The sequence below is a fragment of the Oncorhynchus kisutch genome, linkage group LG7 (genome assembly GCF_002021735.2).
Source record: "Oncorhynchus kisutch isolate 150728-3 linkage group LG7, Okis_V2, whole genome shotgun sequence".
Lineage (NCBI taxonomy): Eukaryota > Metazoa > Chordata > Actinopteri > Salmoniformes > Salmonidae > Oncorhynchus > Oncorhynchus kisutch.
Window position 1 is genome coordinate 36,468,190 of NC_034180.2, and position 72,089 is coordinate 36,540,278.

The 72,089-nt window shown below is 43.7% G+C and overlaps 2 protein-coding genes across 2 annotated transcripts; both read right to left on the reverse strand.

Annotated features, from left to right (window-relative positions):
• Positions 1-13,853: 13,853 nt before the first annotated feature.
• On the reverse strand, positions 13,854-25,516 carry LOC109894570 (BSD domain-containing protein 1-like). Its single transcript, XM_020488155.2, has 11 exons — positions 25,293-25,516; positions 24,616-24,679; positions 24,251-24,367; positions 23,487-23,654; positions 21,718-21,772; positions 21,243-21,358; positions 18,337-18,405; positions 16,801-16,885; positions 16,173-16,676; positions 15,505-15,608; positions 13,854-15,386 (listed from the first exon to the last, which is right to left on the reverse strand). The coding sequence occupies exons 1-11, from the start codon at positions 25,301-25,303 to the stop codon at positions 15,357-15,359; spliced, it is 1,323 nt and encodes a 440-aa protein (XP_020343744.1). The 5' UTR covers positions 25,304-25,516; the 3' UTR covers positions 13,854-15,356.
• A 3,399-nt stretch (positions 25,517-28,915) lies between these two features.
• LOC109894571 (oligodendrocyte transcription factor 3-like) lies at positions 28,916-29,924 on the reverse strand. Its single transcript, XM_020488156.2, has one exon. It carries the CDS (start codon positions 29,672-29,674, stop codon positions 28,916-28,918), a length of 759 nt encoding a protein of 252 aa, XP_020343745.1. The 5' UTR covers positions 29,675-29,924.
• Between the last annotated feature and the right edge of the window lie 42,165 nt (positions 29,925-72,089).

Here is a 72,089-nt window from a genome sequence, read left to right on the forward strand (position 1 = left end):
CATTCAGCCGCTGAGACAAGACAGAAACCAACGGGACGAAGTAGAGTTCCTGATTCGCTAACATGAATCTATATGTGTAGAGTCTAAGGTGGTCTCTCCTTAACACAGAAGGTCTGGGGCACAATACATATATCATTGCTGGCACATTGTTTGGAGTAACCTCACAGGCAACAAGAGCTCCTGATAACAATCCTCCTAGGGTGTTTTCACACTTGGTCCCTTTCAGACAATTTTCGGTTCGCTGAATTCTTTGTGCAGTGGGAACACTCCAAAGGAACTCAGACCCCTCAAAAGAGCCCCTAAAGTGAACTGAACTGAGACCATCTCAAGAGGTGGTTTGAGTTCGATTCGCTTGCATTCCGCGGTCCTGATAACGTTTTTAGGGCAATTTCAACACAAAACTCCCAAGGTTAACTTCATTACGTCATCATAACGTCATCATAACGTCATTATTACAGCACCACAAACTAGACTACTGCAACACTGTTTCCCCTGCAATAACCCCTCACACAATACTACTGCAACACTGTTTCCCCTGCCATAACCCCTCACACTAGACTACTGCAACACTGTTTCCCCTGCCATAGCCCCTCACACTGGACTACTGCAACACCGTTTCCCCTGCCATAACCCCTCACACAAGACTACTGCAACACTGTTTCCCCTGCCATAGCCCCTCACAATGGACAACAGCAACACTGTTTCTCCTGCCATAACCCCTCACACTGGATTACTGCAACACTGTTTCCCCTGCAATAACCCCTCACACAATACTACTGCAACACTGTTTCCCCTGCCATAACCCCTCACACTAGACTACTGCAACACTGTTTCCCCTGCCATAGCCCCTCACACTGGACTACTGCAACACCGTTTCCCCTGCCATAACCCCTCACACTAGACTACTGCAACACTGTTTCCCCTGCCATAGCCCCTCACAATGGACAACAGCAACACTGTTTCTCCTGCCATAACCCCTCACACAATTGATTACTGCAACACCGTTTCCCCTGCCATAACCCCTCACACAAGACTACTGCAACACTGTTTCCCCTGCCATAACCCCTCACACTAGACTACTGCCACACTGTTTCCCTTGCCAAAACCCCTCACACTAGACTACTGCAAAACTGTTTCCCCTGCCATAACCCCTCGCATTAGACGACTGCAACACCATAACTCCCCTGCCATAAACCCTCACACTAGACTACTGCAACACTGTTTCCCCTGCCATAACCCCTCACATTAGACGACTGCAACACCATAACTCCCCTGCCAAAACCCCCAAAATTAGACTACTGCAACACTGTTTCCCCTGCCATAAACCCTCACACTAGACTATCGCAACACTGTTTCCCCTGCCATAAACCCTCACATTCAACTACTGTAACACTGTTTCTCCCTGCCATAAACCCTCACACTAGACTACCGCAACACTGTTTCCCCTGCCATAAACCCTCACATTCAACTACTGCAACACTGTTTCTCCTGCCATAACCCCTCACACTAGACTACTGCAACACTGTTTCTCCTGCCATAACCCCTCACAATATACTACTGCAACACTGTTTCCCCTGCCATAACCCCTCACACTAGACTACTGCAACACTGTTTCTCCTGCCATAACCCCTCACAATATACTACTGCAACACTGTTTCCCCTGCCATAACCCCTCACACTAGACTACTGCAACACTGTTTCTCCTGCCATAACCCCCCAGAATATACTACTGCAACACTGTTTCCCCTGCCATAACCCCTCACACTAGACTACTGCAACACTGTTTCTATGCCATAACCCCTCACACTAGACGACTGCAACACTGTTTCCCCTGCCATAACCCAACGCATTAGACTACTGCAACACCGTTTCCCCTGCCATAACCCCTCACATTCAACTCCTGCAACACTGTTTCCCCTCCATAACCCCTCACACTAGACTCCTGCAACACTGTTTCCCCTGCCGTAACACCTCACACTAGACTACTGCAACACTGTTTCCCCTGCCATAACCCCTCACACTAGACTACTGCAACACTGTTTCCCCTGCCATAGCCCCTCACAATGGACAACAGCAACACTGTTTCTCCTGCCATAACCCCTCACACTGGACTACTGCAACACCGTTTCCCCTGCCATAAGTCCTCACACAAGACTACTGCAACACTGTTTCCCCTGCCATAACCCCTCACACTAGACTCCTGCAAAACTGTTTCTCCTGCCATAACCCCTCACATTCAACTACTGTAACACTGTTTCTCCCTGCCATAACCCCTCCCACTAGACTACTGCAATACTGTTTCCACTGCCATAACCCCTCACATTCAACTACTGTAACACTGTTTCCCCTGCCATAACCCCTCACACTAGACTACCGCAACACTGTTTCCCCTGCCATAAACCCTCACATTCAACTACTGTAACACTGTTTCTCCTGCCATAACCCCTCACACTAGACTACCGCAACACTGTTTCCCCTGCCATAACCCCTCACACTAGACTACTGCAACACTGCTTCCCCTGCCATAACCCCTCTCATTAGACTCCTGCAACACTGTTTCCCCTGCCGTAAACCCTCACACTAGACTACTGCAACACTGTTTCCCCTGCCATAACCCCTCACACTAGAGCACTGCAACACCGTTTCCCCTGCCATAAACCCTCACACTAGACTACTGCATCACCATTTCCCCTGCCATAAACCCTCACATTCAACTACTGCAACACTGTTTCTCCTGCCATAACCCCTCACACTAGACTACTGCAACACTGTTTCCCCTGCCATAACCCCTCACACTAGACTACTGCAACACTGTTTCTCCTGCCATAACTCCTCACACTAGACTACTGCAACACCGTTTCTCCTGCCATAACCCCTCACACTAGACTACTGCAACACTGTTTCTCCTGCCATAACCCCTCACACTAGACTACTGCATCACCATTTCCCCTGCCATAAACCCTCACATTCAACTACTGCAACACTGTTTCTCCTGCCATAACCCCTCACACTAGACTACTGCAACACTGTTTCCCCTGCCATAACCCCTCACACTAGACTACTGCAACACTGTTTCTCCTGCCATAACTCCTCACACTAGACTACTGCAACACCGTTTCTCCTGCCATAACCCCTCACACTAGACTACTGCAACACTGTTTCTCCTGCCATAACCCCTCACACTAGACTACTGCAACACTGTTTCTCCTGCCATAACCCCTCACGCTAGACTACTGCAACACTGTTTCTCCTGCCATAACTCCTCACACTAGACTACTGCAACACTGTTTCCCCTGCCATAACTCCTCACACTAGACTACTGCAACACCGTTTCCCCTACCATAACCCCTCACACTAGACTACTGCAACACTGTTTCTCCTGCCATAACTCCTCACACTAGACTACTGCAACACCGTTTCTCCTGCCATAACCCCTCACACTAGACTACTGCAACACTGTTTCTCCTGCCATAACTCCTCACACTAGACTACTGCAACACTGTTTCTCCTGCCATAACCCCTCACACTAGACTACTGCATCACCATTTCCCCTGCCATAAACCCTCACATTCAACTACTGCAACACTGTTTCTCCTGCCATAACCCCTCACACTAGACTACTGCAACACTGTTTCCCCTGCCATAACCCCTCACACTAGACTACTGCAACACTGTTTCTCCTGCCATAACTCCTCACACTAGACTACTGCAACACCGTTTCTCCTGCCATAACCCCTCACACTAGACTACTGCAACACTGTTTCTCCTGCCATAACCCCTCACACTAGACTACTGCAACACTGTTTCTCCTGCCATAACCCCTCACACTAGACTACTGCAACACTGTTTCTCCTGCCATAACTCCTCACACTAGACTACTGCAACACTGTTTCCCCTGCCATAACTCCTCACACTAGACTACTGCAACACCGTTTCCCCTACCATAACCCCTCACACTAGACTACTGCAACACTGTTTCTCCTGCCATAACTCCTCACACTAGACTACTGCAACACCGTTTCTCCTGCCATAACCCCTCACACTAGACTACTGCAACACTGTTTCTCCTGCCATAACTCCTCACACTAGACTACTGCAACACTGTTTCCCCTGCCATAACTCCTCACACTAGACTACTGCAACACTGTTTCCCCTGCCATAACCCCTCACACTAGACTACTGCAACACTGTTTCTCCTGCCATAACTCCTCACACTAGACTACTGCAACACCGTTTCTCCTGCCATAACCCCTCACACTAGACTACTGCAACACTGTTTCTCCTGCCATAACCCCTCACACTAGACTACTGCATCACCATTTCCCCTGCCATAAACCCTCACATTCGACTACTGCAACACTGTTTCTCCTGCCATAACCCCTCACACTAGACTACTGCAACACTGTTTCTCCTGCCATAACCCCTCAAACTAGACTACTGCATCACCATTTCCCCTGCCATAAACCCTCACATTCAACTACTGCAACACTGTTTCTCCTGCCATAACCCCTCACACTAGACTACTGCAACACTGTTTCTCCTGCCATAACCCCTCACACTAGACTACTGCAACACTGTTTCTCCTGCCATAACCCCTCACAATATACTACTGCAACACTGTTTCCCCTGCCATAACCCCTCACACTAGACTACTGCAACACTGTTTCTCCTGCCATAACTCCTCACACTAGACTACTGCAACACTGTTTCTATGCCATAACCCCTCACACTAGACGACTGCAACACTGTTTCCCCTGCCATAACCCCTCACACTAGACGACTGCAACACTGTTTCCCCTGCCATAACCCCTCGCATTAGACTACTGCAACACCGTTTCCCCTCCCATAACCCCTCACATTCAACTCCTGCAACACTGTTTCCCCTGCCATAACCCCTCACACTAGACTCCTGCAACACTGTTTCCCCTACCATAACCCCTTACACTAGAATACCGCAACACTGTTTCCCCTGCAATAAGCCCTCACATTCAACTCCTGCAACACTGTTTCTCCTGCCATAACCCCTCACATTCAACTCCTGCAACACTGTTTCCCCTGCAATAAGCCCTCACACTAGACCCCTGCAACACTGTTTCCCCTGCCATAACCCCTCACACTAGACTGCTGCAACACTGTTTCCCCTGCCGTAACACCTCACACTAGACTACTGCAACACTGTTTCCCCTGCCATAAACCCTCACACTAGACTACTGCATCACCATTTCCCCTGCCATAACCCCTCACACTAGACTACTGCAACATTGTTTCCCCTGCCAAAAACCCTCACACTAGACTACTGCATCACTATTTCCCCTGCCATAACCCCTCACACTAGAGCACTGCAACACCGTTTCCCCTGCCATAAACCCTCACACTAGACTACTGCATCACCATTTCCCCTGCCATAAACCCTCACATTCAACTACTGCAACACTGTTTCTCCTGCCATAACCCCTCACACTAGACTACTGCAGCACTGTTTCTCCTGCCATAACCCCTCACAATATACTACTGCATCACTGTTTCCCCTGCCATAACCCCTCACACTAGACTACTGCAACACTGTTTCTCCTGCCATAACCCCTCACAATATACTACTGCAACACTGTTTCCCCTGCCATAACCCCTCACACTAGACTACTGCAACACTGTTTCCCCTGCCATAACCCCTCACATTCAACTACTGCAAAACTGTTTCCCCTGCCATAACCCCTCACACTAGACTGCTGCAACACTGTTTCCCCTGCCGTAACACCTCACACTAGACTACTGCAACACTGTTTCCCCTGCCATAAACCCTCACACTAGACTACTGCATCACCATTTCCCCTGCCATAACCCCTCACACTAGACTACTGCAACATTGTTTCCCCTGCCAAAAACCCTCACACTAGACTACTGCATCACTATTTCCCCTGCCATAACCCCTCACACTAGAGCACTGCAACACCGTTTCCCCTGCCATAAACCCTCACACTAGACTACTGCATCACCATTTCCCCTGCCATAAACCCTCACATTCAACTACTGCAACACTGTTTCTCCTGCCATAACCCCTCACACTAGACTACTGCAACACTGTTTCTCCTGCCATAACCCCTCACAATATACTACTGCAACACTGTTTCCCCTGCCATAACCCCTCACACTAGACTACTGCAACACTGTTTCTCCTGCCATAACCCCTCACACTAGACTGCTGCAACACTGTTTCTCCTGCCATAACCCCTCAGAATATACTACTGCAACACTGTTTCCCCTGCCATAACCCCTCACACTAGACTACTGCAACACTGTTTCCCCTGCCATAACCCCTCACATTCAACTACTGCAAAACTGTTTCCCCTGCCATAACCCCTCAGAATATACTACTGCAACACTGTTTCCCCTGCCATAACCCCTCACATTCAACTACTGCAAAACTGTTTCCCCTGCCATAACTCCTCACACTAGACTGCTGCAACACTGTTTCCCCTGCCGTAACACCTCACACTAGACTACTGCAACACTGTTTCCCCTGCCATAAACCCTCACACTAGACTACTGCATCACCATTTCCCCTGCCATAACCCCTCACACTAGACTACTGCAACATTGTTTCCCCTGCCAAAACACTCACATTTGACTACTGCATCACTATTTCCCCTGCCATAACCCCTCACACTAGAGCACTGCAACACCGTTTCCCCTGCCATAAACCCTCACACTAGACTACTGCATCACCATTTCCCCTGCCATAAACCCTCACATTCAACTACTGCAACACTGTTTCTCCTGCCATAACCCCTCACACTAGACTACTGAAACACTGTTTCTCCTGCCATAACCCCTCACATTCAACTACTGCAAAACTGTTTCCCCTGCCATAACCCCTCACACTAGAATACTGCAACACTGTTTCCCCTACCATAACCCCTCACACTAGAATACTGCAACACGTTTTCCCCTGCAATAAGCCCTCACACTAGACTCCTGCATCACTGTTTCCCCTACCATAACCCCTCACACTAGAATACTGCACACTGTTTCCCCTGCAATAAGCCCTCACACTAGTCTACTGCAACACCATTTCCCCTTCCATAAACCCTCACATTCAACTACTGCAACACTGTTTCCCCTGCCGAAACCCCTCACATTCAACTACTGCAACACTGTCTTCCCTGCCATAACCCCTCACATAGACTACTGCAACACTGTTTCCCCTGCATTAACCCCTCACACTAGACTACTGCAACACTGTTTCCCCTGCAATAACCCCTCACACTAGACTCCTGCAACACTGTTTCCCCTACCATAACCCCTCACACTAGACTACTGCAATACTGTTTCCCCTGCAATAACCCCTCACACTAGACTCCTGCAACACTGTTTCCCCTGCCATAGCCCCTCACATTGGTCCCACAAAAGAGAAAATATGAAAAAAGCGTGTGATGTTTTTGGATATTGATTAGTGATTGTCAAGGATACACAGAGATTCCAAAATATGTGTGGAGTTTTTAGTTCATATTATTTGTTTGCAATATGTTGATCTGTAGGCTAAGAGAGATTCATAAGCTGTTTTTTCGATTGTGGGGTTTGAATAAAGCTTGCCAGCTTGTAGTCCTAAAAAACAAATGATTTACCTCTGGTTCTCTGATCCATTCTTATGAGTAGAACAAATGAGGAAAGAATAGGGTTTTGGAATAAACACCCAAAATAATCTGAGGTTAACACAGGTTTATAAGATGTTATACTTTTTATATGGGATAATAACAGTCAGTTAACATGGCCTTTTATGAATTATGAAGCCTTTATGTGTGTTGTGTTTTTTAAAATTACTTAAATGCTTATAGATGTCATTTTCCCATAGGCTTTGTTCAACGAACCATGGCATAGTTAGTGCCTACAAAAAGACACCATTACTATTACTCCCTATAGTGTGAGAAGACAACAACATATTTGGTAAGTATGACAACATAAGGTGCAAAATCTATGCTAGCTCTTAAAGGGGCAGTAGCCTACATTGGGTGCACAATTTTCAGTTAGGCCTACAGCATTATTTAATCTGCAGTAATTATTCAGCTATTTCATCTGTTATCAATGATATTTGCATGTTAATATTATCTTCTGATTACAATTATTATGCCTAATCTTTTAACTAAATACAATCTAGTAGCTTCCAAAATGTAAGTAGGTATATCTAGCTGTCCGATAACACATTCTGATTAAATGGTTTGTCCTGTACTTTTACCCAGTGTAATTGAGTGAAGTTTGGGAAAAGGTCTTGATCCCTTTCTAAACATAGCAATATGAATGGAGAGAGAACTGAGTTCTTTTGCTCTTTTTTTTTTACCTCAGAGTTCACTTTAAAGAGGACTGAGATCGCTTCTTTTAAAGATGACTATATGTGAAAACACAATTACATACTGCCATTTACAGTCTGTGGTAAATTTATATAATAGCTCCTGTCAGCCTTAATTCGTTGAATAACGGCTGCGATGGTCAAGCTTTTACAGTTTAATCCGCCTGCATGCAACCAGTGAAACAAGGCTAGACAGAGACTGGCCCTCCACTCCACACTGCAGTTCTACAGCAACACTCTCATACCCACTGTCTGGCTGAGATGGGGGCGTGTGTGGTCCTATGATGAGAGCAGGGAATGAAACAGTGTGTGAGACATAAATGGATCTGCTGGTGTCCCAGAGCAGGAGATAGGAGTCTGGGGATGGTAATGAATGAAGAAGAATGGAGCAGGCAGGAGGGATGGGATGTTCAGAATGGAGGGACAGAGAGAGGAACTGGAACAGGACTAAGATCCCTGGACAGGTCGGTGGGAGAGGGCTGTCTACTCAACTCGCATGCATACGCGCACACACACACACACACACAGTCGTACAAACTGCATGTTTTCACACACTCTTTCAAACATGTACAAACATACTCATAAAAAACATATGAGAATAAGATGTCTAGCCTACATTTTTGCTTACAATAAGAACACACAAACCTGCCGGGAACCATACATCTGAAGGGAGGGGGAGTTATCATTGCTTTCGACCATCCCCTGCCCTCCCCTCCCAACTCAAACCCACATTGCTCTCCAACACCACTTAGCAGAAACAAATTGGCCAGCTCCTTCGCTGAACTTTGGGAAATTCAAAGTTTGTTCAGAAAAGGTCCGAAGCATCTCAAGAGCCCTTCAGGAGTCCTGCTCAAAGCCAACAGAGACCTTATTCAATTGGACAGACTGTCTCTCTGCCATGTAGTCTAGTGAGTGGTAACTTGACATATCTCAGATTGCACACATTTTTCATCAAGACAATTGTTAATAGTCAAGTGTCTGTGTGTGTAGCAGAGAGCACACTCCCACATGTACATCACTGTGCACGCACACACACTCTCACACTCACAGATGTGTGAATTTGGAGGTCTACTCAGTCTCAAAGCCCTGGTTACACATTCCATAGTGCTCCACCTCCTCCCCCAATGGGAGTCTTTTGTGCCTGTTGAAAGGCACTGAGGTTACAGGGTTTCTTGTGCCCAGTATAATACTCTCTCTCAAGACAATGACCTCATCGTGATCCCCCCCTCTCTCTTTGTGTGTGTGTGTGTGTGTGTGTGTGTGTGTGTGTGTGTGTGTGTGTGTGTGTGTGTGTCAGAGAGAAAGGGGGACAGAGTTGGTGAGAAAATGGAGAGGCAGAGCACTTTTGAAGAGTTGGAGGAAAGAACGTACTATGCCACTTTGGAGGGGTGTTAGGGGGCTGACTACCTACAGTAGGTATTGAGGAAACTGTGTCACGTTTACTTATGTTTAAAATCTTGCAAGCAAATCCATGAACCATCCAAATAAATGGTTATTTTCTTTTAAAGGTGCAGCCAAGCTAAAAACAACTCCGCATTTTGGGTGTGGCCAACAACAGATAGGGAGTGCAGGTTGAGCAGCAGAGTAGATAGGATAGGATAATCTAGGCTCTCACTGGATGGTACAGTAGGCTATATTACAGTCTTACATTTGTTTTATTACAATCCATCTCTACAATCTTTCTTGTGGAGTTATTCATTACTGTAATAGGAGTCTTCTGAGCTTAGTCTCATCTGTCATTCATCTACAGTAGCCTACATTCCATACAGTCAGTAACTACTTATAAAACAGTCTGCTGTACTTACCATTAACAACTGTGGTACCAATGCCTTAAGAGTTGAGACTATAGTAATGTAAAACACACATACAATCAAGCCAAGGGAGCAGTCATTCCCGACAGGAAATTCCTACAGAGCACTTCTGCTGACTAAAGGGCTCAAAGAGTGAATAGTTTAAGAGAATGTTTGATTTGATTTAATTAACCCACTATTATGGGTAACCTGCATGGAACATTATTGCATATTCTACTCTGCAGTACTTCACAGAATAGTGTTGCATAGACACGATCCTGAAATTTCCTATAATGTCTAAGGACTGTAATACATTCCGCTGAACATAGAGAGCATATACATTACATTCTTAAAGGTTATATCCAGCCCTTTTAGCAATATTTATAGCTGAAGTAATACATCTCACATTTTCTCTACAAGAGATCGAAGTAAGAGAATCAAAAAAAGAAAAAGTCTGAGCAGAGCTCTCCATCCATTGCCAGTGAACTTGTCTCTCTGTTAAGATATAAGCAAAATGGGAGAGAGACATACACTACCCAGAGATAGCAAGACAAATCAATGACCGTCTGTCTGTATTTCCCCTCCACTCCTTCCCCAGAACCACACCCACCAAACAATTCCTATTGTGTCAGGGGCAGCCGCAAGTGATATCACAGAGATTATGGGATGGTGTATGCATGATTGTGTGCGCGAGTGAGAGAGACAGAGACATGTGTATGTGTATTCTTCATGTCCACAATGGCCATTTCTTGACAAGGGCTATGATAGCATCCATGTTAGAAAACAAGAGGGTAAAAATAACAGGCTCTGCAGGTGTTCTGTGTGACCTAAATTAATCACTCTGTCTCATGCACACACACGCCACGTTTGCCATCATAATCAAACACAAGCCAAGCCCATACACTCTCATGTCAACCAATATAAAATGGGGGAACTAGAGACAAAATACCTCAGATATCAAATGTACTATGATGGGTTCATATTCATCCCTTTCTGGGGAAAACTATAAAATTAAAGCAGCATTTTTCCAATGAAGGATTTCTGCTGTCGATCCATCCTACTAGTAAAAAAAATGAAAGATGGTATCGGCACAAATACCCATTACAGCTTTGGACACAGAGAAAATTGTGATCTATAGTGACAGCATAAACTGTGAATCATAAATACATATTCAGAATTAGCTCCAGCGGTTTTGATGGATAAACAATGGTGCTACATCAACCATTGGGAAGAAGTAGAAAGTAGTGTCATGATGTGAATTTTAGGTAAATGGAACAACACTGCCACACGGTGGCTTACTTACTGAAATAAACATCCTAAGCATTCTTTAGCCTCCGTTACTCCTGTCGTGTCTTTGGCTATGGTGGATTAAGACATGACATGCTATTCTATAAAATAATTTCTCCATAATTAATATTACCGGAATGAGCTAATCATGTAAATGTAATTAACTAAAGAGTCAGGGCACCACAAAATAATATTTATAGAGCTGTTATCTTCCGAATAAACTCTTAAAGATCTAGTAATATTTTAGATCAATAGCAGTCAATATTAATCGTCACCTTAATTCAGTCTCATCTGAAAGTTGTAAATTCTTGGTTATCTTCACGAACCCTGGCTAACAAGTTGAATCAGCAATACAAAATTGGGTTTCATTATTTATTTACTAAATACCTAACTAATCACACAGAATTACATATACACAGAATTAATCATACCTTGATTACAAATTACGTCATAAAGGAAAACGTCCCTAGCGGGGAGAACAGATATGACAGCTGGTTACACAAAAGAAAAGGGCTGGGTTTGAGTGAAAGAGCGGGAAGACTGAGGACCAAAGGAAGAAGCTGTGCTATCGTAAATACAGTATTTTATGCATTCTAAATTACCGCCCATTTGGAAAAGGAAAATGCAATAAATATTTACTCTGAGCTGCGCTTCGGTAGGTTGGCGGTAGATGGAAGGCCGTGTTGCCAAACCGAGTCCTTTGAAGAATGTCTCTGGTGGTCAATTGGATACGTTGTAGTAAAGTCGTTGTGTGATAGACGGGATACTCTGTCTGTTCCTTCCTAACCCTCGTTTGCAGCTGCTGTTGCTCACTCAACGACTAGGAGGTATCACTTCTGTAGTGAATAAGAGTTCAAAGATCATACCATTCGCAACCAAAGCTCAAGCTGATGTTGGCTTCATTCTGTAGTTATTATCTGAACCATTCTGACATCGGACCGTCGTCCTCACATCCTCGGAACAGAAGGTTATATTGTCGTCAAGTCTTTATATAGGAAGGGAGAGGAGGGTGTGTCTGAAAAGTTTTAGAACTCATGTCTCTTCACAGGGGCGGGGCCACTGATTGAGCATAGCCCTAACCTTATGAAAACCCAAATCTCTCATTTGGAAGCTAAAATTACATTTCATCGCTTCACCAATAATTTTATATTCAAACATTTAAATTGAACAACAATTCCATGTGAATCCGATAACTACAATGTGCAGACTTTCCACTGTAGAGTTTATGTCATCTTATCATTGATGAGAATGTCTCAGATGACAACCGAACTGACATCATATTCATTAAGTACCACCGCATATGTTCAATTGGTCGGATTACCAGAATATAGTTTATTTCCCCACACCTTCTGATGTTCCCAGAATCTTTATGTTAACCAAGGTGTTTTAAAATTTCACATCAGTAGGGTCGAGAGAGGAAACTGTGGGGAAGAGCTATTTATGACTATCATAAACCTACCCCCCAGGCCAACATCATGACACTCCATTGCTCCTCCCAAAAGGAGGTGAGACATCCATCAGTGTATTTTTTTAATATCTTCATTTAACTAGGCAAGTCAGTTAAGAACACATTCTTATTTACAATGACGCCTACCCCAGCCGATGCTGGGCCACTCTATGGTACAACTACATAAGAAAAAAACTGTTTAACAAAGAATAATAGTTGGTTTGATTTAAAAGCTAATGTCCCCTAATTATACAGTAGCTCTCACATTTGTATCACCTGCAATTGAACTGCTAGGTTCCCTTTATAGGCAAGCTGGTCGGCCTCCCTACTCAGTTCTCGGTGCTTTGCGAGGCCTCGCTCACATTGGGCTCCACACATGCCTCATCACGCCAAATGGCCAGGCAGGGGTTACCCTGGACTCCTACGCAGCTGGCTATCAGTGAGAATAAAAAAACTTGCTCTGACATATTTGAATGGAAGCGTAATGATGTTGATTGGTATGTCTTTTCCGCAAAAAGGAAGTTTAGTACACCTATATGCCTTTCCGGGCAGCGAACTCTTCCGGCAAACTATAGTCTGTTCATGTTGGATATTCTCAATCGCTACTAATCATATGGTTTGTAGGATTTGACACGTTTAGGCTACAACTATGATTAATATGCTAGTTGCTTAGGGTCTACTGATGTACTTACCTTTTTACACGGTAATCAAACTTTATATTTTCCCGCAAAAAGAAATTAAACGTTCAACCAAAATAAACTGTCAACCTTCCATGTGGTGCGTAAAACCAGAATGATGACACCTGTCTGACGACGTTACCTTGGCAAGGTGTGTGCCAACATAATGGCAAAGATGATGCCCTGAACGTTCAGCTCTTGATGAGTTCACATTTCTAGCATTTTCTAGAAACCCAGCTTTAGCCATTTTTTTCTAAAAGTGTACCTATTAGGAACATGATCTTTTTTGGAAATCCAACTCACATTAACTATTCATTTACATGAGACTCTTTTTAATGACAATGATCATTTGAAAAATAGAGGAAAATATAATTGCCTAAAATTAACAGCTTTAAACGTATTGTTTAAAGTGCAAATATATGTATTAACGTGAAATACATAGATAACTTGAGACATGCAACATATCAATCAATTCATTATAAACAGGTCATTCCTTTAGCAACTACAAGCTAGTAAGCGACCTTACAACTTAAAACAGTACACCTGCTGTACAACAGTTTGCATAAGTGATTGCCCTGACATGCAAAACAATGCTCAGAGAAATAACAACATTCACATGAAAAGCAGTAATTGTAGAGATCTATACACTAAATCTTTATGCTTTGAGTCTTGGCCACAGTTTAGAAGACAATTATGACAATAAAATAGCAGAATAGTATGAAGCAATACTGCAGAATGAAGCTAGTCTATACTGTATTGTTAAATAAATCAAGCAGACAAAGCCCTGATTTCCTCTTGGCTCTCTGCAACTCCATACTCAGAGCTATTGTGCAGTATATATGTCCATACTAAGCAGGCTGTGGGATCTCATTAATTATTTAACATCAGAAATAACATGACAACAGGCCATACCTCCTCAGACATCCAAGCCCAATACTCTGGCACCATGGCACCTGAAACATTTTGCAGCCTCTTTATTGCGTCATTATCATCTTCTCTTTTGACGATTGACAATAAATGAGACCCTTACCCATCCAGAATAATATTAGACGTGGACTAATGGAATAATAGATGATTGTAGCAGAGACAGGAACTAAAGCAGAAACGTGGCCCATGGAGGTCACAGAAGAGCTGATATGTTCAGGTCAATTACTTAGCAGGGCAGGGATGAAAACAGACAGAATGGCAATGTGTGACAAAACATTTGGATATCTTGTCTACACTATCACTCGTCTGCCAAGGTCATATGTATCTGGGGTTGGGAGTGAATCCGAAATGAATGCTCTCTTATGAATATTCACTTGCATAAGATAGACGAGTTAGTTTCTTTTTTAAAAGTTTAAATCGATATATTCACCATTCAATAAATCACATGAAGAATTTCATCTCATGAAAGGTGATAGGCAGCGTGACAGTTTAATGGCTATTCTTCAGCCTAAAGTGAAGTAATAATTCCCGCCACTCATAACTTTGAAGAAGTTCACTAGCAACAATTTACATGTACTTAATGGCATTTCAGAAGATAGAGAGGGAGCAGCAGCTTTCAAGAAATAACCAAAAAGACTGAGTAAATCGGCATTGAAACCTATATGCACAAACTGACAGCTGATGGTGCCTTGGCTCTAATCGTATTGTCTTGGATTGCCATTGCTATGCTAGCGCCTTCAGCAACATGGTCCAAACCAAAGGGACATTCCCCTACGAACAAACGTGACACGGTGACGGCGTGGACAGAGGTAAAACACGTTAAGCATGGTTCGTCTGCCGAGAACTCGCTTTAATGGCGGGATAGAAACAGTATGCCACAGCAATCATCAGTTCCAGTTCTCCCAGTCCTCCTCCAGCTGAAAAATAAAACATTTAATTTAGTTAAACATAATTGAACTAACTAGGCATGTTCTTTATTGTTACAGTTTAGGGTTAGAAGAAATGCAACAGGAACATTTTGTATTTATTGCCCACCTCTCCTGTAGCCTCAACTCTAGAGAGCACCATCTGGACCTCGTCTTCTGTCATGTCCAGGTCAAAGTCCTTCTCCCAGTCCTCACTGACATCTGTGCTGGACCCTGCAGGGGTCACGGTGAAGCACAGGATCAGATGGGACCACTTAACACTCTTCTAGAATACTATTCTTGCACTGGCTCTATGCACGCTCACTGAACTCTACCCACACATACTACACTGACACTCCAACACACACACGCATGCATATTGATCACACACACACACACACACACACACACACACACACACACACACACACACACACACACACATTATGTTTATCTATCCTGATTGCCTAGTCACTTTTACTCCTACCTACATGTACATATTACCTCAACTACCTCGTACCCCTGCACATTGACTCGGTATCAGTACTTCTTATATATTCCCTGGTTGTTGTTGTTTTATTGTGTTACCGTTTCCATTTTTCCCTTCTTATTCACTAATTAGAACAGTTTTCTTACTTTTAACTCTGCATTGTTGGGAAACTGCTCATATGTAAGCATTTCATGGTAAACTCTACACCTGTTGTATTCGGTGCATGTGCCAAATAAAAATGTGTTTGATTTTGATTTGATGAACAGCTTAGGCCCTCACACCAATAACTGAATAGAATGTCCTTTTACCTTTCTTGCCATTGTTTGAAGGTGTAGACTTCCCGCTGTCAGAGTTGAGCTCAAACACCCTCAGGTCCTGGGGCCCCTCAGTCTCTGGTCTGATGGTGGTAGCTGGGGCCTGGACTGTGGTAGCTGGGGCCTGGACTGTTATTCTCTCAGCTGTAGCCTTCTCTGTGGGCTCAGGCTGGGCTGGGGCCTCTAACTGAACCCTCTTCTCCTCCTCCTGCTGCCCCTCTGGCTCTTTCTCCTCCAGGCTGGCCTTGCTGAGTTTCTGGGACAGCTCCACGACTGCAGGCTGTGGCCTGGCTGGTCTCACCTCCACCTGGGTGGGCAGGCTGCCACTGTCGCTGCTCAGGGAGAGGGGAGAGGAGCGCTCCCCGCTCGGAGACGGGATGGGGCTGAGTGGGGTCGTCGCCATTGTGACTGGTGTAAGTGGGGACAGCTGGGTAGCAGGGTCGTCCAATGGGGGCGTGAAGTCCAGGCGAGATGAAGACGTGGCGCCAAGGAAGTCATCTGGGGTAGAAATAAGGGAGAAAACAGTGAGTCATGAGACAGACCTGACTAGTCTGACTGACTTCTTTCAGGTCACATCTCACAGAAGACATTTCACCATTGTGAAATTCCCTATCCAACATACCTTCATCCTCCTCCTCCCAGCCCAGAGCCTCTGTGTGGGAAGTCTGCTCTGCTCTCTGCTTCAAGGCCACTCGCCTGGCCTCCTCCTGGTGGTCAGTCACATTAGTAACCCATCAGCAGAACACTACCGGCTTTTTACTGTATCTATTTATCAGATAAGGTGATGATATGAAGTGGGGACAGGGATTTTAACTGGGAAATTCTCTAATAAACATAGCTTACCTGTGAAATAGTTGCACTGAATACATTGTCTGATACCTCCATTTTGTCAGCATGCAGCACACAAAATATCATAAAAATACATGCACTTTCCAGAAAGGGAGGGAGAGGATTGGAATGAGCTTTGGAAGAGGGGGCTTGGGCTTTGTTAGGACACACAGGAAAGTGTCCGAATCCAAATCAAATAGCGGGAGATTTGGTTCTGTGTGCCAAGATTAGTCTTCCAAGAGTCTACTAAGCTACCAGAGCTCTGAGGTAGAGTCCTGCACAGGCATGAATTGTAAGCCAGAGCCCTACCCATGCACGCTACGTTCAACCCTTATCCTACCCAGGTCCGATTGACTCTGCCAAATATAAGGCCCTCTCGGCCAGAAATAAGAAATAACTTCCTCTGTTAGTAAATCCATAAGCTACTCATGGAGCTCTGAGTATCCATGGCAACAGCTCCGCTTGGGCTGCTCTGCTCACTGACGAGACAGAGAGCAGTTAGTCACTCTAAACTAACAATACTCACGGAATATTATTATTTTCTGTGAAATAATCTCTCCTGTCTTATATTTGATGAGGTTGAAGCACTTCTGACAATGTTATGATCTTAGTCAGATATCACTGTACAGCACAGCATAGCACTAGCAAATGGCTCAGTTTCAAAATGTTAGTGATTAATTTATTTGCATTTTATTTAACCTTCATTTAACTAGGCAAGACGGTTAAAAACAAATTCTTATTTACAATGACGGCCTACCCCAACCAAACCCTAACTCAGACGAAGCTGGACCAATTCTGCGCCGCTCTATGAGATTCCCAATCACGGCCAGTTGTGATACAGCCTGGAATCGAACCAGGGTCTGTAGTGACGCCTCTATTACTGAGATGCAGTGCCTTTCTGCCCCTGAGCAAGGCAGTTAACCCACTGTTCCCTGGGCAGAGGGGTTGGGTTAAATGCAGAAGACACATTTCAGTTGAATACATTCAGTTGGACAACTGACTAGGTAACCCCCTTTGCGTTTCCATTTAAACAACTGCGCCACTCGGGAGCCCCAAAATCCTCTTTAGTGATACTCAAGCTCTGCCCGTAACCTAGTTATTGATGAAAAAACAGCCACTATCCAGCCCTAACTCTACATATAATATTGGGGGCTCGGGTTGGGTAGCAGAGCTCTACTCTGAGGTAGGAGCCTCTCTCCAAAGTGATCTACAACTGGCCAGCAGGGGCGCAGTTTACATTCTAACATGGGATTCTGATAGAAGAGGGTGCATGATGGTTCATGAGAGCTATACATGCCAGTAACAAAACAAAAAAAAGTGAGTGAATTACCTGGTCCAACTGAAAGACTTTGTAGAAATACCGCTGCCAGAATTCAGAATGGGCTACAGCTGCTGGCACCTATGGATGAAAATACTTACTCAACGCACAGAGCATTTAAAAAAGTTATTCACTTCTATTTAACTTCTATGAGATAAGTTCTGAACAGGAGGGTTATAAAGTAGGGTTGGGCGATGTCAACCTTTGTCCTATCGTGATTATGTACTCATAAAACATTGTGATGTATGCTGGTATTGGCCAACAAAAAGATAAACAAATATAAAACATGACTAAAGATAACACTGAAAGCCTGGGCAGACGCTAAGTGCAGGCAAATCTTTTCTAATATTTCTTTCTGGTGGAGTTTCAGCATGGAACAGGTGTGTGTGTGTGACTCGTACACATGACGGAGCAAAGTGACAGTCAACTGAAGATGAACGGGCTGTCTTACTGCATTAAGAGTTAGGTTATAAATCATTGGGTGGATAAGAAATCCAAGGCTTAAAAACAAAGGTGTCCATGTATGCCGATGACTCAAGTTTTATATTAAGTCCGTAAACTAGATCCCTGCAATCCCTGCAGTTTACCAATAAAATGGGCTGATGGTGAAGTAGACATAGTTGGTATGCATATTACAAAAAATATAAATGAGCTCTCCACAATGAATTTCAATAGAAAACTTGTAACCATGGAGAAGTAAATTCCTGTCTATTTTATGGAAAAATTGCCCTGATTAAGTCCTTATTCATGTCTCAGTTTACTCACTTATGGTGCTGCCTACTCCTGATGATTCGTTTTTCAAATTATATGAGCAAGAAATATTTTGCTTTATCTGGGTTGCTTAATTAACCAGACAAGATAAAGCATGCCTATCTCTATAATGAATATGAAGTGGGTGGGTTGAGATTATTAAATCGAAAAGAACTAAACCGCTCTCTAAAAGCTTCACTTATCCAAAGCTTCTACCCCAACCCATAAGACTGCTGAACAATTAATAAATTGGCCACCCAGGCTACTTACATTGGCGACCTTCCCCCTTTGTTTTTAACACTGCTACTACTCGCTGTTTATTATCTATGCATAGTCACTTTATGACTACCTACAAATACAAATGACCTCAACTAACCTGTACCCCCGCACACTGACTGGGCACCGGTACCCCTGTATATAGCCTTGCTATTGTTATTTTATTGCTTATTTTTTGTTTACTTATATATTTATTGAACTGCATTGTTGGTTAAGGGATTGTAAGTAAGCATTTCACAGTAAGGTCTACAACTGTAGTATTTGGAGGAGGTGACAAATACAATTTGATTTGACTTCATGCTTCTCAGCTAAAATTATTGTACAGAATTCTTGCCACCAACAAAATGTTGAATATTTGGAGCATAGAGTCATTGCAGCTCTACAGATTTTTTGGGGAGGATACAGAATCAATAGACCATTTGTTTTGGTATTGCCCTCAGGTACCCTGTTTCTGGTCTCAGGTTCAGGAATGGCTGAAAATGCATAACATGAATCAAAACTTTACCCAAGAAATAGAATTGTTGGGAGAACTGGTCAGTCAATTACTAATACTCTCATTTAAAGTATTTAACTTTAACTCACAATTTTGTGGATTCTATTCAATTAGATGTTAAACATCACAGCACAGTTGAAAGATATATGGTGCATAGAAATCCGAAGAGGGTGGCCAGCAGAGATCGGTGGGATGGGCTGAGGGAAGCTGAGGGTTGGGATGTGGAATTGGAGACAAGTGGTAGTGGAGTTGCTGGGAGGGGGATAGAATGACGGACAACGTTTTTACATCTAATGCTTGTTTGCCTAAGGCTGTTACCGTGCAGGTGTCCGTACTCGTATGTACATGCATATACACACTCTCATTCAAACGCACACACATGCACAGACATACATGTAAATAGTGCCATAAATGCACTCAAATGTATTCAGTTGGCCCTGCTGTTATGATTTTTGTTGTCCTTGATGCATTTTGTTTTGGCTTGGGGGGGGGGGGGGGGGGGGGCAGCTCTCGGGAACTGTGGGGGAGGGATCCTGGAGGGCTGGTGGCCTGGCGGTTGGGAGCTTGGGCTGGTGGCTGATAGGTTGCTGGTTTGGGTCCCCGTTTTTGACCTTGTGGGAGACCTGTCGACGTGCTTTGAAGGGAGTTGACCCTGTTTGCTTCTGTGGGCCCCACACGGATCATTTCTTTCTTAATAAGCTTAAACTTTTCATTACATTTTTTCAGTCCATTGATATATTGTTTGATCTCCCCCATTATTAGTCCACTGGCTACCTTATGTTTTTAGACTATTCAAACAACTTTGAGATGAAAGTCAATATATATATAAAAAAAAAAAAAAATAGAGTTCTTAACAGGGTGTTTTTTTTTACCCTCGCAGGTGTCGTCTCCTTCTGACATGAGCTCGTCGTCGTCAGAGCAGATGTTGAGCACGTTAACCAGATGAATTCATTGTTTGAAAGAGAAAGCTTGCATGCATAAAACGATGAAAGCGTACTAGCCCAAAGTCATATTCATAATGAATGGCGAGACAAGGCAATATACCCGATGTTTTTGAAAACAGCTAAACACAATATAGTTAAGGTGTCCGTTATAAATGTTTTATAGATTTAGGCTATAAGGCCCACGCATCTGACAAAGTGAGAGAAACAATTCTTTCTGACTGGACATTTTGCAAAGCTTTGGTGAAATTCCTCACTCTGTCTAGCCTACATTAATTTATTGCGTTCTGAAGGCCTATATAGCATAGGCTATTTATTGAATACTGCGCGGCACCAGGTTCAAATAGGATAAACCATTGTCTGTCACATCACGATGTTGTCACCATTGACAACGGCTGTCAATCATTATTGATAAATTAACATATTGTAATTTGGCCCAACCCTATTAGAAAGTGTACCATTCTGGTGTAAAGGGCCCTGATAGAGGGAGTGTTGACCAGGAGGTCAGAGATCTCTCCTTTCCTCTCCTCCAGGCTGAAGCTGGAGAGCCACGCATCAAACTGCTCTAGGGAACCTGGGACAGAACACAGGACACACAATTAAAAACACAAAACAATATTTTCATGTCCGTTTAAGAACTGCATGAAAATAAGTGGCATAGCAAACTACCCATGTCTTGTCCTGCCAAGTTATTTGCATTCATTGTAATAGGAGTTGACTTTGACCATGATTTATAAAGTATTGGAGTGCAGCTGAGGACATTTAGGGTAGAGTAGACTGAGTAATTATATGGGTGTAAGTCCCTTGTCATTCTGACGGCTTTTTTATGTTTTGAGGGAATGAAGCCGGGTTAGTGACGTTGCATGGCACATGACCTTTTCTTTAATGAGAATAGTGAAGACAGATAGAAAAGAAACATGTGTACTGCCTCACCATCAGGCTCATTGCAGTATGTAGCAGGGTCAGCCTGCAGACTGTAGAGACGAGCCTAGGGAACAAAACACACACTGTAACTCAAATGATCATGTGACATAACATGTGTTCTGATATCTAGTATTGCAACAAAAAGAGACCGTATTTTGTTTGTTTAGTATATTGATAACATTATGCTAATGCTTTCAATAGCCTAATATGCTGTAAACTATTGTCTTTTAACAGTTACATCTCAATATATACACTACCGTTCAAAAGTTTGGGGTCACTTAGAAATGTCCTTGTTTTTGAAAGAAAATTTAAAAAAATGTAAATTAAAATAACAGCAAGTTGATCCGAAATACAGTGTAGACATTGTTAATGTTGTAAATCACTATTGTAGCTGGAAATGTTAGATTTTTTTAATGGAATATATACATAGGTGTACAGAGACCCATTCTCAGCAACTATCACTCCTGTGTTCCAAAGGCACGTTGTGTTAGCTAATCCAAGTTTATTATTTTAAAATGCTTATTGATCATTAGAAAACCCTTTTTCAATTATGTTAGCACAGCTGAAAACTGTAGTTCTGATTAAAGAAGCAATAAAACTGGCCTTCTTTAGACTAGTTGAGTATCTGGAGCATCAGCATTTGTGGGTTCGATTGCAGGCTCAAAATGTCCAGAAATAATGAACTTTACGGAGGTATTTTGGATATAAAAAGAATCTGGATATAAAAAGAATCTTTATGGAACAAAAGGAACATTTGCTGTGTAACTGGGAGTCTCGTGAGTGAAAACATCCAAAGATCAAAGGTAAACGATTAATTTGATTGCTTTTCTGATTTTCGTGAGCAAGCTACCTGATGCGAAGTGTACTTAATGTTTTGTCATGTGATCGATAAATTTACACAAACGCTTGGATTGCTTTCGCTGTAATGCATAATTTCAAAATCTGAGACGACAGGTGGATTAACAGAAGGCTAAGCTGTGATTTCATGAATATTTTTTGTAATATTATTTGACTGGGGCGCTATGCTATTCAGCGGTTGCTGATGACAATTATCCCGCTTAACGGATGGGTAGCATCAAGAAGTTAAAATGATAAACTTGGATTAGCTAACACAATGTGCCAATGGAACACAGGAGTGATGGTTGCTGATAATGGGCCTCTGTATGCCTATGTAGATATTCCATAAAATAAATCTGCCGTTTCCAGCTACAATAGTCATTTACAACATTAACAATGTCTACACTGTATTTCGGATCAATTTGATGTTCTTTTAATGGACAATTTTTTTAAAATTTTCTTTCAAAAACAAGGACATTTCTCAGTGACCCCAAACCTTTGAACGGTAGTGTATATATAAATTCCATGTGTTATTTCATAGTAGTTTTAAGGTCTTCACTATTATTCTACAATGTAGAAAATAGTGAAAGAAAAACCCTGGATTGAGTAGGTGTGTCCAAACTTTTGTGCGTATTTATTTTATTTTATGATTTAAATTTAAAAAAAAAAATGATTTCTTTGATTTGCGTATTTTAGGGCTAAAGCTAAATCCTGTGGATTAACCAGCCTCTACTCTGGAGCTCAGTAACACTTCTAAACCTGACCACACTTACATGTTTGAACAGATTGGGGAAAAATTATAACACATGATGTTAATACATAATTTCTGAGAAACATTCTGGTATATTAGCAGTAAATGTAAAACAGCATGGTATCTAGTCCTTAATTTGTTAAATCACACTGTCATAGTGATAAGCTGAACAAAGTATTAACATACTCACCTTGGTGCTGTCATACACCTCTGTGGTGCCTGCTGGAGTTGCCACTAGCGTGATGACATCACAGTCGATGGTCATGTCCTGGGGAGGAGCGAGGGTGTCTGTTATCACTCCTAAGAAACTGGATAGGCTCTTCTTCACCTTCTCTGTGGTATCAGAGGAGCCCTCCACCTGAAACAAAGTGGGAAAGGTGACATACAACAGTCAGGACGTATATGCCTATAAATAACCAAGTAGTAATTCATATGAACTTATCTAATATGGGTCACTATGACCCATAACTAAAAAAATGGCTACACAGCCTGAGTTGACCCTTGTATTTATTTGTTGGATTGTAGTTGCACTCACAGGGCCCTACACACGCCAACACTCACTCCAACATTTGCTCACACACACACTCATTTATACTGACTCTACACACACCAACTCACATACAATCATCATATACACTGCTGCTACTCTGTTTACCATATATTCTGATGCCTGGTCACCTTACCCCTATATATATCTACCTCTATCCCTCCAGTATCCCTGCACATTATAAATATGGTACTGGAACTGACCCTGTATATAGTATGTTTGCTTACTTTCTCATGTTCTAGTTATTTCTATTTCTCGTGTGGTTTTGCTCTACCTTATGTTATCTTTAGTGTTACATTTGTATTGATTACTGCATTGTTGGGTTTAGAACTAGCAAGAAAGACATTTCACTTTACTTATGCACGTGACATTAAAATGTGAAACTAGTAAAGAACCAAATGGCCTACCGCTAGTTTGCTTCTAACGGCGCTTGCTGTGGCCACGATGGAGCACGCAGCGTCATGTTGCACCACGTTGGAGAACTCTGTCAGGTCACGCTTTATAAATTCATATGCCTCTGATGACTGCAAAAACAATAAAATGTTGGAGTTACATTGACAAGTGCAAATAGAGTACAGTAATATGTCTGTATTATCAGTGTACTCAGTGTACTATCAGTGTACTATTGATTTTCACCTTGTTTTATAATGAGTCATATTGAAGACATTAAATTTGCCTTTTTGATGCACAGAACATAACACAATAGTTTGCGGCTCATTGTGATACTAGAGAGATCATCTGGGGATTCGTGCAGGCTAGCATGGATGTCTACCTTATCTTTGACGGCCTGGAAGCTTTGTTGAAGCCAGCCTCCCCACCAACCGTCACAGCTTTCTCTGAAGTAAAGAGACATAGTGATGACAGAGTATTAAAACGTGATCAACAGGTACTAATGGTGAAATGCATAGCTTACATTGTAGCTATATAACTATTTAGCTAGGCCATTAACGACCAGGTCAGGCAGGATGACAGTGCGCATGGCGTCGAAAGAGATGGTCACCTCGCTTCGCGTTCTTAGGAAACTATGCAGTATTTGATAACAATCTAGCCAGCTTAGCTGAATTGCTAACCAACACCAGTGAATTTGCATTAGCTGTTAGCGAACAAAGCTACGGTGGAAACCATGGAACTGTATTTTTCCAATCACTGTTAATATTTACAACACACTATTAATACGTCTGTCTCCGCGAATAGGCAGTAAACAGTTTGCTAGCCACTGCTAGCTAGCCATCGAGCTAAACAGCTGGTGCAATATTTTTGGTAAACAAAACCCGATTGACTCGAGAACCAGACAAAGCAACTGATTGCATCGTTTTGAAATAGATGAATGTGGCAATAGCTAAATATGAAGGGATGAATATATTACATGAAAGAAAAACATGCTGAGAGTGGGATATATTACGACGGTTAATTTATAAAACAAAAACTATTTTGCGACTTCACACTCACCCTTCAGCCATCTTCAGACCATGACATCACCAATATTTACTGAACTCTGACCCCACTGAATGAGGAAGAAGCTTGTAAAATGCAGTTTTTCAATTTGTATCTTCTTCTAGTAAATACAGTTTTAGGATAGATAGCTGATGTAAAATGTATTATTATTATTTTCCAAATTAATTCTGTTAGCTATTAGCTAGCTACGCTCTGGGCATTTCTTTAGGACTACGGTGTCTGCAAAGGATCAAGCTTCGCGTTGGTAGGCTGCTGCGCTGGCGTTGCTGGTGCAATAACTTTATGAAAACTAAATCTAACATTGCGTTCAAATTCTCCTTACAAAATGTATCATAATTGAACACCAACCTTGCACCCACTTGTATTTATTATCAAGTCCAGCTAAAGTGAAAGTTATCGAAATATTTCAAAATAAGCCTTTAGGGCTGAGCCAGTTGTTATAGGTTTGCATATTTGGCTAAGTATGCCCTTTCAAAGTTTGTATCACTAATTTTAATGGAATGCGCATTATGCAATTACTTTTTAAATGGTTTATGAAAATGTTCATGGTCTATACCCTATCCTTTTTAATTAGTTTGAGCTTGTTCAGTATTATAAATAAGTAAAAAATCTGGCCTGCCAGTCAATAGCACTCTCTCCTAGAGAGAGGTCTGAAAATGTAGGTAATGAAGCAACACATTATAAGATTTAACTCACCTAGCCACATGATTAGTAATCAAATCCGCCCGTATGTGACTCGATCTTTAATGGGTCTACATTAATTCCCAGACCAGTGGGTTGTTGACCCTATCCCAGCTGCTTTCCCCCTCATCAGTATGCAGGGTGAAGGGATCCCGACTTTACTGAACTGATAGTAAAATGGTCAGGCTGCAAGCTTCTGGAGGAGAGCTCTCCCCTAATTGAAGATCCCCTGTATCCAGACGCAGCACAATGTGTGCGTATGTTCTCCAATATGTCTCTCCTGTCCAGACCCTCAATCCCCCTAATTGGCTCCTTCAGTTCCCTAATTAACGCTGTCGATCCTGTCTACTGCTGAGCCCAGGGTAACACACACCCTTCTATTGATTAGCATTCCCTCCTGTTAACTCATCCATCTGTGTCTATGGGGTGGGGGCCATCAGCTATCATGATCATGACTACTGCATACAATAGTGAAAATTCTGACCACACAGTCTTTACTCTCCACTCATTTGAAAAAACGTGGGACTTTTCTTTTCTCTGATGCTGCAGTGCATTGTGTCGCTTTCAGATTTTTTTCTTCCTACTGAAAAAGCTGTTGAATTTTAGAATGTTTTTGCCCTTAATGTTTATATTTTGTTTTTGAGTGTCATTTTTAATGGATAAGCGGCAAATATTGTCAAGCTGTTCGTGGTAATGTAGAAATAGGCCTGCAGTCATTAAACATGACAAAACCTTTACATTTAAAGCCCTTTTACATTCACACATCCTATGTTATATGTGTTTGATGTGGATTGCCGTAAACGTGGTAGCATATTCACAGCATATGCTCCCAACATACTGTATATACTTCAGACTGCACATAACAGGTCAGCATATGGTAAAAGCACTATGATGACAACAGTGGCTGGTCATAATGGCCCAGAAAGGCACTGTCAGTATTGTATGATTTAAGATGCATATCAATTGCACACCACACAGACACACACCCTCACACCCTCACACACTCCCGCACCCTCTCCATCCTGCTGCTGCTGCTCCGTGGGTTAACACCATCTGCTAACGATCAGGAAACACCAGCTTTGCACAAGTCAATGTCCCTAATTATCCACCTAAAGGAGGGAGGACACCAAAGGGAGGCCGACCCCACTAATCCCCACAATGTGTTCTACTTCCCATTCCCACCTGTGCCCAAATAAAGGGGGGCCTAGTGGGAGGACCCAGGATCCAAGTGTCAGGGGACCAGGGACCAGGTGATGCCAGAGCGCCTGTCCCCACCACAGAAGGCCCCTCCCCGGGCTAGGCTGGCAGCTGCCTCCCCCCACTGGGACGTCCCACAGCTGACAGTCCCAGAGTACTGACAGGGGTTCTTTACAGTGTCAATAGCCCCATAAATTAGAGCTAACCGCCTTTGTGGCGGGCGATGTGTCAGGCCTTTTGGCCCAACAGCGCTTGTTACCATGATGAAATGTAGATTGAATGGAGGGGGCCTGTGTCCCAGGCACGAGAGCTTGGCCTCCCCCGGTCTTTGTGTCCCGTGCATGGCTATTGTCCAGCTCTATTCAGAGCTCTCATGGAGGAGGGGGTTGAAGGGGGACTGAGGAGTTACATCTCTTTATTTCTCCCCTGATCTCCACCTCATCCGTCAGCCATGGGAGGATAAGCATGTATTTTACACGCTTGATTTGTTGCTAAGTGAGGGTGAGCCATTGTTGTGGGTTTGAGTAAATACACGTCTGTGTCATCCATCCCACATATGTCATTGTGCTGAAGTGTTTGGTATAGTTAGTCAATCATTGACTATAAAGTTTTAAAATATCATTGATTTCATGAAAATATATATTTTTTGATCTTTTAAAAACTGAAAAACAAAAACTTTGATATCCTCTGTTTTGATCTGTTGATTTTCAAACACTTGAAATTGCAATGGTGCCATATGAGACTTGGTGTGTATTCTTACGTTGAAACATCCTAAGTAAAAACGGCACGTATTTACTCTTATTGTTCTGATGTGTCATAGGTATGAATACAGGGACAGTGACAAATCCTCTGGCCCATAGATGAGAGGGCCACAGCCCTGTCCCCTGCCTGTGCCAGACAAAAGTGACGCGCCGTCCTGGCGCCCGTACTGCCCTTTCATCTCCCACACCCTGTTGAGGTGAAGATGGATGATCCCAGAGCTCAGAGTGCCATATTCAGCCTCCCTCTGCAGCATTGCATTGTCTGGCCCTTCTCTCTCTCTTTAGCTCAGGGTAGACTTCTCCTCTCCCACCCCTCCCCTCCCCTGCTCAGCACCACTAACTACTGCACCTCCCTGTGCAGTGCACAGTGATGGTAAACTGATAGGGATATCGCTCTTTGTGTTTTACTGTTGTAGTGCTACGTAGCCTGTTTCAGAATGAGAAAGACAAAAGACATGCTGAAAAACACATGCAAATAAAATGGAAACAGATGTAAATAGATTTACAGCAATTTATGTCTCAAGCAAAACAGCAGAACATGTATTTTTTTAAAGGTTTAATTTAGGAAAATAAGACACCTGCAGAAGGACACAGCACTTTCCATCTTTGTCATTTGTTTCAGTAACACTGAATTTCCGATATTGAATAGCAATAGCAGATATTATCGCTGTTACATTCAAAAAAGAGCTTCAAGAACAATAGTATGAAATACAAAGCATAACCAAATTATCTGGCTTAAATTATCTAAGTGTTTCTGTGTGTGCATTTAAATGTTTTCAATATAATCAAGGAATGTAATTTAGAAAAATAGCAGCGGAATACTCAATAGAAGATATATACAAAATATGTACAGGTCCTGGGGGCTACCAATGTATTTTACAGTTCAACCAACAATTTATCTCAGTCCTCAGTCCACTACTTAGTCCTGGGGTGGGCACTGGGCCTCAACTACAGAGCTCAGTCCTGGGTGTCACCTGCTCACTTGCCCATGGAAAAGCTATGCAGGGTGGATGCGTTGGTTGGTAGAGGCTGGCAGAGCGAGCAGGGACAGGGCATACCAGGAAAGTGCCTGTAGGAGCTGGCTAGGTGGAGAGGGTCTTTCAGCAGGCTCTGTACGGGTGCATGGTGGAAGCCCAGGTAGCTTGCAGAGGGTGGTGAGTGTGGGGCTGGAGCCGCGAGAGGCGAAGGGTGGTGGAGAGCCGAGGCCGTGCTACCCACCAGGGAGTGCAGGGACTGGGCCAGGGGGTGTAGGGGGAGGTGAGCTGTGGGGGCCGGAGGGTTGATCCGGCGGTGGCTAGTGCGACTCTGGGAACCACCACCTCCATACACGTCCCCCACCAGCTTCTTCATCTCCTCCAGGGAGCTGGACAGCATGAGGATGTAGTTACGGGCCAACATCAGGGTGGAGATCTTGGAGAGCTTGCGGACGGAGGGCCCCTGGGCATAGGGCATGACCTCCCTCAGGCCGTCCATGGCCTGGTTCAGGTCGTGCATCCTCTTCCTCTCCCTGCCGTTCACCTTCAGCCTCAGGTCCTGCACGTCACCCTCTTTGAGGGTCTTGCTCTTGCCTCCCCCAGCACAGCGGTCAGTCCTGCCCTGCCCAGCGGCCCTGGCTGCCCCCTCCTCCCGGCAGTAGGCTTGGAACATCTTGTTGGAGAAGAAGCTGCCCATGGAGTCATCCACCACCAGATCTGGAGATGAGGAGCGGCTGGAGTTGGAGCCAGCATCAGAGTCCATCTCAACAGATGATGTTTAGAAAATAAATGTAAAACACGAGTGGAAAAAAACAACTAAAACCACAAAGCAATTGAGGTTAGAGCCAAAGATGTTTGTGAAAAGTTCTTGAAAACAAAAAACAAAAAGCTGGATCTTTCTTCACTCTCTGTTGTCTGAGTAGGAAAGCTCACAGTTCCCTGAGGGCCGATGCTCTCTCACTGTCACTTCTGTCAGAGTTCAGTAGATAGCTAGATACAGCAGGCGCAGGCTGTGTCTGGTTCTCGTCGGGGGTCTGTCCCCCTGCAGTCCTACAGGAGTGAATTTATACCCCCAACCCCAACAAAGGAACAATGAGGCGCATAATGAGACATTTAGACTCGCAGCCAATTGCAGAAGGGACACAATTTCACCCCTTGCAGCCCCACCCCGCCCTTACAGCCCCCACCTCCCTACGCCCACACCCATGTTTAACTCCCCTTCATCTCCTTACCTTCTTCTGATCAACTCATACACAGTAGCCCTTCCCTGCAATCAAATGACCTAGTGGCCTCGTGGGTGGAATGTTATTCATATTTTTCATAATTTCATAATTAATTAACATTATTTTTTTTAAGAAGCAGAAAATCTGGTGTTTCTATGTCAAACGGTTTTGTTATATTTTAGTCTTCTGTGATGTATATAAAGTGTCAAATTGGAATGCAACCTCAAAATCAAAGACTATAATAACCATGAGTGTGAGGTGTATACTATTGTTCCAAAGTAGATTTGTTTGACTACCAAGAAACACTCTGTGTGACCCTGATTTAGCCCATTGCAGTAAAGGTTTTTAACTAGAGCAAGCAAGTATTCACACGTACGTGTTAAGGCATACACAACACTGTGTTAACTTAACACAAGACATCTCACAGTCCATCAGACAACCCTCACGTGTTCATGTGAAGATATAAAGGACACAGTTTGTCATCAGGGGTCTACATTTGCAAGTATGTGAAGGCGTTAATGTAATGGTTATGGTGTGATAAACTATGTTTAAATGACTAATGATTATTCCCCCATTAGAGTCAGTGCCAGTGGGACACTGAAATATGTGTTGAATTCTGACATTCACCCAAGCAATGTGTAATGTAGTCAACATTAAAATGTATGTGCTGCCAGTGCTGGACATTGATCACAGTGATGGACATTGATCACAGTGCTGGACATTGATCACAGTGATGGACATTGATCACAGTGCTGGACATTGATCACAGTGATGGACATTGATCACAGTGCTGGACATTGATCACAGTGATGGACATTGATCACAGTGATGGACATTGATCACAGTGATGGACATTGATCACAGTGATGTACATTGAGTACATGTAATGTTTGATCTGTTGCATTTCATTTGGAGGGAAATGTAACCAAATATTCAAAAAATACCTCCATCTCAATAAGAATATGAAAATTAGGTCAATAATAAACCTGAAATATTTAGTACTGCCTCTTGTCTTCACTTAAAGGCTAATATAGTATTCTTGACATGGTCATATAAAATACAGTTATATGAAACCCTGCATGTGGTGCTTAAACCTAGACAAGAACGGTGTTAATGGCAGGCTAAGTACAATTCAACTGTGGATGAAGACAATGGGGTCAGATTCAATAAGACTTAGCCCCCAAACAGTCTGCGAAATCACATCACTATCACTGGAAGGGGGTCCTGGAGAGGGGAGGAGGTAGTTAAAAAGATACTAAAGAGTGGGCGATGCAATGCATTGTCGTGCCCTCATTCAGCCGCAAAGCCCTTCAGATTGGGCCGGTTAACTTTCTAAGATCCAGTGTAGCGTGGCTATTCCTCCATGGCTCTGCAGTGGCCATAGAGGCTTCATTAACATCACTATAACACACACTGTGTGTGTGCTGGTTCATACGGACTCTGATTACTCACACAACACAGCTTATAACACTTTCCTGAAGTGACACAACACAGAATTTATGTAGATGTTATACGCCATGGACACTTCTGAAAAGAGTGAGGATAATATCAACATGTATACACAGTATATATGTACAGTATGTATGCCCACAACATGCTGAATTGCTTGAGAAAATACCACACAGTTGCTATATTCAAAGCCTACTGGGCACACGCTGGGTTTAATCAACATTGTTTCCAAGTAATTTCAATGAAATTACGTTGAACCAGCGTAGAATAGACATTGAATTGACATCTGTGCCCAGTGGGAGAGAATTATTTTCATTTGGTTGGATATTATCATGCATGGCTCCAGCATGCTGTCCAGATGTCTGGCTGTTTCTCTAATCACATGGCTGAGATATGAAGCCCAGCTCGATCTTTTCTCCGAATCACTCCTCTTATTTTCACTAGCACATTTTTGTCTCTTGCTCTGGAATTTCCTGTGAAATTATGCCAACGTTAACCTAGGGGAAGTATTGTGGGTGGGAGTGTTGGTGAATACACCAGTGCTCTGTGTGTTATGTTGTGTAGTTTCAGTCCTGATGAACAATGTCCCGATGGGCAGAAATGAGAAGTGTAACTCACTTTTGTAACTATTCCTCCCGCTTGTCTAATGCAATACCAACCACGACTCTGCTACTTAGCTTCTCTGACTGGTGCACTGGTACTTCGGTCTCTCTGACTAAGCCTGACTCTAAGAAGTCGACGGTCTTATCGGTGCAGACAGCTGTTGTATTTGTGGACACATTTCAATAGTGTTAGTGAAAACGGACCATAATGAAAATATATTGTTGTTGTCATTGTGATTCTTTGTGCTTTGGTTGCAATCACTGAAGAGGTAGGCTACCGCATTTACAGTGTGTGTATTTTGATAGCCTGTGATGATTGACTGTTTGAATGTAGTCTGTTCTGTAGTACAGGGGTGTCAAAGTCATTCCATGGAGGGCCTTGTATGTGCTGGTTTTGGTTTTTCCTTTAAATTAAGACCTAGACAACCAGGTGAGGGGAGTTTCTTACTAATCAGTGAACTTAATTCATCAATCAAGTACAAGGGAGAAGCAAAAACCCACCGACATTCGGGCCTCTGTGGAATGAGTTTGACACGTGCTGTAATACATACATTTACTCTGTGTGAGTGCATGCATGTGTGTCTGTGTGCTCGTCAAACACACATGCGCAAACATAATTCAAGAGAGAATCAAGTGGGTCTACAAGACCCCCTACCTCTGTTCCTATAGGGGGGCTCTGCAGGGTTCCAAGGCTTGGCCAAGTCTCAGGGATCTTATAATTGGATAAACCTTGAGAGCCAACTTGGGCCATTTGTTCAGAACATATGGATTTGACCATCGTTAGGCTGCTAGCCAAAATGGCTGCAGGGGACTCAGACTCCTAATTGGGTTCGGTCCTAATTAAGTATGTGGGACACAATGGCTCTTATTTCGCTCTTTATTAGTCACACACACTTTATAATGGCTGATTTGACTTTCAAACAGGGACGATGTTCCACACTTCACATCAGGGATACCACTGTTCCATCTACTGTTAATCCTTTCAGGTCTATGGTCTACATATTTCTCTTCTTGAGGGAAGAGCATAAAGGTGACAACATTACCCCTTTTGATGACAACAAGATTTAGGAACATTATGAATCATTACAATAGCTTGAATTTATACAATTAGACCCCTCAAATTCAACTCTGGACCTCGAAGCCAGTGCAACTGCTTTTTAAAATTGTTCCCCTCTAATCAGGGACTGATTTAGATCTGGGACACCAGGTGTCTGCAATTAATTATCAGGTGGAACAGAAAACCAGCAGGCTCTGGACCTTGTAAGAGTTGAATAACCCTGCCATATACTCCAGCCAGTACCGGGACATGAACTCAGTCACTGTCACTAGCCGACTACCACCCGGTTATTCAACCCTGCACCTTAGAGGCTGTTGCCGTATGTACATAGATATGGAATCAATGGTCACTTTAATAATGGAACACTTGTAACTTCAATAATGTTTACATCTGTTTAACTCATTTCATATGTACTGTATATACTATTCTAGTCAATGCCATCCTAGTCAACTATTGCTGTACATATACTGTTGTATTCTACAGATATATTAAATATTCTATCCACATACTGTCCATAAGGTCTATACATCCCAGCACATACACATATATGTATATATACACAGTACCAGTCAAAGGTTTGGACACACCTACTCATTCAAGGGTTTTTCTTTATTTTTACTATTTTCTACACTGTAGAATAATAGTGAAGACATAAAAACTATGAAATAACACATATGGAATCATGAAGTAACCCAAAAAGTGTTAAACAAATCAAAATATATTTTATATTTGAGATTCTTCAAAGTAGCCAGCCTTTGCCTTGATGACAGCTTATCCTCTTCAGCAGAGTTAACTCTGGGTTTTCCTTTCCTGTGGCGGTCCTGTGGCGGTCATGAGAGCCAGTTTCTTCATAGCGCTTGATGGTTTTTGCGACTGCACTTGAAGAAACTTACCTAAACTTTGAATTTGAGACTGGTGTTTTGCGGGTACTATTTATTAAAGCTGCCAATTGAGGACTTGTGAGGTGTCTGTTTCTCAAACTAGATACTCTAATGTACTTGTCTTCTTGCTCAGTTGTGCAACAGGGCCTCTCACTCCTCTTTCTATTCTGGTTAGAGCCAGTTTGCGCTGTTCTGTGAAGGGAGTAGAACACAGCGTTGTACGAGATCTTCCGTTTCTTGGCAATTTCCCGCATGGAATAGCCTTGATTTCTCAGAACAAGAACTGACTGATGAGTTTCAGAAGAAAGGTCTTTGTTTCTGGCCATTCTGAGCCAGTAATTGAACACACAAATACTGATGCTCCAGATACTCAACTAGTCTAAAGAAGGCCAGTTTTATTGCTTCTTTAATCAGAACTACAGTTTTCAGCTGTGCTAACATAGTTGCAAAAGGGTTTTCTAATGATCAATTATCCTTTTAAAATTATGAACTTGGATTAGCTAACACAACGTGCCATTGGAACACAGGAGTGATGGTTGCTGATAATGGGCCTCTGTACGCCTATGCAGATATTCCATACTAAAAAATCTGCCGTTTCCAGCTACATTAGTCATTTACAACATTAACAATGTCTACACTGTATTTCTGATCAATTTGATGTCATATTAATGGAAAATAATGTGCTTTTCTTTTAAAAACAAGGACATTTATAAGTGACCCCAAACATTTGAACGGTAGTGTACATATATATATATATATATATATATAATATAATACTCCAGATTCAAACATTGCTCATCCTAATATTTATATATTTCTTAACTGCATTCCTTTGCTTTTAGTTTTGTGTGTAATGTTGTGATTTGTTAGATATTACTGCACTGTTGGAGCTAGGAACACAAGTATTGCGCTAAACCCGCAATAACAATGGCTAAATATGTGTATTCGACCAAAACAATTTGATTTGATTTGATTAATGAACAACATGTGAAAAACACATTAACAACAAGAGAGTAGATGAACAGTCCTGCTCTGTCTGCATGTGTAAATGTGAGAGCCTCGTAAAACCCTCTCTCCTTCATTGTTATTCATGTGTTTACAGAAGCGATGGGCCACACACAGAGAGAGAAGGGATGAAAGAGCAGCCAACCTCCGCTCTCTTTTACCCTGAATTAAAGTGTTTGACTTTCCTCTCTGACCGGTGCCTTTAAAGACCTCTCTCTCTATTCAGGGCCTCCGTGAGTTTCCATTTTGAGGTTTAGGGACCCCTTCGGCCACCTCTTGGGGTTCACGTCCTATGAAAGTGCTCAGGTGACCAGAAAATTAGGGCATTATCACAGGCATATGCTTGTAGCGACAGAGGATCAGGCCAGATTAGACCCAACATGGCTCAATAAAGTACTAAACTGAGGAGTAAACACTGGCCTGTGTACCGTGTGGCTCCCCTACTCTCTCTCTGACATTGTTGAACAGGATCAGTAGAGATGCTCTGTACACATCAGGCCTTAATCTGGACCTACGGGTGACAGGACAACACCACAGAAGACAACAGAATCAAAGACAACAACAGTAACGACAGAAAGAGAGATAGACTGGCAAGAGACTCTCATCATCTCTCCATCTCAAACCCTCACTTTGTTTTTGAAGTTTGCCGTGGGACAGATTCCCCAAAAGCCGACCGGCAATGTTATCAGAAAAATATATTTAGAGTTTGATTCATTTGCTCACTTCAACTGTCTGCAAAAGAGTTATCAAGTTGTTTCAGAGTTTAGATGAACAGCCTTACAAGTGTTCTGTGAACAGGGAGCGCAGCCCATTGTCATCACCGAGCACTAGCACAAACAGCACTGTGATTTATTCATTTACACAGCCTGAAACAATTGCATTATCTCAACCATAAAAACAAGACAAGGATGCTATGAAATTCCCCCGGGATGTTTATGAGTCACTTAAGAGTCCAATAACTTTCCCTGCACGCTGTTCTTTAGGTCCCTTAATCTTTAAGCGGCTGTGGCTGGGACCCTGCTGTGGGGACTTGAGGGAGAGGGTCCCTGCCGCTCCCTGGGCCCAGGGACAGAGGCTGATTATGGGGGGATGAAAGGAGCCGTGGCCCTGTCCTCTGGACCTGAATGGAGCTCAGTCAGCAGGCTGTCCCATATACAGCTCTGCTCCATGCTGCTAGCGCTTCATAAATTACACCACAACTACCACAGAGAGCGCAGGGGAGCCTGGCGGGGAATAAAGAGAGAAAGGGAGAGAAAAGAGAGAGGGTTGTCAGAGACATTGAGGGGACAAGCCCAGGTCCAGTAGAGGAGCAGACCCTTGTCAGGATGAGAAGGCCCAGTCCAGCAGTTCTCCATCAGGTGTCAGAGACCACCATCACTACCCCCTCCCTGGGTCGCTCACACACATTGCCTGGTGGTCTCTGGCTCAAAATGCCACAAAAAATGAAAGGTACACTACATACCTAATTTTACCTACTTCAGTGGTTTACTTTCTGTTAGGCATACACTATCTGTGGTTGGTTGCCTACAAATGCTACAAGGCCATTTGCAGAGAGACACATACAGTAGTTCTCCCTGCGACACAGTGCAATCTTCTCAACAGTCCATCCTGTGACGTCATCTTCTTTGCCATGTGAATGATGTGACAATACCTTCACCAACACATGATCCTGGATAGTCTAGTCTGTGAGTAGATTAGGAAACAGATTAAGCCAGTGCAGTATCGATCTAGAATCATGACTACCAATAAAGTCCTGGTACCTATTGATCTATTCTAACAAGGACATTTCTTGCATCAAATAGTGTGAATTCAATTGGCTGATCAAATGATCTCTCCATCTTTGTATTGGATAAGACATTTATCACAATCTCTTTCATCACAAACAAAAAAAACACATACACAACACACACACTTCTTTTCGGAGCCCAGTGTATCAGAGTACCATTGTGCCGGTCACACTTTTGAACAGTTGGCTGCTCACTGGTGCGTGGAGAACGCTTTGTGTCCCCAATCTGCACACTTCTGCCACAGTGCAGTCCCTCTGTCCCCTCCACATGCCCCTCGGTGTCATCCTGCCTGACAACAAGGGGACCTGCCACCAAATAATCTCTCCCCCCAACGCCCAGGCACGACTCCTGGCTTTCATCAGCACCATTGTTTCAGCCTGTTACCTCCGCTTGTGCTCCCTCACCAAGGCAACGCACCCCTCTCACCCCCCCGTCCCGTCCCGTCCCGGTCCCATCTGCGGATAGAGGCTGCCATGTGTCCATTGAGAGGGCGCTGTCGGTGACGCCACTGTATGTGAAGTACATGATGCGCTCCTATTGTCTGTGGTCAACACAGAGCTACTTACCGCTGACCCCAAGGTCACAGCACACAAAACAAAGTGTTGGTGGTCACTGTGCCTCCTCATTCCCCAATGATTGACGGGATGTGGAGGGTGTGTGTGTTTGTGTGCCGTCCTCCACAAGAGGTGCACAGGCCCTTTCAAATCTACTGTGCTCCTCCTGTCTATCAGCTCTTTGATGGCATCAGCCTGGTTAGAGACACACAACAAGGTTTATTGGCTGATGGTTTGATGAATATAAATTAATAACTGCAATTTATTTCAATGGGCACATGCCTTGTCAGGACATTAAAGGACTGTGAATGCACGGTTTATAGAGCTGTAATGCGTTATGCCTGATTTGCCTGGCCCAAGACACCCAAAGTGCTTATTCTTGTAGTGAAAAAAATACTAAAGCTGTGACATATTGAGTGTAGTAGTTGTAGTTGCTGTTTCATTCACACACAGTTTCATTCACGCGCACACACACACACACACACACACAGACACACAGACACACACACACACACACACACACACACACGCGCACACACACACACACACACACACACACACACACACACACACACACACACACACACACACACACACACACACACACACACACACACACACACACACACACACAATCTAACACAGATGGGGCTAAGGTGGGAGATTAAGAATATCCATTAAATGCTCATTCACATTCAGGCAGGTCTGAATTCTAATCATGAGATCAGCTCTGCTTGTGCATGTCACAACCCTTGTGAAAACCACAGTATCTGTAACATTCGTTGTTGGGAGAAAGAGAGGAGGACCAAGGTGCAGCGTGATAAGTGTTCATCTTGTTTTAATAAGAAATACTGAACACTGAACAAAACAATAAAACGACAAAACGAACAGTCCTGAACGGTGAAACAAAACACAGAACAGAAAATAAGCACCCACAACTCAAAAGTGAAACCAGGCTACCTAAGTATGGTTCTCAATCAGGGATAACGATTGACAGCTGCCTCTGATTGAGAACCATACCAGGCCAAACACAGAAATCCCAAATCATAGAAAAAAGAACATAGACAACCCACCCAACTTACACCCTGACCATACTTAAAACAAAGACATAACAAAAGAACTAAGGTCAGAACGTGACAGTATCCTACAGATGTAACAGTCAAGGACTTACAGATGGTCAGGATATCTCCAAGAAACACACAAACACAGGCATACCTGCACCCACGTACTCCCACTCCTACAGAAACCCAAACTCTCACTGCCCTCTCCACCTAAATAGGTCCTGTTCCACTCTGATAGCGGGACAATAGAGAGGACACGACCCTGTGGCTCATCGGCCTCCTGTTGTTTAACTAGCGGAACAGGAGTTATTGAACAGGGCTGAGGGGGATGATGTTTCAGACCTGCCCTCTCTATAGGCTCTGGATGGATCAAAGACAATTCATTCAGTCTGTCACTGTATCACTACCACGGAAATGCCAATAACATCATTGTCGTGGCCCTTGGTGATAATGTCAACATTGTCATTATGACCATCATGAATTGTCTAATCGTCAATTTTAATCATTAGGAATTCAGCATCAGATGTTAGCCAGCTCATCATTCTTATCATGGGCACATGGGTACCCTCATAGATATTATGCCCTCCAAATACACCTCTGCTGTTTTCAATCAGGATCTCAGCGATCTCTGCCTCTTTACCTGCATCCGCTATGGGTCTGTCAAACAACTACCCCTAATCACTGTCAAACGCTCCCTAAAACACTAATCGACCTGGCCCGGGTATCCTGGAAGGATATTGACCTCATCCCGTCAGTCGAGGATGCCTGGTCGTTCTTTAAAAGTAATTTCCTCACCATCATAAAAAAGATTGCCCCATTCAAAAAATTTAGAACTAAGAACAGATATAGCCCTTGTTTCACTCCAGACCTGACTGCCCTCGACCAGCACATAAACATCCTGTGGCGGACTGCACTAGCATCGAATAGTCCCTGTGATATGCAGCTTTTCAGGGAAGTCAGGAACCAATACACGCAGTCAGTCAGGAAAGCAAAGGCTAACATTTTCAAACAGAAATTTGCATCCTGTAGCTCTAACTCCAAAAGGTTTTGGGACACTGTAAAGTCCATGGAGAACAAGAGCACCTCCTCCCAGCTGCCCACTGTACTGAGGCTAGGTAACACAGTCACCACCAATAAATCCACGATAATCGAGAATTTCAATAAGCATTTCTCTACGGCTGGCCATGCTTTCATCCTGGCTACTCCAACCCTGGCCAACAGCCCCCCCCCCCCCCCTCCACGCAGCTACTTGCCCAAGCCTCCCCAGCTTCTCCTTCACCCAAATCCAGATTATGTTCTGAAAGAGCTTCAAAACCTGGACCCCTACAAATCAGCCGGGCTAGACAATCTGGACCCTCTCTTTCTAAAATTATCCACCCCCATTGTTGCAATCCCTATTACCAGTCTGTTCAACCTCTCTTTCGTATCGCCCGAGATCCCTAACGATTGGAAAGCTTCCGTGGTCATCCCCCTCTTCAAAGGGGGTGACACTCTAGACCAAAAGTGTTACAGACCTATATCCATCCTGCCCTGCCTTTCTAAAGTCTTTGAAAGCCAAGTTAATAAACAGATCACTGACCATTTCAAATCCCTCCGTACCTTCTCCGCTGTGCAATATGGTTTCCGAGCTGGTCACGGGTGCACCTCAGACACGCTCAAGGTAGTAAACGATATCATAACCGCCATCAATAAAAGACAGTACTGTGCAGCCATCTTCATCGACCTGGCCAAGGCTTTCGACTCTGTCAACCACCGTATTCTTATCGGCAGACTCAACAGCCTTGGTTTCTCAAATGACTGCCTCGCGTGATTTACCAACTACTTCTCAGACAGAGTTCAGTGTGTCAAATCGGAGGGCCTGTTGTCCGGACCTCTTGCAGTCTCTATGGGGGTAGAACAGGGTTCTTTTCTCTGTATATATCAACGATGTCACTCTTGCTGCGGGTGATTCCCTGATCCACCTCTACGCAGACGACACTATTCTGTATACATCTGGCCCTTCTTTGGACACTGTGCTAACAAACTTCCAAACGAGCTTCAATACCATACAACACTCCTTCCGTGGCCTCCAACTGCTCTTAAACGCTAGTAAAACTAAATGCATGCTTTTCAACCATTCGCTGCCCTATTTACAAAATAGCCTCCAACACTCTACTCAGCAGACTGGATGCAGTCTATCACAGTGCCGTCTGTTTTGTCACCAAAGCCCCATATACCACCCACCACTGCGACCTGTATGCTTTTGTTGGCTGCCCCTCGCTACATATTCGTGGCCAGACCCACTGGCTCCAGGTCATCTATAAGTCTTTGCTAGGTAAAGCTCCATCTTATCTCAGCTCACTGGTCACGATAACAACACCCACCCGTAGCACACGCTGCAGCAGGTATATCTCTCTGGTCAACCTCAAAGCCAACACCCCCTTTGGCCACCTCTCCTTCCAGTTCTCTGCTGCCAATGACTGGAACAAATTGCAAAAATTGCTGAAGATGGAGACTTATATTTCTCTCACTAACTCACTAACTCACTAACTTTAAGTATCAGCTAACCGATTGCTGCAGCTGTACATAGCCCATCTGTAAATAAATCCAATCTACCTACCTCATCCCCATATTGTTTTTTATTTACTTTTCTGCTCTTTTGCACACCAGTATTTCTACTTGCACGTCATCATCTGCACATCTATCACTCCAGTGTTAATTTGCTAAATTGTAATTACTTCGCTACTATGGCCTATTTATTGCCTTACCTCCTCACGCCATTTGCACACACTGTATATACACTTTCTTTTTTTCTATTGTGTTATTGACTGTACGCTTGTTTATTCCATGCGTTGTTGTTTGTGTCGCACTGCTTTGCTTTGTCTTGGCCAGATCGCAGTTGTAAATGAGGACTTGTTCTCAACTAGCCTACCTGGTTAAATAAAGGTGAAATGAATAAAAAAAATAAAAAAGATCAAGATCAAGATCTGATTGTTCTTTCATTTCTCTAAAATGACCCTCTAGACCAGAGGAATTTTGAGGCTGGTAGATCTGATTAATAGGATGGAGCTAGCTTGCAGCTCTATCTTCTGACTGTTATGTTTTCTCATGCTGAGTGTGGCATTAAATATCAATACGCGTCTATGATGGTCATAAACGCAGTGCTCAGAGAGCGAGGGAGCAATGAAAAGAGAGATGCATTGACCTCACCTGCCATTTGTATCAGGAGGTCGGGCGGATGGTGTAGAAGAGACGGTTGTAGACAGGGCAGTCCCCGGTAGGGGGCTCCAAACCCAATTTCTGTATTTACTATAAAAAATCTATAAATTGGAAGACAGTCTCCAACAGTCTCCAACAGGAAAAGAAAAGTCTCAACTTACTGCAATCTCGAAATTTGGTTGTGCATCAGCAGTTTGGCCCATGTCAACGAACATTTTCTAAGATTGGTAAGTTAGTCTTGCCAGGTACTGTATCGAAACTTGTAGTAATCATGTTTAAATTACTGACTGGCTACGCAGGGCACTTGCCCAGGGGCCCTGTCCTCCAGGTGGCCTCCATTGATTTTGTTGTCAATCTCACTCAGATATCAGATCAACATGGCATAAGTCATGGCAAAATGTGTAGAATTGTAGCAAACTTGCTTTAAAAATGAAATATTTCCTCTATGCCCCATGGCAAAATGTATAGAATTGCAGAATACTTTTGTCTGTCTGACTTTTGTCTGTCTGATACTGATATTCAATTATCAATCCTTTATCACTGATTGATATTGTCGACCTGTAATTGATTTGAAATGTATTTTCTGCAATCTGTATTTCATTATCCTCTTCAAGCCGACGTTCACTAATATGATCTTTGCATTGAGGAAGATTGATTGATTTGTAATCCTTTTACTCAGTATAATGTCAAATAATAACATCCTAAGCAGAGTAAAAACCATTGCAAATTAATGTGCAACACACTTTAGGGATCCACAAGGCATTAATGCGCTGTAGATTTTAAAGCGGAGTACACAGTACTTAAACAAAAAGCCTAATTAAAGTACAGCTCTACTGACTGCACCACAGTATATTCGGGAGACAGTGGGTTGAAGGGGGACGGGCTAAATTCCGGCCCTTAAAACATTAACCGTGTCCCTACAAAGGCCCAGGGAGCTATGGGGCCGGGCTGGGGACGGAATGGTGAGCGAGTGGGCTGGACGCTGGTTAACCATTGCAGGGGCAGGGCTGAGAGGGGTCATGCCTTATTGTTTAGATAGCAGCTCTGCCCAGGCCACTGTTAGCAGTGTAGAGACAGGTCCTGGCAGCCGGAGTGAGCCAATACAAAAGCCGTCGGTCCCGAAAGACTCAGATGGAGATGTATGGGTCCGAGCTGGGGTAGTCAACACGTGGGATCCCCGGTCATAAAAATCCAAAGAGGGACAGCTTGGACAGGGTGAGCCCCCCTCTAGTCCTCTTCTTATGTGTCTCTGGTGTGTGACAGTGATGGACGTAACGTGAGGCCTTCCAGACATGGCCTCATTTTCACAATGTGGGCGAAGGCAGGCACAAAGGCGGTGCCAGCCCATTAGGACTTGGGCTCCATGCCGTTCAGGCTGGCTGGAGGGGGCCTCTCACTGCTGCACAGAGGCCACAGGGCTACTCTGCCATGGCCTCTCTACGAGGCCTGGGTTGTTTTGTTTCGCAGAAAAACATAATAAAAAAATATCCTTAATTGGTGCTCAATAAAATTAGCATCTGCAAGCATATTAGATTTCCTCTCTCCTCTTCTGACATTCTCTCCATCAATGACCCCATTCCAGCCATTCACTTTCAGTCTTTATCCCAGTTTTATTGAGCACCCGAGAAAGAGGAAACTCCTGTAAGATTGCACCATTCCCCCTCCACGTCTCCTCCCACCAATTCTACGATCTCTTAAACAATTGCCTTCTGCTGCGCTGCTGAAAGGCTCTGAGGAGACTGATAATAATACATAGCCTAAATTGAATGTTGTTATGCTAAACTGAGCAGAAGGGATCGATTCACTAGCAGATTTGAATAGTGGTCACAGTTTATTATTATTTTTTTATCGTTATTTAACTAGGCAAGTCAGTTAAGAACAAATTCTTATTTTCAATGGGGCAGAATGACAGATTTTTACCTTTCGGTTACTGGCCAACACTAACCACTAGGCTACCTGCCACCCCCCAAAAAATATGTTTTGATGTTTCTAGACAACAAATTAACATGTTTAAATACACACAGACCTAAATATACAGATGTTGTGATAAGAATTACCATACCATTAGATACCATACCAGAATATCATGCATCTTAATGAATTCACCACAGTTATGACATTCCTAAATTCACATTACAGCCAACAATAACAAACATCTCCCAAAATCTATTTCAGGCAAGTTTATAGACATGTCAATGGAGAGCCTGAAATATAATCCCAATAACTTTGAACGGCAAGTCTATGATAGTCTCTCAGGCACCATGGGAAATCATCCTCCCAGTGGAAACAGAGGAGGTAAAGGGTTTGGAGACGCCATGACATCTTTATGAATGTAATAATATGGCTGATGGGGGCATCAACTGACGAAAAAGTTTCAATGATCATGATCAACATTTTAACTTTAACCCATCAAAAATGAAATGTAGCTGGTGGTAGAAGCTGTGAGAGGACGGGCTCAGTGTAATGACTGGGATGGAGTTAGTGGTACGATATCAAATGCATCAAACATATGGAAACGGTTCCATTCCATGAATTCCATTCCAGCCATTAGAATGAGCCCATCCTCCTGTAACCCCCCCCCCCCCCCACCGAACAGATGCCTAACAAGTACAATGTAATAATAACATGGATAATAATCACTAAGGAGGGGGTCACATTACAGTGTATTCAACTGTCATCCTTAACATCGAACATATCGTTATAAAATGAAGACTAAAGTGGCTTAAACAGTGTTCCGCTCCCAGCCAGGGACGTCCTAACCCTAAGGATGTGGTTTAGGGCTGAAGATGGCTAAGTTTTAACTAGAGGATGAGAGAAAAGTTGCTGTGCAGTTGTCTCTCCAAGCCCTGTTAACCTAAAAAGTGTACTTCTCAGAGTTACCGAAGAGGAGGGTTTTGGTTGGAGAATAGTTAAGGGCGAATGTTGTTTCTGGTGGGATGCATGAATGGATGGATGGATGGATGAAATAAGTATCTCCAGTGCACAGCTGGTTACAGGCAATGAAATAGTATATATATTTTCCATTGTGTATCCCCTAACAACAAAACGTTTCAAATGTTGCATTGTTAGCAAGGTCATGCATATTTTCCAATGTGACTGACTAATACTGTTATAGACAAATATAGTCATCTATAAAGTTACATGGAATTAATATACAGTGGGGCAAAAAAGTATTTAGTCAGCCACCAATTGTGCATGTTCTCCCACTTAAAAAGATGAGAGAGGCCTGTAATTTTCATCATAGGTACACTTCAACAATGACAGACAAAATGAGAAAAAAATCCAGAAAATCACATTGTAGGATTTTTAATTAATTTATTTGCAAATTATGGTGGAAAATAAGTATTTGGTCAATAACAAAAGTTTATCTCAATACTCAATACTCAATACAAATCCTGATTTGGTTAGATAAAGACAACATGATCCTCAATTCTAGTTGAGTGGGTAGGGTTTAGATAAGAATATCCTATAAAATTACGGAATTAGTTAATTTCCTTTCACACTGGGTTCTCCCCTGATCACACGCTGTCATATACACACACTGGGTTCTTCCCTGATCACATGCTGTCATACACACTGTGGAATGTGGTGAAGTGAACGGGAAAGGTCATATTTACCACAAGGGTTTAAAGGGGGGGAGGCACTGCAAACAAGAAAGATTTGGGAAAGATTTGTTACCATTTCTGCATCTTCATAGATTATTAGAAGTCTTTAAGTTTATAGAACTGTTATCAAATCAAATCAAATCAAATGTATTTGTCACATACACATGGTTAGCAGATGTTATTGCGAGTGTAGCGAAATGCTTGTGCTTCTAGTTCCGACAATGCAGTAATAACGAACAAGTAATCTAACTAACAATTCCCCAAAAAAACTACTGTCTTATACAGAGTGTAAGGGGATAAAGAATATGTACATAAGGATATATGAATGAGTGATGGTACAGAGCAGCATAGGCAAGATACAGTAGATGATATCGAGTACAGTATATACATATGAGATGAGTATGTAAACCAAGTGGCATAGTTAAAGTGGCTAGTGATACATGTATTACATAAGGATGCAGTCGATGATATAGAGTACAGTATCTACGTATGCATATGAGATGAATAATGTAGGGTAAGTAACATTATATAAGGTAGCATTGTTTAAAGTGGCTAGCGATATATTTACATCATTTCCCGTCAATTCCCATGATTAAAGTGGCTGGAGTAGAGTCAGTGGCATTGACAGTGTGTTGGCAGTAGCCACTCAATGTTAGTGGTGGCTGTTTAACAGTCTGATGGCCTTGAGATAGAAGCTATTTTTCAGTCTCTCGGTCCCAGCTTTGATGCACCTGTACTGACCTCGCCTTCTGGATGACAGCGGGGTGAACAGGCAGTGGCTCGGGTGGTTGATGTCCTTGATGATCTTTATGGCCTTCCTGTAGCATCGGGTGGTGTAGGTGTCCTGGAGGGCAGGTAGTTTGCCCCCGGTGATGCGTTGTGCAGACCTCACTACCCTCTGGAGAGCCTTACGGTTGAGGGCGGTGCAGTTGCCATACCAGGCGGTGATACAGCCCGCCAGGATGCTCTCGATTGTGCATCTGTAGAAGTTTGTGAGTGCTTTTGGTGACAAGCCGAATTTCTTCAGCCTCCTGAGGCTGAAGAGGCGCTGCTGCGCCTTCTTCACGATGCTGTCTGTGTGAGTGGACCAATTCAGTTTGTCTGTGATGTGTATGCCGAGGAACTTAAAACTTGCTACCCTCTCCACTACTGTTCCATCGATGTGGATGGGGGGGTGTTCCCTCTGCTGTTTCCTGAAGTCCACAATCATCTCCTTAGTTTTGTTGACGTTGAGTGTGAGGTTATTTTCCTGACACCACACTCCGAGGGCCCTCACCTCCTCCCTGTAGGCCGTCTCGTCGTTGTTGGTAATCAAGCCTACCACTGTTGTGTCGTCCGCAAACTTGATGATTGAGTTGGAGGCGTGCGTGGCCACGCAGTCGTGGGTGAACAGGGAGTACAGGAGAGGGCTCAGAACGCACCCTTGTGGGGCCCCAGTGTTGAGGATCAGCGGGGAGGAGATGTTGTTGCCTACCCTCACCACCTGGGGGCGGCCCGTCAGGAAGTCCAGTACCCAGTTGCACAGGGCGGGGTCGAGACCCAGGGTCTCGAGCTTGATGACGAGCTTGGAGGGTACTATGGTGTTGAATGCCGAGCTGTAGTCGATGAACAGCATTCTCACATAGGTATTCCTCTTGTCCAGATGGGTTAGGGCAGTGTGCAGAGTGGTTGAGATTGCATCGTCTGTGGACCTATTTGGGCGGTAAGCAAATTGGAGTGGGTCAAGGGTGTCAGGTAGGGTGGAGGTGATATGGTCCTTGACTAGTCTCTCAAAGCACTTCATGATGACGGATGTGAGTGCTACGGGGCGGTAGTCGTTTAGCTCGGTTACCTTAGCTTTCTTGGGAACAGGAACAATGGTGGCCCTCTTGAAGCATGTGGGAACAGTTACAGTCCTGCTTTCAGCTTTCAGCTAGCATTTTATCATTTGTTATCTCTTGTGGTTATTTGGCTGTTCTCTGCTGCTTTTTTGTCTGTAATGAAAGTGATGGTTTCTATGCTTTCCATCCGATAAGATGAATCTGGACTACCTTCATAAGAGCTTGTGCTCCCCCTAGTGGTACCAATCACACATGCCATCTGTTTATTTGAAGTAATTCTATAGTACTGCAGTGCTGTGCAGTGAATCATACCACCCAGAGGCTGTAGAGTTGTTCTTCCAGCAATCAATTAAACATCATTCCAACTGGTGTAGAAAAACCTAGCACCAAGATATATAGTCACAGTAGAGAATATTCTGTATCTATGCAAACACTGTTACTGTATTTCTAATGAAATGTAACCTTTTGAAATGACCTGAATTCTGAAAACCATAGTAAGATACTGTATGGGCCAGTCATATGTTTGATTTCAAGGGAAGACGTCATGTCACCACAGCCAACGCCAACATTGCACATCATATTAGGTTCTGTCACACAGGCACAGAGGGCCCTCTTAAAATTCAGACTTGAGGCTTTTAAAAAGGACCTCAGTGCTCCATCACAGAGCAAAAGATTAATCTTGGATGTGTTTTCTGAGAATGACTCATTTCCGCTCGCAGGATGAATAATGCAGTGGAGCCAGCTGATGAGGCACATTTGTGTGGCAGGTTGGCGCGGGAGAGAGAGAGAGAGAGAGAGAGAGAGAGAGAGAGAGAGAGAGAGAGAGAGAGAGAGAGAGAGAGAGAGAGAGAGAGAGAGAGAGAGAGAGAGAGAGAGAGAGAGAGAGAGAGAGAGAGAGAGAGAGAGAGAGAGAGAGAGAGAGAGAGAGAGAGAGAGAGAGAGAGAGAGAGAGAGAGAGAGAGAGAGAGAAAGAAAGAAAGAAAGAAAGAAAGAAAGAAAGAAGAGAGCTGAGGCTGAGTTTAGCTGGTCTAGTCTTTGAAGTGGCAGCCACCTCACCACCACCACTTCCCTATGGGATCTATACTGCTATACCCTTGCGATTCTACCCATCCTGATGTTGGTTCCATCTGCCCTCAGTTACCTTGGAGAGGGACTCTCAGTATGGATGAGGTGCTGATTTTGTTTTGAAAGTAAGAAGCCATTTACTGATAGGCGCAACTCTTGGTTAGAGGGGTGAGTTCCCTCAGGATGACACAATCTGGGAGATGAGAAGTCCTTATCCATTGGCACATGTAAGTAATGACAAGGTTTGGATGGTAGATCAGGGATTGATTGTCATAGGATATTTATGACGGGCATAGAGTAGTTATCACCATTAATGTTATTCATGCATCATTCATTATTAAGTTTGTGTTATGTCTGAAGATATTATACTAAAAGGCATCAAGGGGAGGAGATACATCTCTGTTTACAAGACAGTGTAGGTAAACCTCCTTATCTCTCCTTTCTCTCCATCTCTCCCCTCTCCATCTTTTCTCTCTGTCTCTCCTCTCTCCCCTATCTGTGAGGTGAAGGTGTGCTCTCCATATTTAATGACATCAGGGTGGCTGGAGGAGGGGGACGAACATCCAGGCAGACACGTAGGTTCAAACATTTATGAGCGTAAATGCACAAAGCGAGGCCAAGGAGAACACCTCCTCCCCCAGGAGAACTAAGGCGGCCAGAAAACTATTAACTCATAGCTGCCAACAGAACAGTAGGATGGAGCAGGTGGTAGATATTGCCCTTCACTAATATTTTTTTCATCAACCAAATGATTTGGAAGGGAGGTACAATGTATAAGGTAATCTGATCCTAGATCTGTGGTTAGGCCGGAGCGGGTACTGCCTGTGTGCTTGTTACTTTAGTAGGCCTCTGATGTTAGGTCTGTGTTAATCAACCTCCCCTCCATGGACCGGCACAAGCCGGTAGCTAGGAGGCTTAGGATGCCCTACAGTAAAGCACAGGATTACATTTCACATGTCCTTCTTCTAAATTTGACTAAATCCTACAGATTCCATTTTCTGTTCAAATTTTCACCCAAAAATGTGTAGTTGCCTGAATGTCAATCTCTGCCCGTAAAACGATCATTTTGAATAAAACATCCTATTCTTTTCCAACTGCTGATGCGGAGTAGAAGTGGATTATAGAATCGCACTCACACGCTGCAGTTAAACTGTCATATTATTGCCTTTCATTTCTTTCCAAATTTGCAGCTCCAAAGATCCTAGAATTTGGGAGAGGAAGCTGAGATATCCTGGGGCACTGGAAGCCTGTTCTCTTTTCATTATTTTCCCCTCCCTCCTCTGTCGCTCTGAAAAGTCATTTAATTCCGCGTCCCGTTTTTAAGTTGTGAGAAAGAGAAGGAGAGGAGAAGAGGAAAAGCTGGAGGGGCTCACGACTCTGTTACCAACCTCCCTTCTCCTACGATTCCTCTGTCATTGAACATGAGCTGGTTAATGACAGAGATATTGATAGCCTCCCACCTGCTGGGACAAACGTTTAGTTTTCAGCAGGGCATATAACGAACATAGAGAGGGCCTGGTCAACTATCTCATCACTAGGACTTTGAGGAGTCTTTTCAAGTCAGGGACATCAGTTTTATGGGCTGTTTATGGGATAACAAACATTACAAGACATTTCACTGACCTTCATGAAAAGGGAGAGTATGTGAGAGAGTATGAGTATGAGCTGGAGGTATGGTCACTCTATCAGGTTGTCCTCTAAACCCTCTGACCCCACACATGTTTGTAGTCTCACAGAGGAGAGATTAAACATCACAACAGAGATCCCAGCCAAACCTGATGAGTCAGCCCTACACCATGCACACAGCAAACAGCTGAGGCCGAGATAAACAGACTCCCTGTTCCTTGTGTGTGTCTGTGTCTGCTTACCAGTAATATTTACTGTGCTCCCTGGTGGCCCTACTGCCTGCTCTGTAACACTCCCACTGCTGTCAGTGTGACTCAGCTGCAGGTCCACGACTACATGGGGAGTGATCGAAAGAGCTGAACACAGAGAGATCAGAGTACTACCAAGTCTTCCACTGGGGAGAGTGTTTACTATGACTGACAGAGGGCGCTATGGAGCTCTGCCCACACCACCAATCCTGGCAGCAAAAGTAGAGTATCATTGTGTCTCATGTCAAATAAGAACCGTTTCCTGTAGAAGACAAAGAGCCCTGGTTGGTGGTGTTACATCACTTTACAGGCGTCCTCACCAGGGCCTCTATGGTAAACCTCATGTAACCCAGTCATTGGGTTCATTGGGCTGAGTGTAAAAGTGGGGAGGTTAAGGAACATCCACATTAGGAGAACATATTCTCCGGGGCAGACTGGTTACATAAGTCATAAGGGGATTGGCTAAACTTTGACAACGCTGAAATTATTTAGTAAACCTCTGCCAATAAAATCTAGTAAGACGTTTTCCCATCCACACTCAGATTACTCCCAGACAGTTCAAGCCTAATTCTTGCTCGAGAAATAATATTTAGCTGAAAAGCTATTTTTGTCCATTTTAATAGAAAACTATTACAATAAGGTACTTAATTGTTACCCAGAAATGATTTGAGAAAGAGACAGAAAATAGAGAGAAATAGAGAGACATTCAGAAAGAGAAAGACAGAAATAGAGACAGACAGAGAAAGATAGTTTTAAAAGAGTATGAGATTTTCCAGGCCTGTTGTTCACAGGCATCTCATCTGTGGGGGTATTACATCTCCCAGAAGGCACAGCAGCAGCACAGACAAGCCTCCAGACACAGCTTCACTCCTCTTACATACACATACACACCACACTGACACACACAGACACACACATTGTCACAGAAAGAGAGAGCACATACTTGAGTCTTAGCCTCAGAGAGAGACAGGGAAAACACATGTGCCTCATCAGGCAGAGAGAGGGACTATGACTCTGCTCTGAGGAATTGTAGCTGGCAGACGTGTGGACTCGAGTCACATAAAATCAAATCAAATCAAATTTTATTTGTCACATACACATGGTTAGCAGATGTTAATGCGAGTGTAGCGAAATGCTTGTGCTTCTAGTTCCGACAATGCAGTAATAACCAACAAGTAATCTAGCTAACAATTCCAAAACTACTACCTTATAGACACAAGTGTAAGGGGATAAAGAATATGTACATAAAGATATATGAATGAGTGATGGTACAGAGCGGCATAGGCAAGATACAGTAGATGGTATTGAGTGCAGTATATACATATGAGATGAGTATGTAAACAAAGTGGCATAGTTAAAGTGGCTAGTGATACATGTAATACATAAAGATGTAGTAGATGATATAGAGTACAGTATATACATATACATATCAAATCAAATCAAATCAAATCAAATTTATTTATATAGCCCTTCGTACATCAGCTGATATCTCAAAGTGCTGTACAGAAACCCAGCCTAAAACCCCAAACAGCAAGCAATGCAGGTGTAGAAGCACGGTGGCTAGGAAAAACTCCCTAGAACGGCCAATACCTAGGAAGAAACCTAGAGAGGAACCAGGCTATGTGGGGTGGCCAGTCCTCTTCTGGCTGTGCCGGGTGGAGATTATAACAGAACATGGCCAAGATGTTCAATGTTCATAAATGACCAGCATGGTCGAATAATAATAAGGCAGAACAGTTGAAACTAGAGCAGCAGCACAGTCAGGTGGAAGTTGAAACTGGAGCAGCAGCATGGCCAGGTAGACTGGGGACAGCAAGGAGTCATCATGTCAGGTAGTCCTGGGGCATGGTCCTAGGGCTCAGGTCAGTTGAAACTGGAACAGCAGCATGGCCAGGTGGACTGGGGACAGCAAGGAGTCATCATGTCAGGTAGTCCTGGGGCATGGTCCTAGGGCTCAGGTCCTCCGAGAGAGAGAAAGAAAGAGAGAAGGAGAGAATTAGAGAACGCACACTTAGATTCACACAGGACACCGAATAGGACAGGAGAAGTACTCCAGATATAACAAACTGACCCCAGCCCCCCGACACATAAACTACTGCAGCATAAATACTGGAGGCTGAGACAGGAGGGGTCAGGAGACACTGTGGCCCCATCCGAGGACACCCCCGGACAGGGCCAAACAGGAAGGATATAACCCCACCCACTTTGCCAAAGCACAGCCCCCACACCACTAGATGAGATGAATAATGTAGGGTATGTAAACATTATATTAGGTAGCATTGTTTAAAGTGGCTAGTGATACATAATTTCCCATCAATTCCCATTATTAAAGTGTCTGGAGTTGAGTCAGTGTGTTGGCAGCAGCCACTCAATGTTAGTGGTGGCTGATTAACAGTCTGATGGCCTTGAGATAAAAGCTGTTTTTCAGTCTCTCTGTCCCAGCTTTGATGCACCTGTACTGACCTCGCATTCTGGACGATAGCGGGGTGAACAGGCAGTGGTTCGGGTGGTTGTTGTCCTTGATGATCTTTATGGCCTTCCTGTGACATCGGGAGGTGTAGGTGTCCTGGAGGGCAGGTAGTTTGCCCCCGGTGATGCGTTGTGCAGACCTCACTACCCTCTGGAGAGCCTTACGGTTATGTGGTTTGTTCTCCTGGTCCAATAGACTTCCGAGGCTCATGGCGCCTCCTGGCACGGAACACGTTCTCCTGCTCAACGGAGTCCGGATCCATACCTCATAAAAAAAACATCCAGCGCTCTCCCCTCCATACTCTCCCGCTCTCCCCTCCATACAAAACCCTCACACTGTAAACAACCTTGTTAAACACCATGGTTTAATTCTCCTGGAGGACCATAATGTTTCCCAGAGTCCCGCAGGGGCCCGACTATCTCACACTGATGCTGACACGGAGAGGAGGAACGCTATTTGCAGGGAATGGAGTCATGGATTTATGGAAATATTGATGTTTGGTCACTATGACTACAGGATAATTATGGCGAGTACCGCTTAGCTTGAGCCTGGAATTTATTCAGCTGAGGCCTGTAGAGTGAATCAGAGGCATCCTTGAAGCTAGATTTCAGATTGAATTAAGATTGCTTTGTGTAGCTTCCCATGGTCTTCACCAGCAAGGCAGACACCGCATTGTCCTTCACAGATAAAATATATCTCCTCCAATCTGTTGAGATGAATAATGTAGGGTATGTAAACATTATATTAGGTAGCATTGTTTAAAGTGGCTAGTGATACATCATTTCCCATCAATTCCCATTATTAAAGTGTCTGGAGTTGAGTCAGTGTGTTGGCAGCAGCCACTCAATGTTAGTGGTGGCTGATTAACAGTCTGATGGCCTTGAGATAAAAGCTGTTTTTCAGTCTCTCTGTCCCAGCTTTGATGCACCTGTACTGACCTCGCATTCTGGACGATAGCGGGGTGAACAGGCAGTGGTTCGGGTGGTTGTTGTCCTTGATGATCTTTATGGCCTTCCTGTGACATCGGGAGGTGTAGGTGTCCTGGAGGGCAGGTAGTTTGCCCCCGGTGATGCGTTGTGCAGACCTCACTACCCTCTGGAGAGCCTTACGGTTGTGGGCGGAGCAGTTGCCGTACCAGGCGGTGATACAGCCCGACAGGATGCTCTCGATTGTGCATCTGTAGAAGTTTGTGAGTGCTTTTGGTGACAAGCCAAATTTCTTCAGCCTCCTGAGGTTGAAGAGGCGCTGCTGCGCCTTCTTCACGATGCTGTCTGTGTGGGTGGACCAATTCAGTTTGTCTGTGATGTGTACACCGAGGAACTTAAAACTTACTACCCTCTTCACTACTGTTCCATCAATGTGGATAGGGGGGTGTTCCCTCTGCTGTTTCCTGAAGTCCACAATCATCTCCTTAGTTTTGTTGACGTTGAGTGTGAGGTTATTTTCCTGACACCACACTCCGAGGGCCCTCACCTCCTCCCTGTAGGCCGTCTCGTCGTTGTTGGTAATCAAGCCTACCACTGTTGTGTCGTCCGCAAACTTGATGATTGAGTTGGAGGCGTGTGTGGCCACGCAGTCGTGGGTGAACAGGGAGTACAGGAGAGGGCTCAGAACGCACCCTTGTGGGGCCCCAGTGTTGAGGATCAGCGGGGTGGAAATGTTGTTGCCTACCCTCACCACCTGGGGGCAGCCCGTCAGGAAGTCCAGTACCCAGTTGCACAGGGCGGGGTCGAGACCCAGGGTCTAGAGCTTGATGACGAGCTTGGAGGGCACTATGGTGTTAAATGCCGAGCTGTAGTCGATGAACAGCATTCTTACATAGGTATTCCTCTTGTCCAGATGGGTTAGGGCAGTGTGCAGTGTGGTTGAGATTGCACATGACTTGGACTCGAGTCAGACTCGAGTCACAAATATGATGACTTGCAACTCGACTTTGACTTTAACACCAATGACTCAACTTAATGACTTAACTTGGACTTGAGACTTTTGACTCGAACTGACTTGATACCCTACCCAAGCCCAAATTTTAAAATGATGCTATTAAAAAAAGTTTGCAGAGCATCAACTCTTCATTTAACGGATTACAGTTTGAATCGGACAGCAGCCAATCAAATTGTGCCAGCTGAGAAAAAGTGGCGCATGGTAGTGCAGAGGAACGTTGGCAGCTGAATTCAGATGGAGCCCTTGGAAGGATGTTACCCCACATTATTATTTTCGGATATAGACTACGTTGTATCAACAATAAACAGATTGCAACTTGCAAAACATGCGGGAGGAAAATTACAGACAGAAGCGTAACAATTTCCTACTGAGGACGCCCTTCCGACGGCACAAAGAATGGTATGTCGTGGCTAATATAGACGACAGTTATGTAATTTATAATTTTGCTAGTGTAGCATGTTGGCTTTCGTAACATTAAATCAATGAGCCTCCACACAGTCAGTCAGTGCGAAAACGTGATCATTGCACCCAAGATTGAGCTACAACTGGCTAGGCAGTTGGTAGCCTAAACCCTGCCTGATGTTACTGCTGTTCCTAAAACCATTGACATACGTTAGCTCACTGTAACCACACACAGAGCGAGTGTGTGTGTGTGTTAAGGTTGGGCGATTGTGTACAAGCCTACATCGCCCGAATGCGCCACATAGCGATCCTCGATAATCGATCGCTATGGGGGGGGGGGGGTCTTTCTCATGGCTACCCATGTATTTACATGGAAATATAAAGTTTATTTGGAAAGTAATAAATATATATATTTTTAAAAGCATTCATGATTTGCGTACATGTAATTATACTAACTATTACTCTTGTTAAAAATATGAAATGTAACATTAAATCTATGAGTTTGGTGAAGAAGCACATTATGACTTGTTTAGGAATCGAAACTCAAAGTTTAGGACTTGAGACTTGACGGTCTTGACTTGAGAATTGACTCAGACTTGCCTGTCTTGACTTGGGACTTGACTTGGGACTTGAGTGCTAAGACTTGAGACTTACTTGTGACTTGAAAAACAATGACTTCGTCCCACCTCTGGTGGCTGGGTCCTGGGAGAACCACCATGACATCTGACAGACTTACAGACTGAGACACTGCTAAGGAAATGTGTTCTTTCATGTTATTCTGTCAAACTATTATACTTTCAAATGTACTCTCAATTCATCCTTCGGTTACACACAGCACAGAGCTTTGAAAGATGTTGTTCCACCTCAGTGGGCTTTGGTCAGGGGTTTGTAAGAACTAATTTACTGCTGGTACAGAGTAAACCTTCAGAGTCCTTAGGCCCCAAAACACCTTTGTCAATAGGAGTAGACAGGAATGCCAGGGTGATGTGGAGCTAAAGGGGTTATGTGGTTTGTTCTCCTGGTCCAATAGACTTCCGAGGCTCATGGCGCCTCCTGGCACGGAACACGTTCTCCTGCTCAACGGAGTCCGGATCCATACCTCATAAAAAAAACATCCAGCGCTCTCCCCTCCATACTCTCCCGCTCTCCCCTCCATACAAAACCCTCACACTGTAAACAACCTTGTTAAACACCATGGTTTAATTCTCCTGGAGGACCATAATGTTTCCCAGAGTCCCGCAGGGGCCCGACTATCTCACACTGATGCTGACACGGAGAGGAGGAACGCTATTTGCAGGGAATGGAGTCATGGATTTATGGAAATATTGATGTTTGGTCGCTATGACTACAGGATAATTATGGCGAGTACCGCTTAGCTTGAGCCTGGAATTTATTCAGCTGAGGCCTGTAGAGTGAATCAGAGGCATCCTTGAAGCTAGATTTCAGATTGAATTAAGATTGCTTTGTGTAGCTTCCCATGGTCTTCACCAGCAAGGCAGACACCGCATTGTCCTTCACAGATAAAATATATCTCCTCCAATCTGTTGTTGTTAAGTCACTGTGAAAAGTGTCCAAAATATTTTCTCTGTAAATCATGAACATCCTATAACCACTGTGTTGACTGCTTGGTGAAATAGTACAGTGTCATTACCACTAAAGGCTAGCTAAACCCTCATCCTCACAAATATACACACTTTTCCATTAGAAACAGCTGTTATTAGGTTATGTCAGTGTCTACAATGTTACTACTGACCCTGCTATGAGGTCATGGGGTCAGGGATCAGACTAATCAGACACGATACTGAATCAACGTAACCTTTAATACAGTGGTCTGCAGCCGATCAAGACATTCACAGTGTATCATGATCTTTGTCTACGTGCACAGACAAACAAATCAAATCACATTTTATTGGTTATATACACATTGTTAGCAGATGTTATTGCGAGTGTAGGGAAATGCTTATGCTTCGAGATCCGACAGTGCAGCAGTAACTCACAGGTAATATCTAACAATTCCACAACAAAACCTAATATCTAACAAATTCCACAACAAAACCTAACACACACAATCTAGTAAAGGAATGGGATGAGAATATATAAGTATGAAATATGGATGAGCAGTGACAGAGCAGCTAAGATGCAATAGATAGTGAAGGATACAGTATACAATATATACATATGAGATGAGTAATGCAAAATATGTAATCATTCTTAAAGTGGCATTAATAAAGTGACTAGTGTTTCATTTATTAAAGTGGCCAATGATATCAAGTCTGTATGTAGGCAGCAACCTCTCTGTGCTAGTGGTGGATGTTTAACAATCTGATGGCCTTGAGATAGAAGCTGTTTTTCATTCTCTCTGTCCCAGCTTTGATGCACCTGTACTGACCTCGCCTTCTGGATGGAAGCGGGGTGAACAGGCAGCAGCTCGGGTGGTTATTGTCCTTGCCTTCCTGTGACATCGGTTGTTGTAGCTGACCTGGAGGGCAGGTAGTTTGCCCCCGGTGATTCGTTGTGCAGACCACACCACCCTCTGGAGAGCCCTACGGTTGTGTGCAGTGCAGTTGCTGTACCAGGCGGTGATACATCCCAACAGGATGCTCTCAATTGTGCACCTGTAAAAGTTAGTGAGGGTTTTCGGTGACAAGCCACATTTTTTCAGCTTCCTGAGGTTGAAGAGGCGCTGTTGCGCCTTCTTCTCCACACGGTCTGTGTGCGTGGATCATTTCAGTTTTTCGGTGATATATACACAGAGGAATGTAAAAGTTTGCATCTTCTCCACTGCTGTCCCGTCGATGTGGATAGGGGTGTGCTCCCTTTGCTGTTTCCTGAAGTCCAAGATCATCTCCTCTGTTTTGCTGACATTGAGTGAGAGGTTATTTTCCTGACACCACACTCCGAGGGCCCTCACCTCCTCCCTTGGGCGATCTCACCGTTGTTGGTAATCAAGCCTACCACTGTTGTGTCATCTGCAAACTTGATGATTGAGTTGGAGGCGTGCATGGCCACACAGTCATGGGTGAACAGGGAGTACAGGAGGGGCCTGAGAACACAACCTTGTGTTGAGGATCAGTGGGAGTGGAGATGTTTCCTACCTTCACCACCTGGGGGCAGGAAGTCCAGGATCCAGTTGCACAGGGCTGGGTAGTCAATGAACAGCATTCTTACATAGGTATTCCTCTTGTCCAGATTGGTGTGCAGTGTGATGGCGATTGCATCGTCTGTGGACCTATTGGAGTGGTAAACAATTTGGAGTGGGTCTATGGTGACAGGTAGGGTGGAGGAGATATGATCCTTGACTAGTGTTACGCACACCTCACCTGGAGGGGGGAACGCAACACCCTGCTACACTCAACTCCCTGTAGAGTGAAAGAGGTATGTGACTGTAGGTGCGGTTAAGGATGACTGAGCCAGAGAATTTTACTGTTAACAGGGAATTTATTCCTTCACACGGTAAATTGGGGAAAAGGGTCTGGACGGAACCAAAGCAAAGAAAGTTAAAGTTAAAGAGCCCTCTCTCCTACCTACCCACACTTATCAATTCTTAACGCAACACTCCGTCCTATTGGCACACACATACATCTGAAGCAGCAGCTACAAAATACAAAATCTGTCTCTGAGCAACAACCAACACAGGACATCAAAGATGCTCTCTCTGAGCAACAACCAACACAGGACATACCAATATGCTCTCTCCTCCTAACAAAGGAACACTGGCTTTTAAAGCTGCAGAAGGAGTTGGTAATTGAAAACAGCTGTTCTCCTGACGAGAGGGCAGGGTCAGAGCTCCAATCATCAATGGGGCCGAACAATCAGCTGCTTAGGGGAATCCAGGAAGCCATTTCCTGAAATACATACACATACATACAAACCCAATGTTTTAATAGTCACAGTGGGTACAACATCTCATATACGTACACTTCCTTATAAACTTTCTCACCGAGTCAGCGTATACGTCAATGTTATTCTCTGAGGCTACCAGGAACATATCCCAGTCCACGTGATCGAAGCGATCGTGAAGCATGGAATCCGATTGGTCAGACCAGCGTTGGATAGACCTAAGCACGGGCACTTCCTGTTTAGTTTCTGCATATAGGAGGGGAGCAACAGGATGGCTTCATGGTCAGATTTGCCAAAAGGAGGGTGGGTGAGGGCCTTGTATGCATTGCGGGAGTTTGTTCCTGTCGGCGTGATGCACTGAAAATCCCTTTGTCTGTACGGACTCCGACAGCATGTCCCCAACTACCCTTGTCTCCGTGAAACAGAGTATGTTACAATCCCGGATATCTCGTTGGAAGGCAACTCTTGACTTCGTCAACTTTGTTAACTAGGGACTGGACATTATTGAGTAATATACTCGGAAGCTGTGGGTGGTGTGCGCGCATCCAAAGCCTCACTAGAAGAACGCTTCGGCACCCTCTCCTCGGACGGCGTTGTTTTGGGTCGTCCCCTGGAATCAGTTCAAATGCCCTGGGAGGTGCAGACAAAGGATCCACTTTAGGAAAGTCGTGTTCTTGGTCGTATTGCTGATGTGCTGGTAAGTTGACGTCTCTCTGATATCCAATAGTTCTTCCCGGCTGTATGTAATAACACTGAAGGTTTTCTGGGTTAACAATGTAAGAAATAATACATAAAAAAAACAAAATACTGCACAGTTTCCTAAGGACTAGAAGCAAAGCTGCAATCTCTATCGGCGCCATATAACCATGAACATGAAAAAACACACAGACATAGAGCACATGCATATGGATGATATGAATCTACCGGCACACAGTGGTGTTTCTGTATCCATGCTACAGAGGACATATATCAGAGAAGAGAGGGAGCAGCATGATGAATCAGAGGCATGGCACAAGTCTTGATCTGAGCTCATTCATCAAGGTGGAGCTTGAACCAAGAGGAGCTCTGGGGAGATTGGGTTAAGAGAAGAAAACAAATCAGCATGTCCTTCAAATTCCTGCCTGTATACCTGCTGGGGGAGGAAGCTGCTCTGCTGAAACTTTGTAGAAGAGTTTTAGTTTTTGTTAAGAATGTAGTGTAGCAGCTCAACCCCAAGCCTCCAAGAACAGAGTGAGACTCTTTATAGACAGGGATCTTCCACTGTGTTTTGTTCTCTGGATGATGAAAGTGAGGAAAGATTAGACAAAACTGTGGAGTTAATTTCAGAGGCATGTTTTATATCTGTCAGCAGGCTGTTGTTGCTTTGTTATGTCAGAGGAGGTACAGATGATGCAATAATGGAACGACACAAACAAGGGGCTCAATATTCCTTTACTCTATGGCCCTGAGTTTTCCCTTATCACACCTGAGGAGAAAAACTCCTGGCCTAGTTTAATCCTGGTCACACCATGTGGTCAGTGAAAACTCCTAACCATGACTGTGAGATGTGATGGTATTCTGTGATTGGCCCAACTGTGCTGACAGCAGCTTCCTGTGAACAGATGGCTCACTGAGACTCCACAGAGATGGAGGGCTGTAACTACGGGGGACGGTGGATGTGTTTGGCTCCCTGGAGAGAGCTGTGGAGGAAGAGGCTAAACTGCTCCTCCATTACTTCACAGCAAGACAGGAGATATATTCTACTCACAAGTCATACCAAGAGGTAAAGAGGATGTGGAGGACAACACACGTGATATTGCACACCTCATCCACAATGCCTCATGCACCTTGGCGTGTGTGTGTGCCTGTGTGTGCACCAAGGTTATGAATAAATACTGAACAAAAATATAAACGCAACATGCAACAATTTCAAAGATTTTACTGAGTTACAGTTCATATAAGGAAATCAGTCAATTGAAATCAATTCATTAGACCCTATCACATGAAGGGAAATACAGATATGCATCTGTTGGTCACAGATCCCTTTAAAAAAAGGTAGGCGATGGATCAGAAAACCAATCAGTAGTGTGACCACCATTTCAATCATGCAGTGCGACACATCCACTTCGCATAGAGTTGATCAGACTGTTGACTGTTGCCTGTAGAATGTTGTCCCACGACAATAGGCCTCAGGATCTCGTCACTATATCTCTGTGCATTCAAATTGCCATTGATAAAATACACTTGTGTTCATTGTCCATGGTTTATGCCTGCCCATACCATAATCCCAACGCCACCATGGGGCACTCTGTTCACAATGTTGACATCAGCAAACTGTTCACCCACACTATGCCATACACATGGTTTATGGTTGTGAGGCCAGTTGGACGTAGTGACAAATTCTCTAAAACGACGTTGGAGGCGGCTTATGGAAGATAAATGAACATTCTATTCTCTGGCAATAACTCTGGTGGAAATTCCTGCAGTCAGAATGTCAGTTGCACGCTCCCTCAACTTGAGACATCTGTGGCATTGTGTTGTTAGACAAAACTGCACATTTGATTGTCCCCAGCACAAGGTGTACTTGTGTAATGATCATGCTGTTTAATCAGTTTCTTGACATACCACACCTGTCAGGTGGATGGATTATCTTGGAAAAGGAGAAATGCTCACTAACAGGGATGAAAACAAATTTGTGCACAACATTTTTGAAAAATAAGCATTTTGATTTTGATTTGAAATTTAGGTTAGTTAAATTTAGTTTTCAGATCCACTTAATTCGTCTTTATTTAGTTTAAGTTTGATCAAAATATTTATATTTAGTTTTTATCCGGAATATATATAATACAGTGCATTCGGAAAGCATTCAGACCCTTTTCCTTTTCCCACATTTTGTTACTTTATAGCCTTATTCTAAAATGGATTAATTTCAAAATCTTTCCTCATCAATCTACAGACTATAGCCCATAATACAAAGCGAAAACAGGTTTTTAGAAATGTTAGAAAATGTACTAACTATTCAAAAATGGCTACTTTATTTACATAGTAAGTATTCAAACCCTTTGCTATGAGGCTCGAAATTGAGCTCAGGTGCATCCTGTTTCCATTGATCATCCTTGAGATGTTTCTACACCTTGATTGGAGTCCACCTGTGGTAAATTCAATTGATTGGACATGATTTGGTAAGGCACACATCTGTCTATATAAGGTCCCACAGTTGACAGTAGAGTTGACAGACTCTTCCTGGTGCTGGCCGCCCAGCCAAACTTAGCAATCGGGGGAGAAGACCTTAGTGAGGGAGGTGACTAAGAACCTGATGGTCACTCTGACAGAGCTCCAGTTTTCCTCTGTGGAGATGGGAGAAACTTCCAGAAGGACAACCATCTCTGCAGCACTCCACCAATCAGGCCTTTATGGTAGAGTGGCCAGATGGAAGCCACTCCTCGGTAAATGACAGCATGACAGCCCGCTTGGAGTTTGCCAAAAGGCACTTCAGGACTCTCAGACCATGAGAAACAAGTTTCTCTGGTCTAATGAAACCAAGATTGAACTCTTTGGCCTGAATGCCAAGCATCACTTCTGGAGGAAACCTTGCACCATCCCTATGACTGGAACGAATTGCAAAAATCGCTGGAGTTGGAGACTTTTATCTCCCTCACCAACTTCAAACATCTGCTATCTGAGCAGCTAACCGATCGCTGCAGCTGTACATAGTCTATCGGTAAATAGCCCACCCATTTTTACCTACCTCATCCCCATACTGTTTTTATTTATTTACTTTTCTGCTCTTTTGCACACCAATATCTCTACCTGTACATGACCATCTGATCATTTATCACTCCAGTGTTAATCTGCAAAATTGTAATTATTCGCCTACCTCCTCATGCCTTTTGCACACAATGTGTATATATATATATAGACTCTCTTTTTTTCTACTGTGTTATTGACTTGTTAATTGTTTACTCCATGTGTAACTCTGTGTTGTCTGTTCACACTGCTATGCTTTATCTTGGCCAGGTCGCAGTTGCAAATGAGAACTTGTTCTCAACTAGCCTACCTGGTTAAATAAAGGTGAAATAAAAAAAAATTAAAAAAAATGGTGAAGCATGGTGGTGGCAGCATCATGCTGTGGTGATGTTTTTCAGTGGCAGGACTGGGAGACTAGTCAGGATTGAGGGAAAGATGAATGAATTAAAGTACAGAGAAATCTTTAATAAAAACATGCTCCAGAGAACTCAGGACCTCAGACTGGGGGCGAAGGTTCACCTTCCAACAGGATAACAATCCTAAGCACACAGCCAAGACAAGCCTCTGAATGTCCTTGAATGCCCTAGCCAGAGCCCGGACTTGAACCCAATTGAAAAATAGCTGAAAGTAGCTGTGCAGCTACGCTCCCCATCCAACCTGACAGAGCTTGAGAGAATCTGCAGAGAAGAGTTGGAGAAACTCCCCAAATACAGGTGTGCCAAGCTTGTAGCATCATACCCAAGAAGACTCGAGGCTGTAATCACTGCCAAATGTGCTTCAACAAAGTACTGAGTAATGTACTTAGGGTAGCATTCTCTAATTGCGCTTTTCCACTGCAGGGCCATTGCCGCTTGAGTCCTGGAACAAATTGGGCATAATCAGCCTCGTTTGATTATCTCGTACTGACCTCGAACCAAGTAGGCCAGTGGGTGCTGTTACAAATGGCCATACTCAATGATTGGTCTCACGCAAAGATGTCACAATGTTGGGTATTTTGTTACTTGAGACATTTTTATAAGAGAAGGTAAATCTGTCTACGAACGGTACAACCACAGATAGGACTTGGTACAGCTACACTAACCAATAACTCTAAAGCTAAAACTGATAACTGATTTGTCAGTTGGAGATGTCCAGGTGCTTGTGATCATTTTGAGCAGACTCCAGCATGCAGAGGCAACTAGATTCTTCGACCAGAAATGGAAAGGTAAAACAAGAAGAAAAGGGGGAAACATTAGCTGAGATGGGAAGTAAAACATTGCAGGGGAAGAAATAAGAAACTCAAAAAATGATTTCAGAAGGTGAAGTCACATTTGTAGGGTCATTGATTCATGAGGAATAAATCCATAAAATAAACATTTAAAAAAGAACAGAAAAAAGTGGATCAGACAGCAATATTAGAAGACATGATGACGCAGAGCAGTGATGATCAGCACGGTAATATATTGTTTTTAGCTAAATTACTATCTAGTTAGCTACTGATGTCTTCAGTGTAGCTAGCTGTAGTGTGTGAGAGTGAGCACTGAGCGAGATGTGAATCTGGGTCAACAATTTGTCATATAAACATCCGTGGTAGGCCAATGTCGTAGGCTTAGCTGCATGTTTGATATTAGCCGGAGTATCTAACATTACATTATAAAAACATACTTATACTTTCAGAGGACATTCCTGAACCTAAAGACTCAGAGGAAGCTGCGTGCTCGAATAGTGAAGTCACAACCTCAGAGCCCTGCACCATCAGGCGCCAAATGTCAATTTTTGGATGGTTAACAGTTCACTGTCAATTGATTGTCAAAAGTCACACAATTTATCTAAATTAAACAGGGGTGGCCAAACTCATCCACAGATGATGTTCCTAAACATTATTCAAGGAGATAGTGTGGATCTAGGAATGCATATTTACTGTCACACTTATTCAATTAATCATAGTTTGACCCATAGCCTTTATTATTTGCATCATTGGTGCATCTGGTTGGTAGATCTGGTTGGATCCCTACTGGCCTTTGCTGGATAATATTTAATAAATGTGATGAGACAATACATGGTTGGAGAACAAAACTGCACCGACACTGGCTGCATTCAGGTTTGCTTTGGAGCCTGTACCTTATCATTCCTGAACTGTACGTCATTACATCTTCCTATATATTCTCTCAGAGAAGAGAAAACACACTTCGAGCACAACCAGCGAATACCTGCATTTCATCAGGGAGACCGAGGCCTCATACCAGGAGACACTTGAGGCCCAACGTCAGCAGCAGGATCAGCTAATCAAATCACTTCAATCAGCTGCGGGAAGATGAGGCAGCAGTCAGTGCAGCAGACAGGACAGCCAGGGCAGCAGACAGGACAGTCAGGGCAGCAGACAGGACAGCCAGGGCAGCAGAAAGGACAGCCAGAGCAGCAGACAGGACAGCCAGGGTAGCAGACAGGACAGCCAGGGCAGCAGACAGGAAAGCCAGGGCAACAGACAGGACAGCCAGGGCAGCAGACAGGACAGCCAGGGCAGCTGAGGCGGCCCAGACCGCTTCGTTAATTAAACAACAGCTGCATAGCTATATTTGGACAGTTTGCCCAAGCCATAAAAAGACTTTAGACACCAGCAGTCACTAGACTAAACTGGCTGAAGGTCTTTTGCACTACACCAAAAGCATTGTGAATTTGGCTTTCATTTGGTTTTCATTGAATTTAGCCTACTGTTAAACAATGAAAAGGATGTAGATTTAGCAGATTTTGGAGCAATAAACTTCTTCAACATGCCTAGTTGTGTTGATTTTAAATGTAAGAAATAAAGTTTAGACAGTGTGTACTATGATTTACACACTTTTATTAAACAACAATCAAACATTGGTCAAACATAGAAGATACAATTGTGTAGTATGGTATTCGCGGGGGGTAAAATAAAAACTATAGTGCTGAAGAACATGCTGTACAGTACCAGTCAACAGTTTTGACACACCTATTCATTATCTTAAAAAAATAAATTATATATATTTTCTACACTGTAGAATAATAGCGAAGACATCAAAACTATGAAATAACAGATATGGAATCATGTAGTAACAAAAAACTGTTAAACAAATAAAAATATTTTTGATTTTAGATTTTTCAAAGTATGATGACAGCTTTGCACACTCTTGGCATTCTCTGAACCAGCTTCATGAGGAATGCTTTTCCAATAGTCTTGAAGGAGTTCCCACATATGCTGAGCACTTGTTGGCTGTTCTTTCACTCTGCGGTCCAACTCATCCCAAACCATCTCAATTGGGTTGAGGTCGTGTGATTGTGGAGGCCAGGTCATCTGATGCAGCACTCCACCACTCTCCTTCTTGATCAAATTGCCCTTACACAGCCTTTAGGTGTGATGGGTCATTGAGCATGAACCCTTGTGGGGACCCCATGTTGAGGATCAGTGTGGCAGATGTGTTGTTGCCTACTTTCACCACCTGGTAGACTCAGCAAAGATGACTTAGATGCACAAAGTAAACAGTAGTAGTCTGTTGGGGTGGCAGTGTAGCCTAGTGGTTAGAGCATTAGACTAGTAACCGAAAGGTTGCAAGTTCAAATCCCCAAGCTGACAAGGTACAAAATCTGTCGTTCTGCCCTTGAACAGGCAGTTAACCCACTGTTCCTAGGCCATCATTGAAAATAAGAATTTGTTCTTAACTGACTTGCCTAGTAAAATAAAGGTAAAAAAAAATACAAAAAAAATAATCCCGCTTCAACCAGGAGCTGGAGTCGAAACTTCTCTGCTGTTTTGGATCCGTAGCTACCATGTTGTAGCAGTGTATTGTGCACCCGTGCACATGCACAGATACTTTGTGTGACTGTGTGAGAGCAAAGTCTTGCATCGGCCGAGTTAGAGCGGACCACTTTTGTCAAGTCGGTGACCAGCCTTTCAAAGTGTGTCACATTCTGGGGCAAAAGATTGGCGGACTTGCGCCTATAGGTCAACTGCATGAACTTTATAAAATTACGTGATCAAAGGTCATTGAGTTTTGTTTGCAGTCAACTGCAAGTTTCTTCAGTTGCTCTTCACCACCTTCATCCTGCAGTCATCGCCTGCATTGTGGGAGGCTCTATTGTCAACCAATCATTAGTGTGTTTTTGTTTGACCCACGTGAACATGACCAAAGACATGACTGACATGACTATTTTTATGTATACAGTGGATATAAACAAATAAATGGGACATTGAAAAGCCACATTAGTGTTGGACTTTCACCTACAGTCGGTTGCTTTAGCCTTTACCACCCAGTCGAGCCCAATGTTTGCAGTGCTGATCATGGCAACGTCATCTCGCTGAGTCTACCTTTAAATGATAAAGTAAACATCAATGTGATTCAGAAGCTTGAAAACCCCATGAGAAAAAATGCTTGAAAACCTATTTGATGTTTGCCCCCAGCCCCAGCCCCAAAACTAAAACCAAATATAATTCATTCTGGTTTTATTTTATTTTATTTTGGAGTTAAGCCCGGGCTCTATCACAACTGGCTGTGATCGGGAGTCCCATAGGGCGGAGCACAATTGGCCCAGCCTCGTCCGGGTTAGGGGATGGTTCGGCCTGGGTAGGCCATCATTGTAAATAAGAATTTGTTCTTAACTGACTTGCCTAGTTGAATAAAGGTTTAATAAGATAAAACATATATATAACCTTGGTGTGCATGCACACCCACAGAGAGAGATTTGGAGAGAGGGAGATAACACCAACCCTTCTCAACCAACTCACTTTCATCCATGTCTGCCACTCTGATCCTGTGGAATCTCTGCGTCTGTGTTCCTCGGCTGAGGAGCAGCTCTAATTGGTGCAGGCTGGGGATAGAGATGCTCTATGGGGCTGAGGGGTCATGTGGGTCACCCTTCATTAGTGAGGGACTGGGAATGTTCCTTCTCTCCCTGTCAGATCCACATGCTGCATCTTCCATCTCCACCATCCTTATCTCTTATCATCTAACACAGTGTTTCCCAACCCTGGTCCTCGAGGAACCCCAACAGTACACAGTTTTGTTTTAGCCCTTGACAAACACACCTCATTCAACTCATTGAGGCCTTGATGATTAATTGATAAGTTGAATCATGTGTGCTTGTCAAGGGCTACAATTAAAATGTGCACTGTTGGGGATACTGCAGGGTTGGGAAACACTGATCTAACATGACTGGCAGCAGGGAGCCATCCATACCCTGGGAGCCAACACACACATACATGCACAATGCATAGAGAAGGGCAGCTTAGTGCAGATGCAAATACACCACATCCTATCAATACATTTCATTAGTCTATACTGTCTTCGTGGAAAGACAATAGCAATTGGAAAAGTAAAAACATAAACCGAAAGGTATCAAAGCTCTTTAAAGCAGACAAATCTCATGGATTTTCCATCAATATTTCAAAAATGTTATTAGCTGTGTCACAGCCTCGCTAGCCATAGTGATTCCTCAATGGGGGTTTTCTGCTCCTCACAATACTCTGAATATTTCATCACACCCACAGCAAATAAAGAGCTTCAATATGAATTTCCTCTGAAGCAAAGATTCTTCATCTCCTCTCCTCTCTACTCCTCCCCTTTCCCTTTCCCTCTCCTCTCCTCTCCTCTCCTCTCCTCTCCTCTCCTCTCCTCTCCTCTCCTCTCCTCTCCTCTCCTCTCCTCTCCTCTCCTCTCCTCTCCTCTCCTCTCCTCTCCTCTCCTCTCCTCTCCTCTCCTCTCCTCTCCTCTCCTCCCCTTTCCCACTCCTCTCCTCTCCTCTCCTCTACTCTACTCTACTCTACTCTACTCTACTCTACTCTACTCTACTCTACTCTCCACTCCTCCCCTTTCCCTCTCCTCTCCACTCCTCCCCTTTCCCTCTCCTCTCCTCTCCTCTCCTGTCCTCTCCAACATTTCAAAGAGCCACACAGGCTTAGAAGATATATGTTTTCCCTACCACTTACTGGACCTTATTATAAAGCGTTACCAAATGCTTGAACTGAAAGTGCACTCAGAGATAGGGAAACAGACTTGTACTTATTGGAGCAGTCAGAGAACTTTCAGCAGAGCCTGTAAGAGGGAATTTAAACCAATTTCATCCACGGATTTTAAGCAGCACTCATGACTCAAATAGTGAGAGGAAGATGAAGAAAGAGGAGCCATGGGTGTCTGACACAGAGGACTCAGGTGTTGGGTAGATACCCACTGGGAACAGATGTCTGTTCAACGTATATTTTGGATTTGTTGTCAACTAATGTGAAATCAACATCAAATCAATGTCACCATGTCATTGGCTTTAGGTCAAAAGTTGGGTGAAAAAAACATGAAAATTCCCTTATGGTGATAAGTTTTTGCAAACCCAATCAGTTTTTCACGTTGATTAAAATGTAATCACATTGCTTTTTTTTGTTGAAACGATGTGGAAACAACTTTGATTAAACAAGTTTTGCCCAGTGGGTAATGACTGAAATGAATGCCGCCGAACCTGTTCCCAACATTCCTGCACGCTAAACTGCCAGGGAATATTACACAGCTGATCTGAGCCCATTTCATAACGTCACTTACAAGGTAAGACATTCACCCACACACTCATGTTAAATTAAAACAGCCTTGCCAGCTCTCTGTCTGTCCTTCTATGAGGTGTGCTATTGATCGTATTCCCCCAGGCCTCATAAAGTGATGTTTTCAAATCAGTCAATATTCATCGCTCATAAAAACCTTTCATGGTCTGTCATGTCTCCACCCTCTGCTGCTACAGTATGGTATGTCATGTCTCCACCCTCTGCTGCTACAGTATGGTCTGTCATGTCTCCACCCTCTGCTACTACAGTATGTTCTGTCATGTTTCCACCCTCTGCTGCTACAGTATGGTCTGTCATGTCTCCACCCTCTGCTGCTACAGTATGGTCTGTCATGTCTCCACCCTCTGCTGCTACAGTATGTTCTGTCATGTCTCCACCCTCTGCTGCTACAGTATGTTCTGTCATGTCTCCACCCTCTGCTGCTACAGTATGGTCTGTCATGTCTCCACCCTCTGCTGCTACAGTATGGTCTGTCATGTCTCCACCCTCTGCTGCTACAGTATGTTCTGTCATGTCCCCACACTCTGCTGCTACAGTATGTTCTGTCATGTCTCCACACTCTGCTGCTACACTATAATTATTTAGCATTCAAGATAAGTGCCCAAAATAGCCGGTCCAATGCCGTTAAAGGCTCAGCTATCCTGCTTAGAAAAAAAGGTTCTACCTAAAAGTGACTTGTTAATTGATTCCGTATAGAAGGTAAGCTGTGTGGTGTTGTGTGTTATTGGGGAGCAGTGCTAATAGTCAGCTATGGTTCTGTTCAGTGTTGTGGTAATGTACTGTGAAGTGGAGGGGCTGGGGAGCTGGTGACACATCCCCGTGGTGGTAACATTGTCTTCTAAAAGGCTCATTATCTCTTCCCTCCTCTGTTTCAGTCCACATCATCTATCAATGTAGACAATAACAGAGACAATCACAGAGACAATGCCAGGACGTTGTAGCGGGACCCAAGAGCATCCACAGTTGTGGCTGAAAATGTGCCATAGCTGGAAAGAACATTATGGAAAATTATCATTATGGTTTATTGTGTCCTGACCCTGCTTTCACATTAGGTCCAGTTAGGTGTTGTATTTGGACATGGAGCAGCTTGGCATGGTGTGTGGATCAGATGTGGTTACAGTACATGCAGTGTGTAGAGTACATCAGAGGCCAGGGCTCATCAGAGGCCAGGGCTCATCAGAGGCCAGGGCTCATCAGAGGCCAGGGCTCATCAGAGGCCAGGGCTCATCAGAGGCCAGGGCTCATCAGAGGCCAGGGCTCATCAGAGGCCAGGGCTCAGTCCTCTCATTTGTAAATATTTATTTGTACCTTTATTTTGAAAGTGAAATCATACGGAAACAAGGGTCTCTTTTACAGATGATCCCTGCATAAATACAAGTCAGTATACAACATCCATCCATGTCTGAGGACGTTGGGAGAGGATGTGGAAACCTGCCACTAGGGGCAATAGTGAACACAGTTACCTTCAAGTAGGTGTTGTGGACGGGGATGGTGAATGGGTGTAAGTGTAACAGTATAGGTTCCATCCCTCTCCTCGCCCCTACCTGGGCTCGAACCAGGGACCCTCTGCACACGTCGACAACAGCCACCCCCGAAGCATTGTGCCACAAAAGCCACGGCCCTTGCAGAGCAAGGGGAGCAACTACTTCAAGGTCTCAGAGCAAGTGACGACACCGATTGAAACGCTATTAGCGCGCACCCCGCTAACTAGCTAGCCATTTCACATCGGTTACACTCACCCCCCTTTTGACCTCCTCCTTTTCCACAGCAACCAGTGATCCGGGTCAACAGCATCAATGTATCATCAATGGGCTCGAACCAGGGACCCTCTGCACATAGTCACCCTTGAAGCATCATTACCCATCGCGCCACAAAAGCCCTTGCAGTTAAGGGGAACAACTACTTCAAGGTCTCAGAGCGAGTGACGTCACGGGTTGAAACGCTATTAGCACACACCCCGCAAGCTAGCTAGCCACTTCACATCGGTTACATAAGCATCTGCCTCTGGTTCCAAAGACTGCTTGATCATATCCAGCGATAGAAAGTTGCTTTTTAGATTTTTGTTTTAAGCCCAACCCAAACCTTAACCAAAACCTTAACCCTAACCCTAACCCTAACCCAAACCCTAACCCAAACCTTAACCCAAACCTTAACCCAAACCTTAACCAAAACCTTAACCCTAAACCTAACCAAAACCTTAACCAAAACCTTAACCAAAACCTTAACCAAAACCTTAACCCAAACCTTAACCAAAACCTTAACCCTAACCCTAACCAAAACCTTAACCAAAACCTTAACCAAAACCTTAACCCTAACCCTAACCCAAACCTTAACCCAAACCTTAACCAAAACCTTAACCCAAACCTTAACCCAACCCTTAACCCAAACCTTAACCCAAACCTTAACCAAAACCTTAACCCAAACCTTAACCAAAACCTTAACCCAAACCTTAACCAAAACCTTAACCCAAACCTTAACCAAAACCTTAACCCAAACCTTAACCAAAACCTTTACCCAAACCTTAACCCAAACCTTAACCCAAACTTTAACCAAAACCTTAACCCAAACCTTATCCAAAACCTTAACCCAAACCTTAACCCAAACCTTAATCATTCTGAGTTAATGCCTAACCTTCAAAAATTGGAGACAATGTCTAAACTTAACGTTAGAATGATACAGAAAAGTAACCAAACACTTCGAAATTGGATGTTTGAGAAACATGGATGAACGTCTAATTCTGACGTGAGACTGTGAGAGCTTGTTGAATTCAAGAGCTGTGTATGGCCATGAGATGAGAGTGTGCATGCACTGGTGTGCATGTGTGTATGGTACAGTATGGTAGCGTGAAGGACTCATAAATCAGGTTGGCTATTACTGGGTCGGTGAGGCTCTGTGGCCCTCTGATGGCTGTTTATGGATCTGGACATGTCTGTGCATCTCAAACAGCCCTGATTATTTTAACACTGCACACACTCCATCCAGACAAGGATTCTCACAGTCACTGGGGGGCTGTAGAACCCAATGACATAATGAGATAATGTACAGGACACTGTAATATAATGATTTACAACATCTCA

What these genes read in the sequence shown, in the direction of transcription:
- LOC109894570 (XM_020488155.2), bottom strand. An exon ending in TCCAGGCCGTCAAAGATAAG is followed by an intron (nt 24,368 to 24,615) that starts GTAGACATCCAT and finishes TTGTTTTTGCAG; the next exon opens with TCATCAGAGGCATATGAATT. An exon ending in GAGTTGAGGCTACAGGAGAG is followed by an intron (nt 15,387 to 15,504) that starts GTGGGCAATAAA and finishes TTTATTTTTCAG; the next exon opens with CTGGAGGAGGACTGGGAGAA.
- LOC109894571 (XM_020488156.2), bottom strand. Translation starts at nt 29,674, where the DNA reads ATGGACTCTGATGCTGGCTCCAACTCCAGCCGCTCCTCATCTCCAGAT.